The 72,089-nt window shown below is 31.9% G+C and overlaps 1 protein-coding gene and 1 long non-coding RNA gene across 2 annotated transcripts; one reads left to right on the top strand and one right to left on the bottom strand.

Moving 5' to 3' along the window:
• Positions 1–39,850: 39,850 nt before the first annotated feature.
• On the bottom strand, positions 39,851–43,877 carry LOC145599393 (uncharacterized). Its single transcript, XR_014103741.1, has 4 exons — positions 43,705–43,877; positions 43,006–43,063; positions 41,369–41,493; positions 39,851–40,283 (listed from the first exon to the last, which is right to left on the bottom strand). It is a non-coding gene; the product is annotated as an uncharacterized LOC145599393 (long non-coding RNA).
• A 6,267-nt stretch (positions 43,878–50,144) lies between these two features.
• On the top strand, positions 50,145–50,858 carry LOC145596956 (protein FAR1-RELATED SEQUENCE 5-like). The gene has a single exon (XM_081653144.1). The coding sequence runs from the start codon at positions 50,145–50,147 to the stop codon at positions 50,856–50,858; it is 714 nt and encodes a 237-aa protein (XP_081509270.1).
• The last annotated feature ends 21,231 nt before the right edge of the window (positions 50,859–72,089 follow it).

The following is a 72,089-nucleotide window of genomic DNA, read 5'->3' as shown; positions in this document are numbered from 1 at the left end:
TTGAACCTTACTAATTAAAATTTATTGACTCACTACTTTAGCTCTATTAACAGCAGTAGAGAGTACTTTATCAATACTCTATATAATTGATGAATAACATAATTATATATGTTTTGTATAATTGTAATACCCCGTATTTTCATATATATTTTTTATTATCATTATTATTTTTTAAAAAGGGTATTTTAGTAATTTATATTACTATTTGAATTTTGGAGCTAAAATGATATTTGAATTTTGGCGCCAAAAGTATTTTGAAATCTAATTATTATTTTGGATAAGAATTTTTATCCATTTATTATATTTTAAAACCGGATTATGTATATATTTCGAATATTTAAATCAAAGCAAAAACTATATTTTATTATTTAATTAATGATGTCCGAAATTCCTAACTAATTGACTAAGATTTTCGGATTTTCCTAGTGTGGAAAATATGATTTTTAGGTTAACTTATTTAGTGAATAATTGGTATTTTACTAATTAATTATTGATTTTATACAATATATGTTATTTATACAACTATTTTAAATTAATTATAACTAGAAAATTAATTCCATAAATATCTAAAGGGTCGTCTGAAAATATGAGCTTAGGAAAGCTCAAATTTTTTTCCACCATGCTGGATTTTGGGATAAATTATTTTTGTAAGTTATATTTTTATTTATCTCCCTAAAATCTTTTATTTTCTTTAATTATATTTTTCCATCTCCTTAATATTTGATCATTTTATTTTCATACCTTATATTTTCCTTGATTATTCCCCAAATAATTCTTTTTACCGTATTATTTTTCATGACAACACACCTTTCCATGTTTTTATTATTCTCAATCACCTTAATATCAAAATTTTCCATATTTCTTATTCACTTCTCTAAGTAATTATTTAATATTTTTTTACCATAATTCTTCCTACATTTTCCTACCATAATTCATACATATGCTAGCCTATAAATACCTTGATTCATGGCCAAACACTCACACCAATTCTCATAATTCTCCTTTAAACTCTCTTCTCTAATTCTCTTCTATTTCTTTTTCTTCCTTGCGTCAACCACCACCATCGAGCACCACCTACCACCTCCGGCGCCACCAGCCACCACAGACAACAGCCACTTGTCGTCGTGCTAATGCCCTTGCCGTCACCTTTTCTTTTTCTTTTCCTTGGTTTTTTATCTTTTCTTCTTCTCTTTTCTTATTCAATTATTATTATTATTATGGGGATATAAAAATTATTATGAGTAGTTTTAATTATATAAAATCAAATTTTAATGATGTTTATGACAAAATAGTTTATAAGGTTCATGTACATATAGTTGGGGGTTTTAATTTAATTGTTGTGATTATTTGTTAACCTTATATTGATTAAAGTTATAATTATTTGTAAGGTGTGTTCAATCAAGGTTCTTAAGGTTCTTTTTGTGTGGTTTTTCTAGCAAGGATCAAGGTACGTATAGGTGGCTAGACACCTTTGAAAGTGATTGGTTTGAATTTTATGTTTTATGTGATTTTTATGATGATTAAATTTAATTGAATTAAATTATGATTTATGAAATAAAAGTATATCAGAGCTTTAGTTGAGGTGGGAGTTTCTCAAGAGTTGATGTGTGTCATAAATGGCACCCATTTGATGAGCATTTAGGCCCTTTTTATCCTCTTTTCATGGCTTTCATGCTTAATAAATGCTTAGTTTTATGCTTTGTTGCTTAGTTTTACCTTTCCTCTCTTATTTTGTAGTTTTCGTGCATTTCGTTGGTTTTCTAGCCTTTTCTACTTTATTTGCTCTATTTTCGTGGTTCTAGGTATTGAACGAGGTTCGGGTCTTGATTTTGGTGATCCACTAAGGTGGAGGAAGCTTTTGGATCAAGTTCATGGCATTCGGGAAGCTCAAGATGCAAAGAAGTGGAAGTTCCAAGTCTTGGCTCTTCTCTTACGCTCGCATGCGGTGCTACCATCAAAGGGGTTGTGTGCTCACCAATATTAAGCCTTAGCTACTGCCATTTCTAGTGTTCATCATCATCATAAGTCATGCACCCATCGCAAATGCTCGAAGCTTTGAAGAATCGAAGAAACCCAGCTAGGTGCGGCCGCACGCGCGGGTGGTGCGAGCGCACACCAGGGTGGTGCGGGCGCACCACATGGAGGTGCGGGCGCACCTCCCCTGTTGTGCGGGCGCGCCGCCGTGGGTTCTTCTTGCTCGGTTTTTGACGTTTTTGCACCTCTATTTATATCTTTGTAAACCTGATTTTTGGGGTAAGTTTCATATTACATTTTGATCATAATCTTAGCTTAGTTGAGAGCTTCTCTCTCAAGATTTAGGGGTTAGTTTTAGGAGTAGATTTTAGAGAGAGAAAGTGAGGAATTTCAATGGTGATTGAGAGATTGAAAATTCAATGGTGACAATTGTATTGGAGATCTTCTCTATTATCAATGAGCATTTCTAAACTCTATCTCATTTATTGTTTTGTTTAGTATTCATGTTTGGATTGTTTGATTTTGTTTGGAATTTGATGAATGATATTTGATTAGTGTAATTGTTCTTCTTAGATTGTTGATTGTTGATTACTTTAGTTGTTTGTTGATTTCATGATGTTGTTAGAGTAGTTGTTTGGTTAGGGATATGGTGAAACTTATATTATGTAATGGATTGATGTAGATTGGGGAAATTGATGGAGTTGATGATGTGATTAAATTATTTAATTGATTATGTGCATGTGTATGTTTGATTTAGGCTTGATCACCCTAGTTATTCGCTCTAGATTGCATTGTAAGTTCACATTGATACGGACCATTGATTTGTGGCTTGCATTTACACGATTGAAGTGTCTTGTGATGTTTCCTAGCTAGAGTTTATCGTAGTTGACGCTAGTTAGACCTCTAGGAGAATAGCTTGATATGCTCTTTTGGTTGCATAATTGATCTTCCCTCACATTGCTTGACTTAGTCAACTTCCTATCCCAATTTGCTATGTTCATTGCTATTATAAGTGAATCCTAATCCCTAGCACTTTATTTGTTTGGTTTCTTTGTCTTAGTAGTTCTTAGTGTCCTCTTTTATCCTTAGACTTCGACCTAGCTTAGGCACATAATTGGAAGCACTTAGACATTACCGTTCCTTTGGGTTCGACCCTTGACTTACCTCTATACTTGTATTTAGGTTTGTTGAGTGTTTATAAATTTTGTTTGGCTTAGGGAGGATTAGTCCAACGACCTAGTTTTCCCCTCGTCAAGAGTTCCCTGATATGATTGAGTTTGTCAATGAGAGAGGTTACGGGGCAGAAATCAAATTGAATTATGATTGGAAAACCTGTAATCTATGACACCTGCAAACTCTTGGGGCATTCTCAGGAGAAATGCAGGAATAAAAGAAGCAAGCCTAAGAAACAATGGGTTCAAAAGACTCGGGTAGCTCAACCTGTTGATGGATTACTTAAGGAACCTGTTGCTGAAGTTGGGGTCACGAATAATGGTTTTCAGACTGGGAAGACTCTGAAATGGTCACCTAATGTGGTAAGTAAAGTCGGGATAAAAAATACATTTTATGTGTTGCAAGATGAAATGGTTGTTGAGACTGGAGATGTCCATTTAGAACAAATGCCTGAAGGCGATAAGATGGATTAGGATATTCATGTTGTGGAGGGTGGAAGCCCCTCTAACTAGCATGGATAATATCTTATGTTGGAATGTAAGGGGAGCAAATAAACTCAATAAACAACAACAAATTAAAAGAGTTATTTAACTCTATAATTGTGGGTTATTTGCTCTCCTTGAAACAAAGGTCAAACCTCCTAAGATGGGAAATTTGTACCTTAGATTCTTTGATGGTTGGTGTTTTTCTTGTAACAATATTACTCATCTTGGAGGGAGGATTGCTATTGGTTGGAATCAGAAAGCTTTTGATGTGAATATTGTTCTAAACACTAGTCAATTAATACATTGTGTTGTGCAGCCTAAGAACAGAAGTGTTGCTTTTGCTTGCACTTTTGTGTATGCTTTTAACTCTACAAAATATAGAGTTGCTCTTTGGAAGGATCTTAAGGGCATCTACACTTAGACAAACCTGTCATGGGTTGTTACAGGTGATTTTAATTGCATCCTGGATGCTGAGGAGAGGATTGGTGCAGCTCTGAAGTGGAGTGAAATGGAGCAATTCAGAGAATGCATTGACTTTTGCAAGTTGCAAGATATTAAGTATAGTGGGAATTACTATACTTGGAACCATAAACAACAAGGTTTAGTTTAAGTTTTCTCTAAACTTGACAGAGGCCTTGTGAATGACCTTTGGTGCACCCACTTTGAGCATTCTGTGCTATCTTTTATGAATGAAGGTGAATTTGATCATTGTCCTGGTGTAGACACCCAAATGTGTCTCCCCAAACCAAACCCAATGATGAATATCTTTCACGTCGTATGATTATCGAACGAAGTGAAAGTGTGAAAAGTCTAGTGATGCGTTTGGTTTTATTTAAATTCTTTCTTTCTGTTTTCGAAAATCTGCTCTATTTATGAAAATAGCCAGTCCAATTTAGTTTGGTCCATGATAAGGGTCCAATAATAGTGTAGTTGGATTGGGCTCGAAAAGAGTTTCCAACGATATATTATAAGCCCCAATTTCGATGAATAATAATGAGGAAGTTATGGCCAAAATGCTAAATTGGGCCTAAAATGGTTCTTATATGCGGCCCAATAATCTAGAGAAGGGCCTATCATTAATCATCATTCCTAAATCTGATTAGATTGGTTATAGTCTTCTAGAATAATCTAGAAGGTTCTTTTATTTCTTAATGGAATTAGAATTGATAATTATGTTTTAAAGAGTTTTTATTTGGAATAAAATAATTGTTTTATGAAAAATCTGATTTTAATTGATAAACGCGGAGTTTACGACTAGATCATATTAAGAAGACGATTCCGCGTGCAAAGCCCGTTTTATTTCTTAATCAGCGCGAGATAACAAGTCTGTCGCCTAACGCTGGTCTCTATCGCCTGCCGCTGGTGCCTATCATCTGGTGCTGGCTCCAGCCGTTTGCGAAAAGAGGTCTTTTATTCCGAATGGAACTCGATTTCTTTTCTATCGGTTTCCGGACTGTTTTCTATAAATAGGGTCCTTGACCTCCGTTTTCAAATCATCAAATCACCTAGAATTCTCTAATTCCCTTATCTCTTTAAGCAATATAGCTTATTCTTTCTCTCTCTAGCTTTCTAAACTAGCTTTTTCACAAACACCATACCACACTCATTAGTTCTAGACACACCTAGCCAAGTTTGAAGTTGCCTTTGCCCTAGACATGAAAGGTTGATACTTTATGAGGGTTTGGATCCCAAATCCAGTTTCTAAACTCTTTACTTCTTTAATTTAATTCTTTGATTTATGATTTTATTGAAATTTACTAATGCGTGTATTTTTTTTATTAGAAAGAGGTACGAGGCATCAAAGTAAGTGAATTAGTTACTTATCTATTATTTCGATGTAGAAAGCATGTTTAGATTTATTTAATTCCTAGTATCATGTTAGGATGTTTTTATTGCTTTCGAGTATCATGTCCAGGGTGCTTTCTATGCTTTCTAATATCATGTTAGTATCATGTTAGGGCTAAAGCTTTGATCTTTATTGTTTAGTGACATGCTAGGGTTTGTTATTAATCTTGTTAAAATCATGCCTAGGATCTTGCTATTATCATTAAGCTTTATTATGATTGTTAGTATGATGATTGTTGTTGTCATTATTATCATGTTGCTTATTGTATATTATTGTTATTTCTTGATCACGCCTTTTATGCAGGTTTAAAGGGAATTTGTACTTGAAATCACTCCTAATAAGATAATTGAAAATTTGGTTAGGCTAATGTGATTTTAATTCAAGTGATCACCAATAATAGATTTATTAATGCACAAATAATCTATTATCACAGTGGGGTTAACGTTTGGGATGCTTGAAATATTCCCTACAGTTTTTAGCGACTCCACTAGGGAAGATTTCTATTTTAATTTCTGAAATTTATTTCAGCAATGATTTAGAATGAGCGGATGAGACTCGAAAAGTTCTAAGTAATTCATGTGCGTAATTTTGATTAACATTGTGGCATATGCATAAAAAAAGGTCCGCATCGGAAAGACCATCCATAATGCGTCAAAAACATAGGATTTTTACACATAGGAAATTGGGAAATACCTTTCAAAACTAAAATCGAAATAACGCTGCGAAAAATTGAAAAATCCTAAGAACTGAAAGTTGTTGAGGCATGTAGGAACTGGCGCTGAGAAAATACTACCATCGCCAATGCGATGGCTCTGTCACCTGGCGACAGCAATGTCGTTTGGCGACAAAGTCATAGTTGGGCAACGGGCACTGTTGTCTCGCGCTAAGTTCTTCCAATACCAAGCTCGAAATTTACCTTCTTGTTTCGACCTGTTCTAGTACCGTTTACTAGGTTTTACTTCCTGATTGAGTCTTTCCCTCTTTTCTGAACCCATATGTGCTCTACATATGGCCCTCACCCTCTGGGGGTTCACACTCCATCTACCCAATCGAACGCTACTGGTAACGACGGGTACATCCGAGTTTGTGAATCCACTAGTGGAAGCAAGTTTAACTTACGGGGTCTCATCCATACACGCCAATCCTTCCAAAGGTAAGGCTTTCGCACAATGCATCTGGACTCATAACCACGGACTCTTTTTGACTAACCAATATCCTTGAACTTTAGAGAACTAGAGCCATGGTTAGGTTGCAAACTCATTGCATCATATTGGCTTACTTGACTATTTGTGCATTCTTTGCTTGTGCATAACCTATATTTGTTTACACTAACCGTTTGTTTGACTTATGAATGAGTCTAAATAAGTTGATTAATGACTAAAGGACATTTCTTAATTAATTGATTAATTAGCATGAATAATTGAATTCTAAATAAATTGATCAAACCTGACTTAGTACGACTATACGCTTGTCCCTTTAGAGTAAAAACAATCCCAGGCCAATGTTTCAGTAATGGCACAAAGGTTTGGACTGGACGCCACACGCTGGTGTCTAGCGTGAGGCGACAACCTTGTCATCCGGTGCTGGGCTTTAGCATGTGGTGATAGTTCTGTTCCTCCGGCGACAGTCCAGTTTTCTGCTCGAGTCTTCACGACGAGTCTAATTAATCAGTTTATTAATCGGTTTAATCAGTTTATTAATGGTAGTAGCCATTTTCAGTCCTTAATTAAGTCTAAGCACTTAGTCCCATGGTCTTAGACAAGAGTCAAAGCATGTCACTTGCACTCACAACTAAAGCACACACTTCATATGTATGTTACACCTTGACCATGTCGAGAGAGTCTTGTGTGCGTGTGTTTTCCGTCATTATTTTTAGGGGGGTGTAGGGAATATTTCAAGCATTATGATCCCAAACTTGAACCCCACCGTGATCATACACTAAAGTATGGTGGCGTTCCAAAGGGAAAGAAAAGAGAGCAAAAGAGTCGCCAACAAGTTTTAGGAACTTGTAAACCCAAAAGACAATCCAAAAGGACCATCAACTACTCCATAAGGTCTTGAACCAAACAGGGTCCGGGGATGAGGGTACGAATCCAATCTACAAAAGAAAGGACCCGCCCTATAAAATAGGCCTCTACTTTGTTCTGCTCGTATTCATGTGCGCTTTTCGAATAACATACAAACATTATATTAATCCTACCCTGTTTATCTATGTTGGTTGAAATTAATGCACAAATAAGACTATTATTGGTGATCACTTGAGTTAAAACCACATTAGCCTAAACCAAATTATTAATTATCTTATTAAGCGTGATTTCAAGTACAAATTCCCTTTAACAATCATAAAAGGTGTGATCAAACAATAACAAAATATAAATCAAGCAACATAATAAGAAACAATAATAAATAATCATAATATAATTATAATCATGATAAGGCATAATAAAGCTTAATAACAATAGCAAGATCCTAGGCATGATACTAACAAGATTAATAACAAATCCTAGCATGTCACTAAACAATAAAGATCAAAGCTTTAAACCTAACATGGTACTAACATGATATTAGAAAGGATTAAAGGCACCTAAACATGATACTAGAAAGCATAAAATAACATCCTAACATGATACTAGGAATATTAAACATCCTAACATGATACTAGGAATCATAAAACAATAATAAGCATGCTTTCTACATTGTTAATAAAATAGGGAGTAAGCTAATCTACTTACTTTGAAGCCTCGTACCTCTTTCTAATAACAAAATACACAAGTTAGTAAACTTCAATGAAAATCAATAAAGAATAATTAAATAATTAAATTGAAATCAAGTTAAATAAAGTTTTAACTAGTTTTGGACCAAACCCTCAGAAATTATCAAACCTTGCACGTCTAGGGCGAAGGCAACTTCGAACTTGGCTAAGAGACTCTAAGTCTTGTGAATGCGGAATATTGTGCGAAAAGCTAGTTTAGAAGGAGAGGGAGAAAGAATAAGCTATATTGCTTAGAGAGAGAATAGAGAGAATTAAGGAAGAATTGATGGTAATTGATGATTCTGAAAACAAGGATTCGGACCCTATTTATAATGAAAATAGTCCGGAAAAACATAGAATTTGATAAGGAATAAAACTACACGCTGTCGCCAGGAATCGACTTTGTCGCGACGCGACAAGGTCTGTCGCGCGGCGACAGACTTGTCGTTTGGCGACAACCTGTATTAGCGTGTTTTCTTCACGCGGAATCCGATCTTTAATCAAATTGATCTACGGAATCCGTACAGAAGATAAAATACGAATTTTTAGGATAATAACATAATATTTTACTCCAAATAAAAGTCTATTTTAAAATAATTAATTATTAAATTTAATAATATTAGAATTAAAAAGAATCTGCTAGAAACTTCTAGGAAATTATAATTAATCCTAATAATTTTAGGAATAATAATTAACATTGGGCCCTCCTCTGGATCATTGAGCCGTATGTAAATAATTAACCGGGCCCAGTTTAGTATTTTGGCCATAACTTCCTCAATGTTCATCGGAATTGGGCTTATAATATATCGTTGGAAAGGTCTTTTCGAGCCCCATCCAACTACACTATTATTGGACCTTAATTATGGACCAAAATAAACTGGTTTGGCTATTTTCAAATAATTAGAGTTATTTTCAAAACAGTGAGAAGAGAATTTTAATTAAAACTAAACCGCAACACTTGACTTTTAACCACTTTCACCTAATTCGATAATGGTTCGACGTGAAAGGCATTCATCACTGGGTTTGGTTTTGTGGAGACACAAATGGGTGTCTACAGAAGCCCCCACTTTGACTGAGTTTGAAGAAACTTATGTTTCGAAAAACGAGAGTCAAAGTATCAATAGGGACGGAGAATGATTCAAAATGTTCTGCAATTCCAAATCATTCTTATAACGCCGATACCTGCAAAACAATCATTAGTTAAAACAGATAAAAGAGTTAAGAAACGCGTATCTTGCACCGTCGAGCACACGTCTCTGAACGTAATCATTTTACTGTTGCATTTGTTGTTTGTGACAACCTCCACAGTGCCTCGTGAATGCCATCGTTGAAGATAACCATATGTCGTCGTCTTCAATATTCTTGGTGACAATCCTCCACAGTATTTCGGGAACATCGTCGAAAATAACTGTATGTCGTCATCTTCTAGGTTGTGGCCGTACATCGCCACGGCAGTGCATCGCCGCTATAGACAATCTCTTCTTTACCTTGAGGGACCGTCGAAGGTGACCTTACTTCGCCATCTCCAAGATTTGTGACAACTCTCCACATCCTAGGGAACGCTGTCTATCATTGTTGCTACATCTCGAGCTTTTCCTTGAATCATGGTGACAACTTTCACAATCTTAGCGAATGTCGTCGAAGACCGCCTCATCACAAACCGCTCTTCTCAACTCTAGGTGACAACCTCCACAATCTTAGCGAATGTTGTCGAAGACTGCCTCATCACGAACCGCTCTTCTCAAATATAGGTGACAACTTCCACAATCTTAGCGAAGGTCGTCGAAGATCGCCCATCTCGTGCTATCTTCTCAAATCTTGATGACAACTTCCACAATCTTAGCGAAGGTCGTCGAAGATCACTCATCTCGTGCTATCTTCTCAAATCTTGGTGACAACTTCCACAATCTTAGCGGGCGTTGTCGAAGATTGCTCATCTCGTGCTATCTTCTCAAATCAAGTGATAACCTTCACAATCTTAGCGAAAGCTATCAAAGATCGCTTCATCTTGAATCGTTCTTCTCAAATAATAACCTCCCCAATCATAGTGAAAGCTATTGAAGGTCGCTTCATCTCAAACCGCCCTTCTCAAATCCAAGTAATAGACTTTTTTTAATCTTAAAGCCCCCTGTTGAAGGCTTTGTCATCTCGAATCTTCAAATCTTCTTCCATCCTAGGAAATCGTTGTGAGCCGTTACTTTGGTGTTTGCGATGAGCCAATACTTAGGCTCTTTAAGTTAAGTGAGACGATCTTTTGTCAGGTCGATCACTCATTGTGATTGTAATCGAGCCGATTACTAAATCATGTCAAATTGCTTAGAGGGGCTAACTGGCGTACCAAGGAACCCGAAATTGCTGAGCCAAGTCTATATGACCACATCATGAAGCCACGTGACCTGTCGCCGCACCAGCGCAAGCCAAAACCTTTTGTCGCCGCGATATCGTTCTGTCGCCAGGCGACAAACCTTGTCGTTTGGCGACAGATTTCTTTTTCATTTCTACCGCTGATGCTGCTGTTCATTGCTCGGTTTCGCTCAGAACTTTCAATTTGGTCGTTTCCTTACAACCAAATCTGCTCAATTCTTTTGCAAATTAAAGCTCTTCATAATTTTGCTCAAACTTCTCTCATCTTGGAAAAGTTTCATACATCTATATTCGCGGTTTTTCGAAAAAATCCGGGAATATTCTTGCTCGCTGGAATGTACCTGCATCTATATTTCAGACTATAGGACTTTGCTCATCTTTTATTATCTTAGGGTTGACCTAAGGCTTAGTGTTGCTTGACTCATTGATTTGACATGACTCAACTCAAATCGTTTGACACATGTGTTAGCTAGACTCCACTCGATGTGATATGACACAACATGACTCAATGTACATGACTCGAACAAAAATTTTCCGTCATTTTTATGGAGGGTACCGACTTTCTCCCGAAAAAGAAAGACGCGAAAAAGAATCGAAGTGTTTGATAGTGCATGTTGAATGAGCTTAATCAAGTATATGCATTTGATGCTATCTCTCAAGGTGCAAGGATTAATTCCTCCTAAACTATCTTAGTTGACTCGATTATGAAAGCATTTAGGTAACTTAGGCACGGAGGCTAAGTACTTCATACTTTGATACAATGATGATTATAAGTGATGAGTGATGTTGATATGACAAAGCATGCTTCAACGTTATGTTAAGAATTCATGACAAAAGGTTCCTAATTGGAAGTCTATTTGGTCATGTATCTGTGATGTGTGTGAAAGTGACACTAAAGTTAAGCTGCAAAGGCTAAGTGTATGGAAAAGTATTATTTGATAAGAGTCAAATAATAATGACTCTTAGGCTAGGTAGGATAATGATGTAAGCATCAAGCCCCCAAGTCTAGCTCTAAGTGAATAGGGATGAGCATTGGAAATCCCTTGATATGATCATGGTGTAAGTGTGTGAATGTGAAAATGAATGCATTTTTATTATGGCCGCACCTCAATATGAGGTTGCCTACGTATCCGTTAGGAATCAAACCAAACGTAGCTCTAGCCGAACCTCGCACAAGTGTGTGTATACCTCAAAAAGGTCTTTTAAGGGTTGTAACGTGGTTAGGCTAAAGGTTAGAGAAGAAGGGGATAAAGGCTCAAGACCCTAGATAAGCCCCCAAGGTGTGAAACCTTGCTTTTGAATCTTTGTATTTTTATGCTTGAGGTTTTTTCTCACTTTTGAGCTTTCTTTTCTTTTTTTTATTTTTTGCTCTATCTTTTGTTGCTTTTGCATTTTTTTATTTTTATAAGTGTGGGCAATCCCGATCATGCGGTCTATCACTCACTTGGCATTCATGTTTCTCAGGCACGGTACCGAGCACTCGATAAGAAACGCAATCTGAGACATGTTCTTATCAAAGATATTTTCATATCATAGACATTGGAACACTTTCCCTTTTGTACACTTTTATTCATTTACTTATTTTTATTTTATTCTTTTGAAATCACTCAAGCTTTCATAATTGGAACTTGCATAAGTTACACACCATCCCATCCCAAGGTTAGGTAGATGTGGGTTGACAAATGAAAGGTCTATCGTTAGACGAGGTTCAAAGTGGTTTATCAAGAATAGGATTATATATTTAAAGGGTAAGAGATATGATATGGCTACAAGGGGTGCCTCAAATCATTGGTATACCTTGTGCTTAATTTGGCGTTTTTTTATTTTTTTATTTTTATTTTTTTATTTTTGAATAATGCAATGCAATGATCATATGCAAGGGAAAAAAAATGCTCATTTTATTAAAGGGAAACAAAATAAAAAACCTATGTAATAAATCTAAGGTAGACAAAGGGTGCCTATGCTAGACTTATTGGGAAGGGTTTGAAAAAAATAAGAAGAAAGCATGAAATCTTAGTGAGAAGCTTGCCTTGTATTTGGTCTCATCATTACCTTTTTTTTTTTCTTGTCAATCATATGACTCAAACTCGATTCAACATGCATAGATGGGAAGAGATCATGAAAGAATAAAGGGAATGATATGTGGGGAGAAAGTATGTGGAGAGTGGGAAGAAGATGTAGATGAAGAAATATGAAAGAATTAGGAATAGAATGGACCTCCCAATTCAAATGACGGAAGAACGACTCATGCATGAACCTAAGACATGGTCATAGTGACATGTACAAAGTGTGTGCTAAGACTAATGAGTGTAGGTGACATGTTAAGACTTGTGTCATGACCATGTGGCTAGACTATGTGACTAGACTCAAGCAAAGACTAAGTTAAGACTTTATGTATATGCATTAAACTGGACAGGCTGTGGTATTTTAGTCGTAACTTTTAATCTGTGACTCTGAATGGGACGAAACCAACGCCAAATTAAAGATAAAACTCGGGGCTATAGACCCATAGGTTGTAAGACTCGTGGTTCTTCCTAGAACTCCGGCTATGACCAAAACAAGTTGACGCATGTGCAGTATACGGGAATAAAAATCAGAGTTGACTTAAAGAAACTATGACTCGACTTTAGGCTTGTTCATTAGTTCAAATTAATTAATTAATTAATTAAACAAAGTCTTTGACTCTTGGTGTATGAACATTGGACTTTTAAGTGCCTAGACTCAACTAAAGACTTAAACGTGGTTTGAACCATTAATAAATCGATAAACTGATTAGTAGACTGTGAATTAGACTCGTCGTGATGACTCGAGCAAGAAAACTGGAATGTCGCTAAAATAACAGAACTGTTGCCATTATTTAAAGCCTGTCGCCAGACAACAAAATTGTCGCCAGGCGACAGACACTAAACTGCAGCGCCACAGTCCAAATTTCTGTGCCATTGCTGGAACATTAATCTGGACTGTTTCCAGTAATTTTACTCTAAATGGGCATGCCTAAAGTCGTACTAAGCCGAATTGATAAATTTATTAGCCTTTAATTAATTCAAAATTAATTAATTAGACAAAGTCCTTTTAGTCATTAGTCAATTTATTTAGTCTTTAACACAAGTCAAACAAACGGTTAACACATATATAAAACATACAAGCAAGAGTGCACAAGTAGTTCACATAGTCACAATATGATGAGTTTGCAACCTAACCATGGCTCTAGTTCTCTAAAGTTCGAGGATATGGGTTAAGTCAAAAAGGTCCATGGTTATGAATCCATATGCATTGCACACAAGCCTACCGGGAGGGTTGGAGCGAATGGACAGGATTCCGCGAGTTCGTGATGAAATCGAACTCGACTCTATGGTTTGGTGGATTCACAAACTTTGCACGTACCCAAATCTGAACTTTGCACATGATAGTGGGATATTCCATTGGGCAGGTGAAGTAGGAACCCCCAGAGGGTTATTTCCATATGTAGAACACATATAGGTTCAGAATAGTGAGAAAAGGACTCAATCAATAAGCAAAATCAAGCCAACAATGCTAGAAATGGTCAAAGCAAGAAGGCAGACCCCTGGCTCGGTATTGGAAGAACTTGGCGCCAGACTACAGGGACTGTCGCCGCAAAAAAGCTCTTGTCGCCAAGCGACAGAACTGTTGCCAGGCGACAGAAACTTTTTACGGGCTACAAGCCCTGTTTTCTAGACGCTAGTTCCTACATGCCTTGGCAAGTTTCTGTGTTCTTTGAATTTTCCAGATTTCGCATCATCTTTTCGATTCTAGTCATGAAAGATATTTCTCAAAATTCCTACGTGTAAAATTCCTATGGATTGACTCATGGGGTGCTCCCATGAGGACCTTTTAATGCATATGACAATAATGTTAATCAAATCACGCACATGAAATACTTAGAATTTTTCGAGTCTCATCCGCTCATTCTAAATAATTGCCAAAATTAAATAAATTTCAGGAATATAAATAGAAATCCTCCCCAGTGGAGTCGCCAAAAAACTGTAGGGAATATTTCAAGCATTATGATCCCAAACTTGAACCCTACTGTGATCATACACTAAAGTATGGTGGCGTTCCAAAGGGAAAGAAAAGAGAGCAAAAGAGTCGCCAACAAGTTTTAGGAACTTGTAAACCCAAAAGACAATCCAAAAGGACCATCAACTACTCCATAAGGTCTTGAACCAAACAGGATCCGGGGATGAGGGTACGAATCCAATCTACAAAAGAAAGGACCCGCCCTATAAAATAGGCCTCTACTTTGTTCTGCTCGTATTCATGTGCGCTTTTTGAATAACATACAAACATTATATTAATCCTACCCTGTTTATCTATGTTGGTTGAAATTAATGCACAAATAAGACTATTATTGGTGATCACTTGAGTTAAAACCACATTAGCCTAAACCAAATTATTAATTATCTTATTAAGCGTGATTTCAAGTACAAATTCCCTTTAACAATCATAAAAGGTGTGATCAAACAATAACAAAATATAAATCAAGCAACATAATAAGAAACAATAATAAATAATCATAATATAATTATAATCATGATAAGGCATAATAAAGCTTAATAACAATAGCAAGATCCTAGGCATGATACTAACAAGATTAATAACAAATCCTAGCATGTCACTAAACAATAAAGATCAAAGCTTTAAACCTAACATGGTACTAACATGATATTAGAAAGGATTAAAGGCACCTAAACATGATACTAGAAAGCATAAAATAACATCCTAACATGATACTAGGAATATTAAACATCCTAACATGATACTAGGAATCATAAAACAATAATAAGCATGCTTTCTACATTGTTAATAAAATAGGGAGTAAGCTAATCTACTTACTTTGAAGCCTCGTACCTCTTTCTAATAACAAAATACACAAGTTAGTAAACTTCAATGAAAATCAATAAAGAATAATTAAATAATTAAATTGAAATCAAGTTAAATAAAGTTTTAACTAGTTTTGGACCAAACCCTCAGAAATTATCAAACCTTGCACGTCTAGGGCGAAGGCAACTTCGAACTTGGCTAAGAGACTCTAAGTCTTGTGAATGCGGAATATTGTGCGAAAAGCTAGTTTAGAAGGAGAGGGAGAAAGAATAAGCTATATTGCTTAGAGAGAGAATAGAGAGAATTAAGGAAGAATTGATGGTAATTGATGATTCTGAAAATAAGGATTCGGACCCTATTTATAATGAAAATAGTCCGGAAAAACATAGAATTTGATAAGGAATAAAACTACACGTTGTCGCCAGGAATCGACTTCGTCGCGACGCGACAAGGTCTGTCGCGCGGCGACAGACTTGTCGTTTGGCGACAACCTGTATTAGCGCGTTTTCTTCACGCGGAATCCGATCTTTAATCAACTTGATCTACGGAATCCGTACAGAAGATAAAATACGAATTTTTAGGATAATAAAATAATATTTTACTCCAAATAAAAGTCTATTTTAAAATAATTAATTATTAAATCTAATAATATTAGAATTAAAAAGAATCTTCTAGAAACTTCTAGGAAATTACAATTAATCCTAATAATTTAGGAATAATAATTAACATTGGGCCCTCCTCTAGATCATTGGGCCGTATGTAAATAATTAACCGGGCCTAGTTTAGTATTTTGGCCATAACTTCCTCAATATTCATCGGAATTGGGCTTATAATATATCGTTGGAAAGGTCTTTTCGAGCCCCATCCAACTACACTGTTATTGGACCTGAATTATGGACCAAACTAAACTGGTTTGGATATTTTCAATTAAATAGAGTTATTTTCAAAACAGAGATAAGAGAATTTTAATTAAAACTAAACCGCAACACTTGACTTTTAACCACTTTCACCTAATTCGATAATGGTTCGACGTGAAAGGCATTCATCACTGGGTTTGGTTTTGGGGAGACACAAATGGGTGTCTACAGGGGGTAAGTCGGATATTAATGCTCAGCTCCTATTAAACCATACTTGTTTGAACCCTTACTTGATTCCCAAAAATATGTACCCTATTTTTTCGCATTTGAGTCAAGTCATTATAACAAATCAATGGTTTAATTTACAGCGCATGGTCAAGAAAGGAAGGACCATTAATCAAGGACAACACCTTTGTTCAAGTACTACTTTTTTTATAAACCAATTCTTCAAAAGAAGAAAATCTAAGAAGATAATGGCATGTCAAGAAGAAGTCAACGAACTTAGGAAGGATTTGGCTAACATGATTGAAACGATGAAGGCTATGTCACTTCAAATCAATGACCTTGTGAAACAACAACAAATAGAGCTCATGCAAGAAATCTTGAGCAAACTCTCCAATGACTATAGGTTCCAGGGCATCAGCTCACAAGGCGTTTCAGTGGATAAGCAGCTTCTTCTGTAGAAGTTCAATGCCAATGACATCCCTAGGTTCAAGGCAACTGACAATCCTTATTTCCACTAAAGGGCTTTTGAAACTATAATTAACCTATAAAGGGGATTGATAGGAAAGTCTTTCATTCATTGTTTTCTCTAGCTCTTGAAACTGTTTGTCAACAATGGTTCTTTTCCTTTGATAAGGAAAAGACTGCAACTTGGGATAGCATTGTAAATACTTTCATTGATAGATACAAATGTTTTAAGTTGAAACTGATCATAGAGAGCTTGAAAATACTTAAGCAAAAAGAGGATGAAGGTTTTACTTTTTTCTTTAATAAGTGGAGGGAAACTTCCGCTAAGATGATTCAGATGCCTACTGAAAAAGAATCTGTAAGGATGTTTATTAAGAATCTCCTAGAAAAGTATTCTAAACATCTCAAGTACCAAAGCAACTTGAACACTTTCAAAGCCGTTTACAACATTGGAATCAATATTGAAGACGACCTTGCAAAGCAAAAAGCTGCTAACAATGGTAACAACAGTGGCTGGAAAGGAAAGAAGAACGATAATCTTTCTTCTTCTGAAAGCACCCACTCTAGTAACAATGTTAGTACCTTTGACCTCAATGAAGTCTTAGCCATGGATAAACAAGGACCTAAAAAGCAACTAAGGAAAGATTTCACTCCTATTGGGATGAGCTATGATACTGCCTTCAATCGACTCCATACTAAGGGATTTATTACTCCCATTGGACCTATTCAAGATCCCGCACCTGAAAAGAGGTTGCCTAGTTGGAACCTAGATGCACACTGTAAAAACCATCAAGGTAGGGGTCATATTACTGAGAGCTATTGGAAGCTAAAAGAGGCCATCCAATATTTGTTTGATAATAACAAGCTTCCCATACCTCCAGCTGGCAAGAAGACCGAGTGATAATAAAGCACAAGACACGAGGCAAGCTTCAACGACAGAATTTCGTGACCTCCTATTTCTATTTATTTGATTCCACTTTCCCCTTTAAGTCTAGCATAGGCACCCATTATCTTCCATAGATTTATTTTTGCAGGTTTTTTCTTTTCCCTTTAATAAAATGAGCATTTCTTTTCTCGCATATGATCATGGCATTAAAAAAAAAATCCAAGCTGAATTAAGCACAAGGTATACCCATGATTAGAGGCACCCCTTGTAGCCATATCATATTACCTTTTACCCTTCAAATATACAATTCTTTTTTGATAAACCACTTTGAGCCTCGTCTAACAATAGACCTTTCACTTTTTCAATCCACATCTACCTAACCTTGAGATGGGATGGTGTGTAACTTATGCAACTTCAAAAACTTGAGTGATTTCAAAATAAATAAAAAGAAGCAAAAAATAATAAAAGTGTACAAAAGGTCAAGTGTTCCAATGTCATTAATATGAACATGTCTTTGATATGAACACGTCTCAGATTGCGTCTCTTATCGAGTGCTCCGTACCGTGCCTGAGAAACATGAATGCCAAGTGAGTGATAGACCGCATGATCGAGATTGCCCACACTTATTGGAAAAGATTCAAATATGAAAAATGCAAAAGCAAAAAAAGAGAGCAAAAATAAATAAAAGAAAGAGAGTTAAAAAGTGAGGAAACCTCAAGCATAAAGATTCAAAATCAAGGTTGCACACCTTCGGGGCTAATCTAGGGTCTTGAGCCTTTATCCCCTTCTTCTTCGACCTTTAGTCTAACCACGTTACAACCCTTAAATGACCTCTTTGAGGTATACACACACTTGTGCGAGGTTCGGCTAGAGATACGTTTGGTGTGATTCCTTAAGAAAGATACGTAGGCAACCTCACATCGAGGTGCGGACGTATTAAGAATGTATTCATATTCACATTCTCACACCCACACCATGATCATATCAAAGGATTTCTAATGCTCATCCCTTCCCACTTAGAGCTAGACTAGGGGGCTTGATCCCTACATCATTAGCTTACCTAGCCTAAGAGTCACCATTTTTTGGCTCTTCCCAAAGTATTTTCTACACCGTTAGTCATTGCCGCCTAACCTTAGTATCACTTTCACACACATCACAAATACATGATCAAATAGTATTTCCCTTAGGAACCCTTTGTCATGAAATCTTAACATAACGTAGAAGCATGCCTTGTCATATTAAGGTCGTGATCATCATTGCATCACGAAGTATGATGTGCTTAGCCTCCGTGCCTAAGTCACCTAAATACTTTCATTTAGAATTATCAATGGAGATAGCCTAGGATGTTACAGTCTCCACACCCTAAGATACGACATCGACACATACTGTTGTCTAAGCTCATTCGACATGCATTGTAACACTTTACTCCTGTCTTTTCGCGTCTTTCTTTTTCGGGAGAAAGTCGGTCCCCCCCCCCCACAAAAATGACGACAATTTTTGCGTTTTCGAGTCGAATGCACACATAAGTCATATACACATTGAGTCATGAGTCAATACTCTACACACACGAGTCACACGTAGTGAGTCATCATTAAGTCAAGTTTACACCTTGAGTCATCATTAAGTCAAGTTTACACCCTGAGTCATGTCAAGTCATATGTGTCTAACACTTTGATTCGAGTCATGACAAGTCACATGTGCTAAAATCACATTAGGTCTTACACAATAAGTTGAGTAACACCGAGCCTTAGGTCAACCCTAATATAATTACAAACATGAGCAAAGTCCTATAGTCCAAGAATGTAGATGCAGGTACACTAAGAGGCAATTTGATTGAGCGCAAATGAGTGAGCAAAAAGCTCTGACTTGGATTAAAGTGCAACGTAGCAGGATGCACCCTGGCGTAGGACGATACACCTTGGCGCATCGCGATACTCTGTAACACAGTGCGACAGACCTGTCGCTGCGCGACGACTCTTATTTTCTCGCGCCAGCCTCCGATGGTCTCACAACTTTGATTTGTTGGTCCGTGACTAATCCATTTGAGCCTTTTTGAAGAGCATTTGAGCAATTGATAGATATTTGATTAGTAAACGGCTCGATTACAGTTTGATCGACGATCGGCCTGATAAAGGTCATAAATGGACACATTTGGTTAGTAGTCAGCCCGATTATGGTTTTGATTGACAATTGGCCTGATGACGATCAAACTATCGATTGCATATTGACTAAGCAAATTTAAAAACTAATTTGAGTAGCGATTGATTATAGCACAAAGGATTCCTAGGATGGAAGATTTCCGCAAATCAATTCGAAGACTTTAAGAACCTTAGATATAGTTCTTAAGATGAATTTTCCAAAGATGGAAAGGTCAATTACTTCTAATGAGTAAGGACAAGAAAATTTGAAGATTCATGATGAAGAAGTCTTCAAGTGGAGGCTCTTAGATTAAAAGGGTATCTCGTTTGGATTTGAGAAAGACGGTTCGAGATGAAGCGACTCTCGATAGCTTTTGCAATGATTGGGGATATTATCATATGATTTGAGAGAAGAACGATTCAAGATGAACCGGTCTTTAATAGCTTTCGCTGTGATTGAGAAAGTTATCACTAGGTTTTGGGGGTCATTATATCCTTAATGGATCCAAATTAAGCTCGAAATTTGCAAAAAAATAACGGAAATACCTCGTTTTACGTGTCTAGAAATATCTCGATTTTTACGTGTTGTTATTTTTTGTGACGGAAATTGTTCGGGTAAGGTTTCAAGGATCATTTTTACTCTTAGTAGCCCAAATTAAGCTCGAAATTTGCAAAAAAAAAAAACAAATTACCTCGTTTTGCGTGTCGAGAAATATCTCGGTAGCTAAGACACACACATCGAGATATTTTTTGACACGTAAAATGAGGTATTTTCTTTGCAAATTCTGAGCAAAATTGGACCCAATAAAGGTAAAAATGGCCCCCAATCCTTACCAGAACAATTTCCGTCAAAAAAAAAATAACACGCAAATTGAGATATTTCCGTTATAGTAATAATAATAATAATAATAGTAGTAGTAGTAGTAGTAGTAGTAGTAGTAGTAGTAGTAGTAGTAGTAGTAGTAGTAGTAGTAGTAGTAGTAGTAGTAGTAGTAGTAGTAGTAGTAGTAGTAGTAACAATAATAATAATAAGAATAGTAATAATAATAATATTTCCTGGACGATTTGTGGCTGATGCGGCTCATCGGAACCGGGTTAAGTATGAAGCTCGTTGTCGGGCGATTGGCTATGGTTGCATTCCCTTCTCCTTTTCTTTGCTTGGGGAATTAGAGAAGGAGGCTGTTGCGTTGCTGAAGCGGATTCAGATTTTCTGGACAACGCAAGACATTGAAGCTCGTGCTGCAGCTCATATCTTCACTAGGGTATGCTTTGCTATAGCTAGAGGAGTGGGGGCCCAGATTGTATCTCGGCTTCTCACTAATTTATTGTAGGTTGTATGACTTGTTTTTCAGATATAATAATAATAATAATAATGACGACGACGACGACAAGACAACGACAACGACAACGACAACGACAACGACAACGACAATAATAATAATAATAATAATAATAATAATAAAATTATGAATAATAATAAGAAATTAAAAAAAATTTATTAAAAAAAAATTCGACGGAATTCGGCCATTTTTGGTCGGAAATTTTCATTTATGGTGCTAAATGCACCCAAGCTAATACTTTAGGGTGTTTTGGGTATGCCGCTTAGTTCAGGGTGCAGACTGCACCCAAGCCACAATTCAGAGTGTTGAGGCCAATTTTCCCATTTAATAATGTAGTTATTAAGATTTCATTTATCACTACTTAACAACAATACCATATGATCTTAACCAAATTATTAATAATATTACTAATTATTGATATTATATAATGATTATGAAGTAATTTAATGTGAGAGTTTAAATTTAGGGAAATTATCAATGATACACTATATATAGGTTTCGTTTATTAGTAATACACTTCATTAAACTTTGATTAACAGCGGTACACCTAAACATTTCACTAATTAACAACAGTAACCTTAACATTCATTAAACGTTAAATATGATGAGCTGGCAGCGTTTTTGGTATGACTTGGCTTGACTAAAATGCCCACCCACTCATTAACATTATATTCCCTCTAAGCCCAACCAACAACATTAAAGTAGGAAAAAAAAATGCTTATCGGATCGGATCAGGTAACTGTTAATATAAATTGATACCCAATAACCATACTCGATAACAAATTATCAGAAGGGGTACCCGAACCATTATGATTATTATCGAATCGGGTACCCTAATTTTTGAAATGGTTACGCATCAAATTTTATGGTTTTCGATTTTTCGGGTAGTTTTTCTCAGCTTTACCTCTAGGGTTTTTCCTTGAGAGAGTTTTTCTAGCCCCTATTGCTATATTTTTGTGCTTTGTTGAAGGTTTTCCTTCACTTCTCCTTTTCTCTCTTTCTATTTCATCTCTTTTCTTCTGGTCTCATTTGTAAATTTTTGTAGGGGCTTTCCACTAGTGATTTTATCGGTGGTAAGCCCCCAAAAAACCTTTAAATTGCTTTTAATAAATGGATCTCCTCTCTATAATGGTGTTTATCCTATTAGGTTTAATTTCTTTATTTGTTCGTCTGCCAATGTTTGAAGATTTAGGGTTTCACAATCTTCAGAAGTATCTAGAAGGTCGTATGAGTTTCTTCACCCAAACAACTATTCATCCGTGGATCTCAAGTTGAATTAGTGCTAACTCACAAATCTTATTGCTTCGGATGAAGATTTTTATTAAGGCGATCGTTGATCGAATCTGCGATAACTAGTTCTAAGGTGATTTGTACTTGTATTGGAATTTCAGATTTCTGATTTGTTTGTAAGTGACATTGTCGTTTGACTATCTTTCATTGATGAAATATTTTTTCTTCTTGTCAAAAAAATAAATAAAAATAATAATAATAATAATAATATTATAGCATGTATAAATTCATTATTGATGTTGAACGAATTGAAGGTTGAAGATGATGATCTAATTGAAGATGATCGAATTGAAGATGATGACCGAATAAAAGATGATGACCGAATTGAAGGTTGAAGATGATGAATATTTTTTTTTTTAATTTTACAGTTGTGTGAATTTTAATTTACATATTTTCTATAAAAATATAAAAGTATTAGATAATAAATAATTCTATTTAACAAAAAAATATTGAACAGTTGAGATTTAACCAAACAATCCTACGGCTTAGAAAATTCTTAAATACTTTGTGTGCGTCGTTATTCGTCGAGCACGGTAGAAATTTCCTATAATAGAGATAGATATTGGATGGTTATAACTTATATGATCCAATTATGATAATTTATAATGACAACAAATTTAGGGTAACTATTGTAAAATAATAATCATAACATTAATAAATTTATGGGCTTGTTTGGTAAACGCCTTTTACTTGGCTTTTTAGTTGACTTTTTGCTTTTGACTTTTCATCTTGGTCAAATAACCAATAAAAGTGTTTGGAAATGGTTTTTTTGTTGAAAAACACTACATTCACACTCGATGTACAAATTGATTTTACACACTACAAAAAGAATTTGGACAACTCAGCAAGTCCCACAAAAAAGAAGAGGGGAGGAAAACAAATGGGAGGGAAACTTAGGCCTTGTTTGGTTGGCTAAATATTTTGTGGGAAGTCACAATTCCCATGAATTTCAAATGGGGGCAATGAAGATTCATGGGAATTTTGACTTCCTACAACATGAGAATTCACTTACCTTACCCCCCTTGGTAAGTTGGAATTCCCATGGGAATCTACTTCCTCCATCCTTAACCAAACAAATTTGTTAAATTCCCATGATTTTGATGATGGAATTTATTTCCCACAAATTGAAATTTCATGGGAATCTACACTTCCCTAATGAACCAAACGGCCCCTTTGACGGTAAAATTTTTGGTGTTTTGGCAGATGAGGTTGGGGTTGAGCGGGAAATTTTTCCTTGAGCGCCAAACCATGGTAAAATTCATTAATAATCCTAAAAACCTCCATCATTTTCTCTCTCCACCATTAATGGCGTAATCCGTGATTTATACACACGGGTGTACAATGCTCATCGTACACCCGGATAAATAAAAAAAAAGGCGGAAAGAACATCCTGTGTTTCATAAAGAACATACATGTATTTGACAAAGAACATGTTTGTATTTGACAAAAACATGAATTACTAAAGAATATAAAGATATAATAAAAAGAATGAGATAGAAACTTTATAAAAAATTTCTGAAAAAATACACATTAACTAGAAAAAATTTAGAGGTGTAAAAAAATCGAGTAGGGCCAAGCCATACCATAATTTCTCATGCCCAAACCCGTAAAAAAGTAGCGGATTTTCGGGCTTTTTTTGTCCCGAAACTAAAAATGCATTTTTAGCTTAGGCTTGCCTAAACCCACCCCATTTCGGGTCGGATCGGGTCGGGCTGCAAGCCATGCAAATGTTGATCACCTCTTAAAAAATCTTTACCAAAGGTATCATTTCCCCAAAAAAATAGTTTTCTATCTCTCTAAAAAATTCAACTTCCCATAATAATTTATAATGTAAAGCACATATAGTTAATACCTAAATAACACACTGATAAAACTCAAAGAACATACGATAATAAAAGTAGTTTAAATATGGCATATGATAATAAAAATAGAATTTGTGTGTCACTACGACCTTAAAGAACATACTTGCCAAATTCAAAGAACATACTTTGTATTAGAGTTATATACAATTGAAGGTACTAAAGTTTGGGAAAAGTTGCAGTGAAGGTACTAAAGTTTCAAAAGTTGCAGTTAAAGTACTCACCACAAAATTAACCTATTGTAACAAGTTAACCAAACAAAAAAAAAGGGAAAAATAAAATTCTGACATTTATGAGGGTACTAATGTTTGTCCTCATAACTTTTCTAATTCATCTTCTCTCTCCTCCCTTCACATGTTAACCACTTCACTAAAAACAAACACCAAACCACCACCAATTCCACCAACACCTCCTCACGATCAACTCCAAAGACAAACACCATTCACACCAAAACTCCAAATTCTCTGTCTTCCTATCCGTAACATCTACTCCAGACACTTCCCCTCTAAAGCCCTCTTCCAGCAACTCATAGTCTTGCAAAGTCATCATTCTCAACAATGGTAGGGTGTTTTCATCTTAGTGGTGGTTTTATTTAAGAATAGAAGACAAATTGGGTGGGGAAAGTGAAATCCCTACATTTTGATGAAAATGGCATTGTTGATTAAGGTGAGCAAAATGGGAATTAGGCTGCATTATTGGTAGTATTTTTACTGTCAAATGTGATGTTTTTGGATTTGGGTTAACGATTTATAATTGGTGTTCCTGATTTTAAAAGTTAGCGACAAAAGCTTTATGGCGAGAAGGAAGGCGTCGACCAAGGTTAGGTAGCGTCGTAGCGGTGGCTAATGAGTAATAGCGGCAGGGGTCGTGGCGGCATAGGTTTAGATTTCGTCGTTTGTGTTCGATTGATTTGATTTTTGGCATTTTTTACCCTTAATAATTTTTTATTTTGTTGATTGATTATGAGAATAATGTTGAAGATCTGTTGTTTCCCAAAGTATAGCTGATTAGACAAATCAGTTTTTTTTTTTTTTAAAATTCAAAATAGGGGTAAACCGGTTACAGGCAATTGCCACCGGTATTTTAACCTCCTATTGTGGGTTCAGTACCCTTTTCGAACAAGTTTCACAAATCATTTTTTCTTTTTTTAAATTCGAAATAGGGGTAAACCAGTTACAGGCAATTGCCGCCAGTATTTTAACCTCCTATTGTGGGTTCGGTACCCTTTTCGCACAAATTGAAACTTGAGTACTCTATTTGCAACTTTCCCCAAACATTAGTACTCTCAATTATATATAACTCCTTTGTATTATTAAACCCAAAAAAAAAATATGATCAATCAACATATGTTAAATAACGTAAGTTATAATGTAAAGAACACATAATCATACTCAAAGAACACACTGATCACACTCAAAGAACATATTAAAGGTATGTTCTTTGTCAAACATAGGTATGTTCTTTGATAAACACTGAATGTTCTTTCCGCCTTTTTTGTTTACCCAGGTGCACCCTGCACATGGTGCACCCAGGTGTATTATCTAATTTTCATTAATGTCCACTAAATTCACTTGCAATTGTTCATCATTTTGAATGATTATATCTGTCTACTGGAATAATCACTCACTGAGGAAGATCGACTATTGATCGAGTTCCATTATTTTTTGCTGATTGTTTTCAATAATCATCTTCCCTACGCCTTAAAATTATTTTTCATTTGTTGTCTACTAAGATGATATAAATTTCTTGAATTGATTAATTGATGGATTCTATTCTTCATTTTCTAGATGATCAAAGCTGATAAGAATTGTAATATTTTGCTGTTTATATAATTCAAGCCACAATTCTGGTGGTCCTTTTCTTACCTTATTTGTGAAGTACTGAAGTTCTAGGATGTTTCTACTATGGTCCACTTTATTTGGACCATCACTATACTGAATTATCATTGGCCGGATTTTTAATTTTTTTTAAACCTTGGTCAAACACTATTTTTAGTATTTTCCTTTTTTAATTCAATTTTTATTTTTCAAAATATAATTACTAAATTTCTGAAAATTATTTTATGATTTTCGAAATTTATTTATTAAAATCAATTTTTAATTAAATAAAAAATAACATTAAATTAAAAAAATCAAAATCAAAAAATTGTTCATCAATGTTCTTCATTATTCATCATTGTTCTTCAAGTTTGTTCATCCATGGATGAGATTAACCACCATTATGGTAATCTTTGTCCCGTAAATACACTCGCACATCAATGAAAATTGAAAATATGCATCGATTTATATATTATATGTGAAGAGTTCATCCGAAATTTGGATTCATGTATGAATCTAAGATTGTTTTTAATCCTAAAACAATAAATGTTAATTAGATATAATTGCAAACAAGGGATGCAAAATCGGTCATTATATGTATGCAAAAAAAAAAAAAAAAAAAAACAAGAAACAATTTTTCGAAATCTGGGTTTGTGAGCAAATTGGAGAAGATAACGTTTTTTGTTTTGGAATACTTGTTTGATCCGAAAAAAAAAGATATAGTTTTCAATTCTGTTTGCGTATAAGGCATTAACCCAAATGCTAATAGGACATTACCTATAAAACGCAATATTATTGTTTATTTTGTCTACGACCATATGTTATTTTGGACATTGCTAATTATTAGTTCATACTGTGCATGCATAATATCTTAATATTTTTCTTAATTGATAGCAAATAGGATCGTGGCCCTCAGTCCTCATTCACTAGCCAAGTCACAATGTACATATATCAAGTTTGGTATCAATGATCACTTATATATCAGCTATTGTGGTTTGATTTCTGTATGCATATTCCTCAAAATTAAATTAACTCTCAATCAAACCACCTTTATTAATTAAAATAATGAAATGTGTTCTGTTATTATTATAATTTTACAATAATTAAGGAGAATGAGACCAATTCTAAATATATAAGTAATGTCATATCCAAATATTGGACGAATCCCATATAATAACCAAATGAAAAAAAAAACATGGAGACGAGCAACTACATGGCAAACTTTTTTTTTTTTTTTGAAAGAATACAATGACAAATTGTTATATATAGTAAATATATTTTTGTATTTATAAATTAGGAAAGCCAACATTCAACCCCTTATATTTAGGCTAAATGCATGCTACTATTGCTAGTTGTATTCCTTATAATTAGGACTTATCATGCTTCAAATATACACGTATGTATTTTAGTTATATTAAATGATAATCGAAAATATTCTTTTTCCAATTTGTCAAAATAGCGTTAGATGTTAAATGTGATTTTTTGTATCTAGTTTTTACCCAATGGTTAGTACTATACGACTCTACGATATCTTTTTTTGATTAGTTTAGTTTCAATTTTAATTTATAGTCTATATTTTATGTGTCATAAAAAATAACTGATAACAACACTATTGTATATCATTGATTTATTTCCTAAATAGTACGTTATATATTATAATAGAATATTTGAAAAAGATTTGGATGAAAATTTATATGGGATAACTTATGTATCATTTAGTAACAATATTTCCTAAAAATAAGCAATCAACCGCCATCATATAGGCAATATTCTTTAAAATAGATCTTAAATCTAACACATTCCATTGTTAATCTAAATTTCAATTTTGATTGCTTTAAATATATGATTTTTTTTTACCTTATAGAAATTGGTTTAAATTCAAATTACACTTCCTCAAAAAAAAAAAAAAAAAAAAAAAAAAAAAAAAAATCAAATTACACAAACCAAACAACAAAAATTAATGTCCAAACTTATATAATGAGCAAATAGATCAAAGGATGAAGACGCAATTTTAGGATACAAAGATATATAATGAGCAAATCGATTAGAGGAAGAAGACGCAATTTTTTTTAATTTTCTTCTCATAAAACTTGTTTGATACATAGAACACAAGTGGGTTTATAGTTCAGGTTTTAACTTATGTGTACTTTGGTTATTACCTAAAAAAGAAAGTTCATTGAGTTTGACGAATGACCATATGTATTTTGGATATTGTAAAAATTCCAACTTTATGATTTTTTTGACGTGGAGTTGAGGGAAACCAACATTTTGATTTTATTTTACGATAAGCATGTCAAAAAAAAATTTTAAAAAAAAAATTGAAAATCAGATCTTATTTTAGAAAAGAAAGACTTTAAGTGTTTCCTTAAAAAAAAATAAGATAGATTTAAAATCATAAACCTTAATTAAATTATGGTATTTTCCTAATTTTATCTTTTTTTGCGGGAAAGTACGTAAGTTTTCATCCTAAGATTTTGTGAATATTCTATTAACCAAATTGCATGACGAAATAACAAAATCTTAGGAAAATCTAAAATTTGAGGGAAAGTAAATCAGCTATTATCCTAAGATTTATTAATATTCTATTTACCAAATTTTATCCTTTTTAAAATTCATTTTACACGATTGTCTATCAAACATTCAATGTTTATTGCACTATTAAAGATGTATATTACCATAATTCTAGGCGTGATACAAATCAATAATTTTACAAAGTCATAGTATATGTCGACAGAATCAGTAAGATATATATTCTAATATTTAGAAAATATTATAATATAATCTTTTGAAATTTGAAAATTATACTGATTTTAAAATCTTCTATACAATAATAATAAGATAAGAAATTAGGAAATTATCCTTATTATAATTGGTGATTGAAATGTTTTTTAAATAATATTTCAAATGTTAAAAGATATCCTAAAAGATATTGATTCCATTATTTTTTTTATATGTAATCATTAAAATAGATTCATTTTAATTTTTGTACATGTTTATCTACAAATATTTTGCAAAGGTCGTAAAGTACTTTAAAATAATTGGTTATTTCTAACATAACGTATGGTCATAATCATTTAATATTTAAAATGTATATAATAGGTAATGTCCTATCCGTATGTGGGTAAATTCCTTATACACAAATACGATTTGTAATTCGGTCTCTTTTTTTTTTGGATCATACAGCGTTTCAAAGAAAAATCATACGTTTTCTTATCAGATTATCTTGAAGAACATAGATTACCAAATTAAGAAGATAACAAGATATTAATAAATTATAAATCGGTAATTGATAATGTCCAAAAGAACTTAATGTCATATGATTTTAATAATTACAATTTTCATAACAGGTAATGTCCTATCCTTTATTTGGGTAAAACATTTTACACAAACAAGATTTCAATTTCGATTTCCGTTTTTTTGGATCAAACAAGGTTTCTAAAAAATAATGATGCGATATATTTCTTTTTCAGATGTTCATGAAAAACCCCGATTATCGTAAAACTTAAAAATTGTTATTTCGATTCAATAAAATCACCGTTTTTGCAAACATTGACTGATTTAGTACAATCCAAAGCTATTATTTAGGGATTTAATTCGCTGCCCAAATTCGCAACGACTATAACTTTTTGATATCTTAAAATTTCGCATTTGCTTTTAAAATCGGTCCATATTGTTATTCGTTTTTGATGCGCGAGTGAATTTAATGGACATAGATCATGTGTTCGTGTTTAATCTCATCCATGAATGAAAAAACTTAAAAAACATTAATGAACTATGAAGAACATGGATGAACAATTTTTTTATTTTGATTTTTTTAATTTAATTGTTTTTTTTATTTAATCGTTTTTTTATTTTATTAAAATCTGATTTTAATAATTAAATTTCGAAAATGTAATTACGTAAATTCAGTAATTAAATTTTGGAAAATAAAAAAGAATTAAAAAAGGAAATATCTAAAAATAAGGTTTGACCAAGGTAAAAAAATAAAATAAAAAATCGACCAATGATTATTTAGTATAGCGATGGTCCAAATAAAGTGGACCATAGTAGAATTTTCCAAAGTTCTAGCTGATTAATTTTAAAATTGTTGATTTCTATTTTCTAATACCCAACTTGATCAATTTGCTACAGATGGTTTATTATGAAGTGTGGGTTTGTGTATTATGCCACTTATGTGTGCAATAGTTTGTTTGGTATGATGAGTACGAGTCAAGAGAGTATATTGTTTGGCTAATTGGCTTATTCCTGTCTATAGTGTATGTATTACATTGTATATTTGTATCAAATATTTCCTCCATATTGGCAATTAATCCAAATTGGTATAATCTATAAAGAGTATAAACATGCTTTTATATATGGATTTTTGTAAAAAATTTATTTTGATTAGTTGATTGAGATGTGTTGAATGACAGGTCTCACGTATTGTGAGGATAATAGTAGTTGTTAGACGTTGCTGCTGCCAGTTAGTTTTATTGTTGGTATCGCTGCAGCTAATCTGAATCTACTAATTGTGGTTTTGTTTCCAGGATCTTTCAATTGTATTTTGAATAATTATTGTAACATCTTTTATTTGTAACATTATTTTCATTATACATATTAAGTTGTAAAATTTGTTTCTGTTACCCTAAAAAAGTTGAAATCCGGGACGGGTACGGCAGGCGGCCCGTCAGCAAGGCCCGTGGCACGGGCCATGCCCAACTATAATCTTATTTAATTAAGTTTATTTATATAAACTTATTTAATTAATAAATAAATAAACTTATTTAATTAAGTTTATTTATATTAACTTATTTAATTAATTTTATATAAACTTAAATATAAATTATTTATATAAACTTAATTAAATTAAAGTTGTTCAAAAAATAAATATATTAACATCAACATAAACATAAATTAATAACATTATTTATGTAAACTTAAGTTGTTCAAAGAAAATATACGAAGTATGTATCAATTTTTTTTTATATATACATATATATTTATAATAAAAAAAATTAAAAATTTACGGGTTGGCCCGCAGCCCGACACGGCCCGCCTGGCACGTGGGTCGTGTCGTGTCGTGGGCTAGGGTATGCCAAAATTTGGCCCGACACGAGCCCCACCCAGGCACAGTGTGCGACGGCAGGGCAAGGCACGATGCCCACCTTTAGTTATAACAATTAAGTGTTCTCTATTCTGTAATTACCTATACTATGGTTATGCTGATGCCAAAAAAAAATTAAAAAAAAATTACGTATATTATACTCCCTTCGTTCCACAATGATGTCCCTGTTTGGAATCTTTGACTTTTTAAAAATAAGAGAGAATCTTCTAAATTTCTCTTAATCTATAAGAACAAGGAGAAAAAAATTCACAATTTCTATTTAAAGAGAATTCAATGAAATAATTGAAAATAGTTGAATAATTTTATTTCATTTTTAACAGGTAAAATACTTTAATTATGTCATATTTTTGTAAAAATATTTATATTAGCAAAGCCATGAGTGTTTTGTAGGTTATATATGATTTAAATATGAAGTTTATTACAACTTTGGACCATTAGCTTGTGTCATTTTAAAGGATTATCATACACTTTATAAGATCATTTAGGTATTTACACTTATCTTACCCTTATTAGCTTGTATCATTTTGCCCTTTAAAGGATCATTACACACTTTATAAGGTCAAAGCATTGGCGGTTTAATTATCAAATTTTAGGGTTCTTTGAAGAGAGAGAATTTGTGTTTTATTAATTCCTTTTTATATAGTATCATTTTGAATTAATTTTAATCATTTTCATTGATTTTCATAACCATTGGTTTTATTATTCGTATATCAATGTTAGGCCCTGTTTGATTCACCTTAATTTTGCTGAACTGAAATTATTTTTACTGAATTGAACTTATTTTTACTGAACTGAACTTAATTTTACTGAACTGAAATTATTTTTACTGAACTTAAATTATTTTTACTGATTTTCTATTATAATTCTTCTTTAAGAAAACTGAATTTTACTGAACTGAACTTATTTTTACTGAACTGAAATTATTTTTACTGAACTGAACTTATTTTTACTGAACTGAAATTATTTTTACTTAATATTATTTTTTTAAGGTGAAGAGAACAGGGCCTTAGTCACGACCATTACCGCCTATAATTTTGAATTTTAACATTTTAAAATCCCTCCTTGGAAAACAAAAACTACTCCACGTCGTCAATTGATCTACAATTATGGCTAGATTTTAATGATCATTTATCACTTTTTAGGAGCATTTTTGTATTATCATCAATAGCAATGCATGCAATTGATTTTAATCATTAATTAATTTCTCATAACCATTGGTTTATTATGAGTAACCTTTTTCATATTGATGGATTAGTTGTCATATCTCTTACGCCTAATTTTGGTAATTAATCACATACCAAAATTACTACATAACTGTTTTTCTTTTTTTATTATTATATTTTTTTTTATATGCGGCTAGATAGTATGTGGCTCAGGCAATACATTGGGTTATGCAATACTTTACTTGTTTAGTTTAATAATTATGTTTGACTGTATTCTCTTAGTATTTTGATAACCATGCTGGTCATTATATACATTGAAAAAAGATTTGTAGTAGGAGAATCAACTACAATATGGTTGTGTGATGATTCAAATGTATTCAACAACAATATTGACTATTAGCTTGTGTAATTTTATAGGATCATTAAAAACTTTATAGGATCATTTATGTATTTACACTTATCATATCCTTTTAGCTTGTATCATTTACAATTAATTTTAATGTTTTACTATTTTTTCTTAACCCATGAATCCATGATGTATTATTAGTAACACGTACTACTACCTCCGTGCCACATTTTTTACCACTTTGAAGGGTGCATGAAGTCTTATGTTTTGAACTATTGACTATTGAACTTATCATAGTAACTCGTTCACACAAGCACACAACTACACAATTGACAACGTAACTATATAACTATACTGTGATCAATATTAATAAGGTGGTCTAAATTGAATTTAAGATAATTTGAAATCGGGTCAGGTCAATAACAGGTTAGGTTGAGTTCGAAATGGGTTAGGAACAATTCGGGTTAAATTTAGGTCGGGTCAATAACAAGTTGTGTTGATTTCGGGTCGGGTTAATAGTAGATCGGGTTAAATTTAGGGTCAGATTAGTAACAAGGTTATACAAACTAGGTAACCCCTATAACAATGATTGAGTAACCCCTATACCGATCTATAACGGTTTGGGTACCCGTTCTGATAATTTGTTATCGGGTATGATTATTAGGTACCATTTTAAAATTAACGGTTACTCGGCTTGATCTTTTTTGTTTTTTTTTCCTACTTAATTCTATTTTTCTAAAACCTGAACTCTTGCTTTACTTCATAATGACTTTATAATATCAATGATTAGTAATATTTATAATAATTTGGTCAAGATCATGTGGCATTGTTGTTGATTAGTGTTAAATGATATCATAATAAATAAATTTTTAAGTTTAACTATCATTATTAGATATCTTATTGGGTATTCAATAACCGATCCGAAAATCGGAGTACCCAAACGTATCGGTTCAGTTTATGGATATCACTTTTAGTAATACTGATTAGCAATTATCTGATCCGTTATTACTAACGATATGGGTACCCATCCCATCCTCACATGTCTACTTATTATGTGTATTTTTTTTAAAGCTAAGATGATCTAAACCTTAAAATAATCGTTTTAATTGTTCAACAAAAAATTAATCCCTATTACTTTATATTAATATTTAGTTTATGATCCTTTAAACTAAAATATTTTGACGAGTAAATAACTAGTTGAATACCATTTTATTTTACTTTTTTTGGAAACCCGAATACCATTTTATTTTATTTTTTTAAATAAAACCATTATATCCAAACAAAGAAATAATCTATTTTCATATTTATGTGGAGGTATCTTATTTGAAAAACATAAACCAAGCAAGCAATTTAGTTATGATGGTCATATGGAGAGTCTTAGACGCCGTTCTTTAGAGCCGCTCTGCTCTGCTTTGCTTTGCTCTGCTCTACTGAAATCTGTTCTGCTTTGCTCTACTCTGCTAAAATCTGCTCTGCTCTGCTTCAATCTGCTCTGCTCTACTTAAAATTAATACTTAATATTGAATTATTATAATAATAATAAATAAATAATATTTATTAATAATAAATAATTAATATTTAATAATAATAATAATTAACGTTTATTAATAATAATAATAATAATTAATATTTAATAATAAAAATAATTATTAATATTTAATAATAATAATAACAATTAATATTTAATAATAATAATAATAATAATAATTAATAAATAATAATAATAATAATCATTAACATTTAATAATAATAATAATAATAATAAATATTTAATAGTAATAATTAATTAATATTTAAAAATAATAATTAATATTTAATAATAATAATTAATAGTTAATATTTAATAATAATAATGGATAATTAATATTTGATAATAATAATAATTAATAATTAATAATATTAATAAATAATTAATATTTAATAATAATAATAATTAATATTTAATAATAATAATAATTAATATTTAATAATAATAATAATAATTAATATTTAATAATAATAATAAATAATTAATATTTAATAATAATAATAATTAAAATTTAATAATAATAATAAATAAATAATATTTAATAATAATAATTAATATTTAATAATAATAACATATAATATTTAATAATACTAATAATATTATTGAAAATTAATATTTAATAATAATAATAATTAATAATTAATAATAATATTATAATATTTAATATTTAATAATAATAGTAAATATAATAATGATAATAATAGTAATAATTGTTTTGGGTGTTTCTATCACTCAGGAGAGTTACGGCACAAAGACTGGTCCTGTGCGAGCTGTAACTGCAAAACAAACGGAGACTCCGGGTGGTAGGAACTCCGCCTCCGACGATCAATTTAGTAACTTGAAGGGAGTGAAAAAAGGTGTGGAAATTTAGGTGGGTATCTGCTCAGATTTCAAGCTCAAGATGTCTCTATTAAAGAGTCAGTGTGTAATAAATGGTAAAATGTGCCCTGCAAAAGAGGGAAATCTCCCTATTTATAGGGTCCTCGGGATTTGTGCCCTTGATTAGGTCATCGAACCCTAATCATTGGTGGGCTGCGCCGTTTTACAGCTTTCTCGGGATTTAGGCTATGAAAGCCGCCTTTTCCCCCATTTATCTGAAGTGACACGTGTCAAGTAAGCATTGGTCCACTTTGGGCCATCCCAGGGCTAACACGTGTCATCCTCTGATTGGACCACGTGGCGGGGTAAAATTACCCTAAACAATAATAATACTTATAACTAATAATATTAATTATAATAATAATAATAACAATAATAATAAGGAAAAATTGGCCGCAACAACACCAACTATGACAAAGGTGCGTGTAGCAGCACAACCTTTTAAGGGTGCGGTTTACAGCACAAACTATGTAATTGGGTGCACATATTAGCATAAATGACACTAATGAACTAAGGTTGCATGGAAAAAAGTGGAATCTTTATTATTTTATATAATTGTTTAAACATTATTTAAACATATATGATTTTCCATCATGCGTAACTAAATTAGCCTTACCTTTTTTTTTTTTTTTTTTCATTTAAGCATTTCTTGACCTCCACCATTATATTAAGCGGATTCCTTAAAAAAAAAAAATTGTGCTATTATTTTCCTTTGTTCGCTTCTCCAATTACTATTTCTAATATCGATCTCACATGATTGACTTAGTTTCCTATCCCTTTCCACCTAGTTAAATACTAAATTGATAAATAAAATAAAAAATAAAAAATAAAATCATTTAAATACCTTTATTCTACAAGATTTCAAGATACATAGGTAACTTTCTAAATACTAATATCAAAACCCACAAAGTGATTTCAAATACTTAATTCAAAAAATAATTTTAGAGTTGGATTTTAGGATATGTCAAATTGATTTTTTTGTTTTTGATGTACAACACTTAAATTGTGGAGGTTAAGAGAGAATTAATTTAAAGGGAAAAAATTAATTATAATGGAAGAGGAAACTAAGTCAATCATCACATGAGATGTAAAATAAGTAATTGAAGAAACAAACGATAGAAAATAATGGCGAAAACTTTTTGAAATAATTCAATTTAATGGTTATTTAATTACATGTGATGGAAAATGGAAAATTAAGTAGAATGAAATTAATCAAAAATATTTTTAAACAAAAAGGCATTAAAAATATTTAAGATTTCACTTTTAGAAGAAATCTACATTTTGCCAATGTCATTTATGTTGTTATGTGCACCCAAGTGCATAGTTTGTGATGTTGAGTGCACCCTTGAAAGGTTGTGCTGCTACACGCACCTTTGTCATAGTTGGTGTTGTTGCGGCCAATTTTTCCTAATAATAATGAAATCTGCTCGGCTCTACTTCAATCTGCTTTGCTCTGCTGAAATCTACTATGCTTTGCTATGCTCTGCTCTGCTCTGCTGTAATCTGCTCTACTCTGCCCAGAAGCTCAAAAGAACAGGCCTTAGTTTGCTTAAAAAAAAAAATGGAGAATCATAGAAGAAAAGCAAAACATGGTTCAAAGTTGATATTGTCATTATAGAAGATAGAATCAAGAAATGACAAATGTCAGATGAATAGTTGGATGTTAATATCCTAATTAAGGGTCTGTTCGGCAAAACATAGTTGTTAGCTGTGAAGGTATGACAATGGGTCCTGGACCCGACCCAGACCCGGTTGGACCCGATCCATATTTTAGGGTCTGGGTCCTTAAATTTTAGACCCGATGGGTCTGGGTCGGATCTGGGTCCAAGCTTAATGGGTCCGGTCTGGGTCCGTGTCTAAAAATTGTAGACCCAGACCCGATCCAGATCCGACCCATAGACCCATTTTTAATTTTTTAAACTTTTTTATAAATACTAAATATATATCATTTATAATATAATTAAAAATATCACTTAAATATACTATGTCGTTAGACGTTGAGAAGATAGACTTTAGTGAAAGTGAGCAATAAAACAACAAGCAACCAAGAAATTAAGTTTTTGTGGAGTACGATTTTTTTTTTCTTGCATTGTCTTAACTTTTTAATGAACAAATTATTTGTGTGTCAAGAATATGAACAAGTTTTTTTTTTTTAAATGCATTTTTTTTATTATTTTGACGTAGTAGTATATTTATAAATTTATAATATAGATACAAAATTATAAAAAATCAATAAAATCATAGTTGGACCCGTTTTAGGCCCAAGACCCGCTAGACCCGATGGATCTGGGTCTGGGTTTGATTTTTGTAGACCCAGTGGATCTGGGTCGGATCTGGGTCCACCTCTAAAATTCCGGGTCTGGGTCTCAGTGGACCCGACCCAGATCCGACCCATTGCCATCCCTAAGCTATGTAGGTAGCTTTTAGCTGTCAACAAGTTGTAGCTGTGAAGATAGATAATTCAGGTAGGGTGTTCGGTAAAGTAGCGATTGCCTAGATGTTACATATAAAAATAAATATTTTATATTTAAAACTATAGATTAAATTTTCAACAGCTATCTCAAAAGCTACCTCTACTTTCAAAAGCTAACATTTCTAACTTTTCATAAAAGCTACCTCCACCACTAAAAGCTACCCAAACCGCTATTTTGCCAAACACTCACATTTTTTGTTAAGTAAACCACTAAAAGCTACCTAAAAGCTACTCAAACGCTAGCGCTGAACACGCCCTAAGTCAACATATCTCTTCATTTTGTAATGTAAAATGGTCCCTGTTTTCCCATTCTAAACTTGTTTACTTTTCCATTCTTCTTCTTTCTTCTCACTTCATTTTTCTTATTCTTCTTGAGCATTCTTGCTATTCCCTCTTCTCCATTATAATTCCTGAAATCATATTCATAATAACAAATAAAGATATAATTAAAAAGTTATCAACTGAATTAAATGTTAATAGTAAGAGAAATAAAAATTAATCGGCGGCCGTCGCCATTGCCATAATTTTTTCCGAACAAAACCTTCAAATAAAAATCAGAAGAATGATTATTCTTTGCTGCCCTTACCCAAACATTAGCAATTCAGCAGTGAATGAGACTTTATAACACTTTTATTTATTCAAATCATTAATCATACTACAGTTAAGAGGCCGGGATTCTAATTGCTGCCAATACCCACAACTCCACAAGGCTACACCTCATCACTAATCATTACCACCAAAAAATTCCGGCCAACTAAGCCTACCAAACCGTCGCCATCCACAATCTCACTCACTCACCAAACGGTGAAAAAATAAAATAAAATTGATTCGCCAAACGCTGAACAAAATTAAACATCCAAAATTTGTGTTTGGTTTAGAAAAGATACAAGGAGATGATGGCCTTATTTGGTAAATGACTTTTCATTTTGTATTGGCTTTTGGCTTTTTCTTTTGGTCAAATTAAACATCCAAAATTTGTGTTTGGTAAATGGCTTTTTTAGCAGCTGAAAAGCTGGCTTTTAAGCCAAAATGAAAAAGCTACTTGGAGTAGCTTTTGGCTACCTAAGTTACTAGTAACATTCAACAACCAATTTTACCAAACATGTTTTTAGACTAATAAAAAGTCAAACAGCCAACAAAAAAACCAATACAAACAACTAGTCAAACCAGCCAATCCAACCAGCCGACAGCCAACAACCAATTGCCAAACAAGACCGATAACTCTCTTGTTTTGGGAATTGAAACATTAGATAATGGTTAGTTGGAAAGTTTAATTATATTTGAAATTTGAATTTGAAGTTTTCAAAAATCAAATTTAAATTTTGAATGAAAAATTTAGAGGGTCCTCTAAGATCCTTTTACTCACTAAGTGTAAATGTAGTGCCTCCCTTTTTTGTTGGCTAAAAAGCCAGTTATTCTGCCAAAAATAAAAAAGCTATTCTTACTAGCTTTTTGGTATTGGGTTTTGGCTTTTTACCAATAAAATTACTTTACTATCCTTAATTACCTCTATTAACAATTATGTGCAATAAAGGGGTATTATTTGTGAGACGTAAAATATTTCTTTGTTGCACAAAATAATTAACGGAGGTAGTAATTAATAATCAATAATTAGTAATTAGTAATTTTTGATTTGTAATTAGTAAATAGTAATTTAATATTAATCATTAGTAATTTGTAATCTATTATTAATAATTAGTAATTTATTATTAATTATTAGTAATTTGTAATCAATTATTAATTATTATTAATTAATTAAATTTATTAACAATGATACTTAATTATCAACAACTAATAATAATTAATAAATAATTATTAATAACTTAAAGTTAATAATTAACAACTATTAATTTTTAATTAGTAAAAAATAATATATTATTAATATATATGTACCCCTAAGGGCTATGTATAACATATTCCTTAATATAAATAAATAGTAATTTAAATAATAATTATTATTTATTAATAATTAATAATAATTTTTATTATTATTATTTGCAATTTATATTACAAAGCTAATAAAATAACCAATGTTCTTAAAAGTCATTTTTATATAAAACAACCAACAACCAACTTTACTAAACATATTTTATTAACAGCCAGCATAAAAAGCCAATACAAATAACTAGTCAGAGCAGCCAAGAGAAACAGTCAGCAGACAATTGTCAAACAAGGCCTATAAAGCTATGATTCTTTATCCTTTGTTTCCTCTTTGTTTTGTACGGAGTGCATCATTTTGGCAATGTTGTGATTGTTGTCCTCGGGGTGAAGTTCAACTTGAATAGTAAGATTATGTGACGAACATTTGCTGCACAGGAAGCGCCATTGACCCATTTCGTAGAGCGTAATAGCTGACTGTCCTTCATCATCATGTTCATCAGAATGATAGTACGTATAGGATACGTCGGTTCGACCTTTGGCATACTCTGATTCATATGGTACGATTACGTCGTGCGCTTTGGGGTCATAGTCAAACACTGTAATGGCAAAAAATATATATAAATCACATAAGTAGCAAAGAACAAACCAAATTAAAAGTACCAAAGAACAAAGATATACGGTACGATTAGAACATTAATTAAGCACCAAAGAACAAACGAACATCTTAATTCGTGTAGTGAAAGAACCAAATTAAAAGTAGTAACTATAGATCAATTAAGTGCGATAATTGAAAGCGTATGTATTTTTCATACTACCTTCGTTACATATTATTTGCAACGATTTGACATAAAGTAGAGAGGAAAAATGTCTAATCGTTGCAAATAATATGTAACAAAAGTAGTAAATTAAGTCTAAATCAAACGCACCTTGATAAATTCAACATTGAATAATGTTATCCCAAATTATACAAGTGCAATAAAATCTATTCATATTGTATCAAATTGTATATAGGGTAATGCTATATGTAGCCCTAAAGGCTATATATAAGCATTAAAAACACTTTTGGGAATTGTGTAAAATTAGGAATTCATGATAAAAACATGCGTAAATTAGTATAATTAGTGTTTTTTTTTATGATTTCTTAACTTTTTACGATTTTTAAGTGTATTTAATGCTTATATGTAGCCCTAAGAGCTATGTATATCTTTTCCTTATATATACGGAGTATACAACTAGTTTTATAGCCCTCTAATGGACACACATTCCTATATTTTCTTTATATTATTCTATGTCAACATGATAGTGTTTTAGGCATGACAAATGACATAACTATATATATTTGAGTGTTTTGTTTTTAAAATATTAGTATAGATATCGCCAAAAGAAATAAAAAAAAAAAGGAATTACTAAATTGCACCAAATAAATCGAAAAAGATCAAGTGATCAACCACAAATAATTAATATACACAACTAACATTGATCAATCAACAGAAACAAACATCAACCAACAAACAAACATCAACCAACAAACTAGCAGCCTTGAGAGTGAAAAATAGTTCAAGTGGTTCGAGCTTCCCTCCCGGTCTTAGGAAATCCAGAGATCGAGTTTCATCCCCGCCCTTATGGGCTCTCTAAACACACACACAAGATGAGAGAGAAAGAGAATGAGAATGGTACGAACCAATTGTGTCACCAACATAGAATTTGTTGGAAGAAGCCCACAAAGAGAGACTAGAAGTGAGATTCCATCCCATATTTGAATCCCCTACAAAATGAATCGTTGGAGACCTCATTTTCTTCTCTGCTCTTCAAGTAGAGTAGTACATATTTTAAAAAAAGAGTAGTACATATGTTAGAAGTATATCCTTCCAAATGATTATTAACAATTCTAGATTTTTATTTTATTTTTTTAATTTTTTTTGTATCAAGGTTATGGATATGAGATTAATTGCAATGTTTAATACTTTTATTTTGATGAAACGTAATTTTGATGTTAAAAGAATGATTTCCCCCTTGAAATTAGAAGTTGGTTTAGGTGGTTTATTTTGAAAAAATATGCTATAAAAAAATTCGGCAGTTACCTTGATTACCCATTACATCAAAAATAGATAAAAAAACATTTATAATGCAAATGCATAATATTGCTGCATTAGATCACATTATCAGATCTTATTATTATAACTTAAACTATTTCATACAGATGTATGTTTTTGAACCGCCATATGGCCCACTTTCTCCACTAAGTGGACCCCACTTGATTACTCATCAAGTCATCATTAGAGCTGTCAATTTGGTTTATACATTCCTGAATCCTAATGTAATTAAACTTATAACCAAACCGAAGTAAATTGAACTGTAATAAACTGAAACTGAAATGAATTGAACTTAAATAAACTGAAACTGGAAAACCAAAACTGAACTGTAACTGAACCATAACAAACTAAAACTGAAATAAACTGCAATGAAACTGAAATAAACTGAACCAAACCAAACTGAATAAAAATGAATTAAACTGAAAGTGGTTGAAACTGAAATCAAACCTAAAAAAAAAAGGAAAAAAAAAATGAAAAAAAAAGACTGATTTGATCTAAAACCAAATTCTAATGAAAACAAACATTAATATATTAAATTGATACTAGTAATTCTAATTGATACGGCGTAAGCAATATTTCTAATTTCCATATGTCACCTATTCCTCAATTATATACTCTCTCAACCTAGTGATATATACTCCGTAGTTGTTTTTTGTCTTGAAAGACTCCGTAGTTGTTAATTATTAGTGTTCACACATAAACATGAATTATTGAATTATTTTTGTTGATAACTATAATAATTATACACACACACATGTATATTTTGACTGAAATAAACCAAACTGAAATGAATTGAATTGTTTGGTTAAAACCATAACTAAACTGTTGAAATGAATTGGCGGCTCTACTCATCATATAGTAGTTCAGAAATCAAGTTATATAGAGTACTTTTTTTTTTTTGAGGGAAAGTTATATAGAGTACTTTAATTAATCATTCACTTTCAGAAGGTTAACTGCTTATATGAATGTTCTTTGACATAACTTTGAAAGCTTAAATCTTCTCCAATTTATAACTTTTTCTGTTTCATTGTCTATTTGGCAAGCAATTATGTTGTATAATCTGAACCAAATAACAGAAAGCAAATAAAACAAATAACAACCACTATCAAACAAAGTAGTGAAATATACTAATATAGGGTACAACACAAAATTTCAATAAATTCATACAAAACAACAATATATACTACGTAATTAATTAAACTTAAGAGAGTCAAGCGCAACTTACAAAAGAAATTTGCCGCAACGATAAACTTTCTAGCTTCCAATAATTAAGCCAAAAAAATCTGATAATTGAAAAATCAAAAACATGTATTTAACATTAGTTGAATGAACACCAATCCTATTGGGATATATTTTAGGAAATAAGGATAAGTCACAAATTATTTATACTTATAGCTAGGTATACTTGGAGGGCAAGGCCAAGTATCCTAAGATAAGTCACAAAATATTCTAGGAAATATTTACACAATATTCCCAAATATCCTTATTTCCTAAAATATATCCCAATAAACCCGCTTCATAACAACAACAACAAACAACTATCTGTAATCAAATTTAACAAAAACATGAAAAATTATAACCTTAGATATTCAAATTTCTTAAAATTCAATGAGATAAATGTAAAAAGATTCAATTTTTTTACTGATTAGCAAAGAGAATAAAGGTAGTAAATAATCAAGGAATTTCGATTTTTTTTGCTGATAAGCGAATAACAAAATTCTGTACTCTGAAAATTCGAGCGTCCATTAATTACCAGAATAGCTTACCAAAATTATATAGACAAGCAATGAATTGATCGAAAATCAATTTACAGTGAGAAGAATTGAGGCAACAATTGAGCAGCAATCAATTATTTTTGTATTATGAATTCAAGAATTGCAATAATGCAAAAAACTGAAAATTCAACAATAATTCAATATTTTACCTGGATCGCTTCCCGAATTTGAAGGTTTAAGAGATAATTGATCGATGATCAGAATTGGGGTTTTTTTAAGGAGGAAAGAGGGTTACCGTGAATTTTTTATTTATTTTTTTTATTATTATTATTTTTTTTTTTAAAAAAAAAAAAACTGATTTTTTAATGATAAAAAATAAACCTTATTTATTTTGTCCCTAATTGTTTGCCCAAAATTATAAATTCACTTTATTAAGGCTTTGGGCAAAACTAGTATTTAGCCCAAACTTGTTAGTTAAATATTTTTGTAAGTAATTTGAGTAAAAATTTTTTGAATTGTATGCTTGGAGGATTGCTCTACGTTTAATCAATATCTATACTTATATACTAAAGTAATCCCCGTAATTATCCCCTAAGTACACATGTCATCACCATATAAAAAATTTTCCCGCCAAAATATTTTGTTATTTTTTATTTTTTATTTTTTGTTATTGATATAATAAGTTTTTTACTATATTTAAAGGAGTTTTTTGCCTTATATTTAGGGAGTGATATCCAACAATAATAAATTACTAATTTAAATAAAATTAAAAAAATATAGTGGTATTAAATGAAATGTTAGGTAAAATTATAAAATAAATAACATCAAAAAGTTTTATATATTTATTTATTTATTTATTTTGATTATCAACCAGAATACACATGAATAGTTAGTACTTTTTTTATTAAGAAAAGAGTAGCTTTCATATAACCAATACTAAAATCTAATTAATTCTTCCGTCTCACATTAATTGTAACGTAATTTAGACATTGAGATTAATCTTATGGTATATCACAATGTTTATTGTACTTTTTTATATATTTTTTTGTATTTCTAATGATTCATTTTGTACAGTTTCTAATAAACAAATAGTTAAATATTATTGTAAAACCGTGCATAGCACGGGTTTTGAACTAGTACAATATACTAAAAGACACACCAGAAATGACACGTGTCATCTCCCGGTGTGTCCTTAGTTATTATTTTTTTTTATGTAAAAAATCTATTAATTAAGTAAACAAATAAATTTCAAAAATAATTTTATTTGTCGTACATATTCCTTATTAATGTAGTATATTTAAAATAAAAAGATTTCAAAAATCTTTCTAAAACAATAAAAGTGGATAACTATATATATAAACCAAAAATTGTATTCTTAAAAATATATTGTGATCTGTTTTATAAAAGAAAAAATATTGCTCAGATTTTTTGCCTACTTTTATTTTAATTGTGTATTAGAAACTACAATTAGCCTTGCAAATACCAATTTAACATATCACATACTTTTATTATTCCTCGACTAATTTATGTTTGTAATACTTATCTATAATGATCACCGTGCATGGCACGGGATCTAACCTAGTTTAAATCAAAGTCTATCATGTGGAGGTATACATATTGCATAAAGCAAAATCTACCAATATAGGACTAACAAAGCAATAATAATGACAAATATTAAACTATAATCGATGCAGTTAAACGATAGAGTTGTCGTAATTCATAACTAAATATAAACATACAAAAACATGTGTGTTTATTGATTGCCATGTACAATTTATAATTTTATTTATGCATCCAAAAATATCATTAAGCATAATTAAACACTAATACTTTCAATTTTGATTATAGTACTATTTAACTCTATTGAGAATGCAAAGGAATATGCGACAATCATTTGTACAATCGTACATAACTAATCATCTAAGAAAATCTTAAATCATTACAATTTCTTCTCACAAAATAAATGTAGCTACCATCCAATATATTGTTCAGTTGTTGAATAATCAATTTTCACCTGCAAAACACATAAAAATCACAATTAATTAATAAATAATTTTTTTTTGGTGTTTAGGGAGAACAAGAGCGAGGGTGAGAATTGATCCCAGGATCACCTGAAATCGGGAGGGAAGCTCTAACCACTTAAGTTATCTCTCACTCTCAATAAATAATTAAATCAACAAAAAAAAAAAAAAAAAAAACCATAAATTTAAAAATAAAATAAAATTGAGTACATCATAGACAAATAGTATCTTGTAGAGTACAATATCTTGTAAAGTAGAATGTCAAATCTAATATATAATTTTAGAGTCATTTTTACAACTTTTCACCACAACACTCCAAAATCCAATCTCTCAATTCTCATTCACTCCCTTCTTTTTTTTTTTTTTTTCGTGCCCCTCCAAATAACTTCCACCTATCATTTTAAAAATAAAAATAAAAAACCCTCCAAAAAAACTTTCACTATTATTTTTCTTAATAACACACACTACCCCAAAAAACTACCAACGTAGCATTTTATATTATCCAATTTCATTTTAAAAACACCAATATTACAATAATTGCACATTTTTTTTCCAAAATTATGTTTACTTTTTTTTTTTTTTTAGTTTTATCGCTACCATATATAGTTCCACTGTTTTTCTCTTTAAAAATTATTCCAATTGTTTATTATATTTTTAAAATCAGTTAACTACCTTATTATTAATTCAATAATCATCGAAACAAAAGATACATACATAATGTTTTTTATGTGACAACACGTTTTATTTATTTATTTATTTATTTTTTTTTTATTTTTTTATTTTTTTTTTTTTTTTGCGGCAAGCAAACTGGAGTAACCTCTATAACAAAAAATGCATAACCCTTATAACATTGGCGAGATAACAACAATAACACTGAACGGGTAACTCCTATAACATTGACAGTGTAACACCTATAACACTGATAAAGTAACTTCTATAATAGCTAGCTACACGGAGTACCCAACCACATAAAAGAGTCAGTTACTATATCACAAACAACTTCACGTATTTAAAATATATTATTGTTATTAGATCTTTGTAATACTATCTTCCTATAAAATATATATCTCGTGCATTTTTGCACGGGTACACTCTAGTCTATTATATAATTTAAGAGTCACTTTTCACGAGAGTCCTCCAAACCCCCAATTCTAAGCTCTCATTCACTCCCGCCTTTTTCACTTATTTAAATTTTTTATTTTTTTATTTTAAAAAAAAAAGTTACACACGTATGTAGTTTACATATAATTTACTATCCACTAACTGCTCTCTAAAAAATATCAGCCTTATCTTAATCTATTTCTAATCTCATTTCAAAAAAAAAAAAAAAAAAAAAAAAAAAGCCCACTTAACGTGCTAAGCACTGTAAGCAGTTTTAAACCTCCAGACCTCCACTTTAATTTTCAATCCCCATAAATCCATAATATACCAAACTTAAGATTACTACTACACTTATCAATACTCATACTTCATAGTAAAAAATTCTAAACAAAGACAAAATCAAATTTGGTGATATAGTAGATTATTGTATCGGGTATCTTCGGTTTTCTGATTCGGTAAGTAATCAATTCTCGCTTATAATGTTATACAGATTATTACTACATCTGTTACAAATTATGATTAGACATTTTAGTATATAACATAACCTGTAACAGAGGTAGTATGAGGACTCCCAGTTTAGTATATGATTATAAAGTTTTAATTTACAGATTATATAACGAATTATCAACGTATCATTATAATGAATGTCATCAATGCACTGATTCAGAGAAATAATGTTGGTTTTCTTTTTTTGGACAGGAAGCAATAATGTTGGTTTGATCTTTAATCACCAAACGTAGGGACAGGAAGTATGTGATTAAGGAGAGGAATTGATTTAGTTTTTTTTTTATGGGTTTTTATGTTTTTTCTTTTTTGTTTGTAGGTTTTCAACATTGACAAGCTAAGTTGCAAATTTGCAGTTAGTAGAAGCAGAGAAGAAGATTAGGCATGTTTTTTTTTTTTTTTTTTTTTTTTTTTTTTTTTTTTTTTATTATTACCTTGATTTTATCCTACCTTTGGTTTTAACAAATTTGTATTTTTCAATTTGTTTTGATTCTCCATTTTTTTTGTTGATTTTTTTTCTTCTAAATTTTACGATCTACTCTGCTAGATATTTAGTCTTTGATAATGGATTTTGTTAGTTTTCCTACTATTTTTTGTCTTTCTATCTCTTACAAGAACCGCTGATTTAATTTTTTTGCTGTTTCTGATTATGTGTATTTTGCAGGTTAAAATTCAATGTTCATACAATACATTTGGTTGTAGCTATATCAATTTTGTTAGAAGAAATAATTTTTGAAGTTTGAGAGGATTAGATCTGTAAAAATGATTATTCCTTTAACTTATTTAATTTGTATTTTATGAGATTTTATAAAGGTTAGCTTCAATCTCTTCTAATCACTTCTATTATAATTTTGTTAGGTGTTCCAATTTCCCTCCTATAAATATTCATAATAAAGATAAGACCTTTTTCTCCAAATCATTCATCTAATCAGTATGTGCCCGTGCTAATGCACGGGTTAAAACTTATGATAGGATTAAAAAAAAAAGGAAAAAAAAAAGTGAACTATTTGCAAAAGACATACATGTATTGATTTTTATCTATTTTATCTTAACATGAATTTATTTGTACTTATTAACTTGTATGTAGACATATTTTCGGTATAATTTGAACTTCAAGTAATCTGAATCTATAATATAATTTAAGAGTCACTCAATGAGGTTGCAACAAATCCCCAACCCTGAAGTAAGCATTTTTATTGAGCTGCAAAAATGATCGCGGGTAACGACATAAATAATGGGAAGGTTTTTTATTTATTTTTTTTAAAGAAAATTTTCAGTTAGTTTGATAAACCCGCAAAATTTGTATGGTATTGTATATCATTTTTTTAATCTTGTATCTATCTATCTAAACTCAATTCTTTTTTGACGATATATCTATCTAATCACAATAGTTTTCAATACTCTGCTTAGATTGCAATTGTTAAATTATGATAATTTTTGTGAATTCTTATTTACTGTACTGTATTGTTCATATAATATGAAGTAGGGCCTGTTCATATTTACTTAATTTCAGTTTAGTTCAGCTCCAATCAGTTCAGTTCAGTTCAGCTCCTAATTTCTCTCTCTCATAAAATATTCATTTCAGTTTAGTTCAGTTCAGTTCAGTTCAGCTCCAATCAGTTCAGTTCAGTTCAGTTCAATTCCAATTAGCGCAAATTATAATATGCACCCTTGTGCACACAGAACTACGTGCACCACCAATTAGCTTCTGCCACGTAGCTTCTGCTTACCTAGCTGTTCTTTCCTTATTTTGCAACGTCTTTCGCGCGTTCTTTACATTTTCAATTCCTTCCTTATTTCTCCATTTTTCCTTTTCAAATATCATTCGAAAATATTCTCTCGTCGATTTTCTCTCTCCTCTAGTTTTCTCTCATCAATTTTTTCTCTCAAATTACTTTCTCGATTCGATTTATTCAGTGCTTTTCTCACCATTGTTGATTGCTCTGTTCTTCAATCTTATTTTTGCCATGGATTTGATTTCTGTGCCTGAAGTTCTTGAGAGTGGAGGTAAGATTTCTGAATTCGATTATTTTTGTTAATTAGGTTTTTTCAATTTGATTTTTGAACAATTCATTGTATAATTAGGTTTTTTAAAGTTACTTATAATGGAGATGAGATTATTTTTAATCTTCTGTAATTTTTGATTAGATTGTGATTAATATGATTCTGCAATAGTATTTTAGTAATTTGTGATGATTTTGATCATTTGTTGATTAATTTATTCATTAATTCTTGATTTTGAACTTTCGCCTCTTTTAATTTCTTGCTGAACAATTTATGTCCAGAATTTGTTAGATATACGTATGTGTTGTTCAAAGTGTTTTGAATTTGATTGCTGATTTATGAATTTTAATGTGCTTTTGTACATTGCATAATATTTAGGTTTAATTAGTTGTATTGTTCAATTTATTAATTGATCGACTAATTAAATTATCTTCTGGAATTTATTAATTTGTGATTAATTTTATCATATTTTGATGAATTTTATGAATATTATTTGTTTATAATTTGTATTAGTCGTTTTTTTTGTAGTTTAACTATATTATGAACACTGTCATGTTATTTTTGAACCTTTATTTCATTTTATTGAACCTTTGATTCTGTATATTTTTTAATATAGAATTGTACAAGTAATTATGAACATGCTATTCTTTTATTTGAACAATCATATTCTGTTATTTGAACTATGTTCTTTTATATTTGTATTAGTCGTTTTATTCGTAGTTAAATATATTATGAACACTGTCATGTTATTTTTGAACCTTTATTTCATTTTATTGAACCTTTGATCCTGTATATTTTTTAATATAGAATTGTACAAGTAATTATGAACATGCTATTCTTTTATTTGAACAATCTTATTTTGTTATTTGAACTATGTTCTTTTATATTTGAACTATAATAATGTTGGTTATGCATTTTGTTTGTTTATTGCAGTTTATAAGTATGAAGTTGTTTATAAGGAAAGTGAAAAGTCTGAATTGCAGTGGAAACAAGTCAAAAGTGATGCGGAGGCATATGAAATGTACAATGATTATGCATTTCGGCATGGATTTAGTATTAGGAGAGGGAAAGTTCGATATGTTGGTACTTCAAGTGTTTGGAGAGGCAGAAATTATGTGTGTTCAAATGCTGGTTTGAAGGATACTTCTTCTAAGGTGCCTAAGAAGTATTCTAAGTTGGATTATCGTACATGTTGTGAAGCTTATATTGATTTTGTTATTGATGAGAAAGGTGTTTGGACTGCTGTTAAACACAATATGGATCACAATCATGCTATGATACCTGTTGAGAAAAGACATCTCCTTAGGTCTCAAAGGAAAATGCAAGGTGAGCATTTGAAGTTCATAAGTACTATGAAGGCTAGTGGTGTTAGGGTTACGGATTCTCTTCGTGCTTTGAGGAAAGAAGTTGGTGGATCTCCTAATCTATGCTACACTGTTACTGATGTTTACAATGCTTTAGCTACTGAAAAAGCTGGTAGATTAGAAGGTGGTGATTGTAATGCTTTGATCAAGTCATTTGCTGCAAGACAAGCCAAAGAGAGTGACTTTTATTATGAGTTTGAGGTTGATGGAAATCATGCGCTTTGTAGTGTATTTTGGAGGGATGGAAGAATGCGAAGGGATTATGAAGCTTTTGGTGATTTGATGGTTTACGATACTACCTATAGAACCAACAAATATGGCATGATTTGTGCCCCTTTTGTTGGTAGAATCATCATTGTATTAATGTGATGTTTGGAATGGGTTTTGTTCTTGATGAAAAGACCAGCAGTTTTGTATGGTTGTTTGAGGCTTTTATGAGATCTATGGGAGAATGTCGACACCCCATAACCTTAATGACTGATCAAGCCCCTTCAATTGCTGCAGCAATACGAGAAATTTTTTCAAGTACTCGGCACCATTTGTGCACTTGGCACCTCGGTGAGAATTCAAAGACCAATATAGGAGGGCTCAGAATATTGAAAGGTTTTCCAGAAGTATTTGATTATTTGCTCAAGTACTGTGAAAGTCCTGCTGAATTTGAACATTACTGGCCAAGGTAAGCTTTCTTTAATTTTCTTTGAACTATTTATTTTATATTTTGAACTTCTTCTGTCTTAATTTGAACTCAGATATTTACATATTTGTGGACTTAATTTTATTGAATTTAACATGACTTATTTCATTTTGAACTTTATTGTTAATTAATTGAATTTATTTTTTTAGGATTTGAACCTTTGTTTATATATGAATTAATAATTATTTAATTTCAATATGTTTACTCTTTTTGTTTAACAAGTATATATGAACTGTATGTAATATATTTTGAACTTTGGTGTTTTTTTTTTGAACTTCTATATTATTATTTTGTTTATTGGTATCTTGTTTTTTGTTTTTAATAGAATGATGACAAAATACAAGTGTTCAGAAAATGATTGGTTAAATCACTTGTATGATATCAAAGAGAAATGGTGCCCTGCTTATTCAAAGGATTATTTTTCGGGTGGAGTATTGTCATCCCAAAGGAGTGAAACAACAAATCATTCTGTTTCTAATAGATTGAATAAAACAGATGGTTTGAGTGACTTTTATAGTACTTTTCTTGATGTTATATCAGAATGGAGGAGTAAAGAAAGTAAGCAAGATTTCCGTTTTCTGAGGGGTAACTGTCATCTTGCAGTAGCTAATGTTAGTTTGCTCATACACGCTAGGGAGATTTATACTATTTCTATGTATGTGGTATTTGAGGATCAATTTGCAAAAGGTATTTCATGTTGTCAAGAGCGAAAGCATGAAGATGATGAGACTATTTGTTATTATGTTTGGAGGCCAAATAAGGACATTATAAGGCATGAAGTTACTTATGAGAAATTCACCTTTAACATCAATTGCACTTGTAAGTATTGGAGTGAGATGGGGTTGTTATGTGGACACTCTCTTCGTATATATAATATTCACTGTGTTCAAAAAATACCAGAACAGTATATAGTGAAGAGGTGGACTAAGAAGGCTATGTGTAGTCATGTTTCTGATGAAGAGCCATGTGAAGATGTTAAAGTTGTCCCTTCTGCTGTTTGGAGAGTTCAAATAGTTAGGAAGTATGTTCAGTTAGTGACATCATGTCAAGATGATCTTTTAGCAAGAAATGAAGTTGAGTATACTTTTCAAATGCTACGTGAAAAGGTGGAAAGTGTGATGGGTCCAATTCATATTGATGAGGTTAAAGTTGGTGAAGAAGCTAAAGAAGATGGTGATGAAGAAGGGTTCATAAACAATCCAAAAATAACTAGGAAGAAGGGTGAGAGGAACTACAGGCCAAAGAGTACTGTTGAGAAAGCATGTAATAAAGCTAAGGGTTGGAAAAAGAAAGTAGATAAATACAAAGACGAAGCCAGAGCTACTGTCCAAAAATTAGTTGTTGAGGTAATTTTGAACCTCTGTTCTTTATATTTGAACTTTTGTTTTTTCTTATTGAACAGCTTATAATTTTTTAAAATTTTGTAGGTTTTAGATGATGATGGAGATCCTTTGGTTTATTCACATCCAACAACACAAGGACCAAAACTCTCTGTACTTTCTAAGAAAAAGAATGTTCAGAGTACAAATAGTAAAGCTACTAACAATGCTTCTCATTCTTCATCAACAAATGTAAGTATTTTTTTTAAAAATATTTTAATTGTCTTTTTTGAACTGTTTTGTATTATATATGTTTAATTTCATTTTTTTTCTTTTAGGTTTTTGGTGATGGGTTCAGAACTGGTTCTCAAGCTTAAAATGGAAAAGGATTCAAAAATAGTAATCCTTCAACTAAATCTACTCAGCAATCTTCAGCTAATGTAATTTTTATTCTGTTTTGAACTTAAACTGTCATTCTTTTGAACTTTCTATGTTATATTTTGAATCTTTTAATTTTGTAGTTGTTTGAAGGTGAATCATCCAACAATTTTGCAAGACCTAATTCTTCTCAGCCATCCTCATCAAAAGCTTCAAATACAACTAATGTTCAGCCTTCCTCTGGAAATATTTCAAGAGCTACTCATCCATCTTTTTCAAATGTAATTTTTTTTGTTTAATTTTTTAAATTTTTTCTTGAATTTTTGTTTTATTATTCTAAATTAACTTGAATTTTTTGTAGGTTTTTGGTCAACAAGGTTCAACTAATTCTTCTCAGCCATCCTCATCAAAAGCTTCAAATTCTTTCCCAACAACTAGGCCACCTTTATCAAATGTAATATTTTTTTCTGAACTTTTTGACATTAATTTTGAAATTTTGTTTTTAGATTCTGAACTATTTTTAATTTCCTGTAGGTTTTTGGTCATCAAGCTTCAACTAATTCTTCTTAGCCATCCTCATCTAAAGCTTCAAATTCTTTTCCAACAACTAAGCCACCTTTATCAAATGTAATTTTTTTGTTGAACTTTTTGAGATTATTTTTGAACTTTTGTTTTCAGATTCTGAACTATATTTAATTTTCTGTAGGTTTTTGGTCATCAAGCTTCAACTAACTTTCCAGCGAGTGTTACTCAGTCTTCTTCAAGAAATGTATGTTTTTTTTGATATTTCTTTCATATATTTTGAACTTTTTTTTTTATTACTGATATTTTGTTATTTTTGTAGGTTTTTGAAGGTCAATTATCCAATAACTTTTCAGGACCTTATTCTTCTCAGCCATCAACATCAAAAGCTTCAAAAACCATTCCAAGAACAAATGTTCAGCCTTCCTCTGTAAATTTAACTTCTTTACTATTAATATTTTTTTACTTTTTTTTAAGATAATATATTTATATGTTTGTGTGTGTATATTTTATATTTGTTTTAGGTATCTAGACCTTAAGCTAAAAATACAAATTCTTTTTCAAGAGCTACTCAGCCACCTTTGTCAAATGTAATTTTCATATTGAACTGACAAATGTTTTTTTTGAACTATTAACTTTAAGTTCTGAACTAACCTTATTTTTCTTTAGGTTCATGGTCATCATGTTTCAACTAATTTTCCTGCAACTGGTTCTCAGTCTTCTGCAAGAAATGTAACTTTTTTGTTCTGAACTTTCTTTCATTTAATTTGAACTTTAGGCATTATAATCTGAACTATATATTTTTTTTTAGGTTTCAAGTGATTCTCAGGCTAAAAAAAGGAAGGTATCTGAAGTGAATCATAACAGAAGTTTTTGATATGAAACTAGTAAATGGGCTCAAGTAAGTGTGAACATTTTTATTTTGTATTATTGTTTTTTTGTATAAATTTTGTTTTTTTTTTAATTATTGTTCTTTTAATTTTTGTGTTTTCAGTATTTTGATGCCGGTCGCAATGCAAGGAATGAAGGGTCTCATGCTTCTGGATCTTCGAATGTTTCAAGTTATGATGCAATGTTATCAATTTTTGACAAGACAAGTAATTCATAATTTTTCAATATATTTGAACACTTTTTCATAGGTTTTCAATATGTAATAATATTCAAATTCTTATATATTTTCAATATATTTGAAAATTTTTGCATGATAAAGTTTTTGTTATTATTTTTTAATCAAATTATATATTGACAAACATGTTTTATAAAATGAACTACTAAAGATTAATTTTTGAACACAATGTTAATGTCAACATTTACTACAAATATTACATATTTATGTCAATTTCAATCCAAATTAAAAATTCAAACAACATTTGTCTTCATCAAACATCAAATTCAAACAAATTACACAAAATCACTGTCTTTTGAAATGTCAATCAATCTAAATTTTAATTCTCCTCCATTCTTCTTCTTGCTGCCATTTTCACTCTGTATCCTTCTTTGTTGGTGGGGCTTAATATTATTTCTAAACAATATTGAACTCTAAGCTTCCTTATTTGATCAACCTGAACATTAAACCCGAAATTATATAATTTTGAACACTATATAAAATTCTTTGAACATAACAAGAAAACATTTGAACAGTATTTTTGATACTCACATTATTTGCTTTCAAATCACAATTCCATTCTACCAAAGGCTCTGTTGTGTATGTTTCCATATGTTTCATCAAGTAAACACCACAATTTTTAGAATCCAAATTGCTTCTCCATTTCATCTTGATTAAATTAGTCTTGAAACTTAAGACTCTAGCAACATCGCTTCCTGTATAATCCTTTGTTCGCATAAAATATGCAAAAGATTCTAGCTGTAAAACATAAAAATATACTTTTTGAACATCTCAACTCAATATACTGAACACAGTCTAAGAAGAAATTGAACAAAAAATAATTTAGTACTTTACCATTTTTTGAGGATTATCTTCATATTTGGTAGATGCTTTGATATTCATTGGAAGCTTCCTGTTATCAATCAAATCAACTGTGGCATTGTACATGTTGATACATAGCAAGTAGAAGTGACCAAATGCAGCCACGGGAAAGAAGAATTCCCTATATTTTTTTGTGTTGGAGATACCACTGTTTGCCATTTCATAATTCAGTCTTTCAACAAAGTTCTCATGTCTTACTTCTTTTGTGGTGTTCACACTTTCACCCTTGTTTGTGCAGACAATCAACTGCAATTAACCATTAAAATAATGAATAGTTATTATAAATATAATGAACACTTGTCAAAATATACTGAACAGTTTGTAGAAAAATATTAAATAAGGTTTGAATATAGTTTTTCTTACGTATGGCATTGTGGAGAAGTAAATGCTATGTTTTTTACCTTTGGTGTTCAGAATATGAGCCCAAGCATCGATAACTGCAGTGTCCACCTCTTCATCTGTTCCAAGTGTCCTCATTTCTTCCCTATTGACACTATTTTCTCCATCATGGTACAGTACTTCACTGCCAGTACAAGAAAAAAAAATTAAGTTAAGCTTCAATTTATTATTTGAATTATATAAATAAATATTTGAACAAAGTAAATTAATTTTTGAACAATGAAATTATTTTAGAAAACTTACACTTTAGGACCTTCACTGAACGCATAATCAGATAAAGTTGCTTGCATTGCACTAACGTTTTTGAACAAATCCACATATTTAATCATGAATGGGGATTTTAGGCAAGCTGGCAATTTTGTAACTTCTCTTCGTGGTCTTTTGATTGCATCCACATCCTGTTTTGTTTTTGGTCTATTGTAACAATATAAAAGTATTGTTAGTTTTTTTGAACTATACGTATATATAACTGAACTGTATGTGAATTGCTATTGAACTTCTATTAAATATATATGCTCTTATATAGTTACCCCTTTGATTTTTCAGAAACTTGTTTTTCTTTTCCTGCTTCTTCTTTAGATCTGTAGATTTTAACATACAACAAAGACATATGAGCATATAATACAATTATTTGAACACAGAAAAATAATATAGTAAATATATCATTCAATACTTCATAAATACATATATATTTGTACTTGTTCTGATTTCATCCAAAATATTTATGCTGACTTTTTCAGCTTCTATCCTATTTGTCCAAAAAATTACAGATTCGTTACATTACTTCCAAAATATTTACATATGTTTTTCTTTTTCTTTACTACCCTACTGCCCAAAAAATTACACTTAGATGTTCAGATAGAATTACATTACCCTTGATAGTGAAAGTCCTTTGAAAGTGGGTTCCTCAAAATATCATCAAGTGTTGCATCATTGGTTTCAAATATACTGGTAAAGTCAGTGGCATCATCAAATATGTCTTCAAAAGGCACATCTGTTGACTTTCCAGGTGCATTAGCTGCTGCTATTTCAAAAGGCACCTCTTTTGCCTTTCCCTTTCCACTGATATCAGGCACCTCTTTCTCATGACCTTTCTCTCCTCTGCCTATGGTAAGTGTTAGGTCAAGAGTACTTTTCCCAACAACAGTACTCTCTCCCCCTTGATCTGCACTTTCCATTGGAGAAGGAGCAGTTGGTGTTGGAGGTGTTTGAAGTTCAAAATCAAAAGCACTTTCCACGCTATAATCCTCCCCCATCTTCTGTTTTGCTCTTTCTCTTCTTTTCTCCTTTTCTGTTTTTTTCTCAGCTTCTCTTCTTTCTGTTGCTTTTTTCTCAGCTTCCTTCTTCTCCAAATACTCTCTTTCAATCTGATCAATAGCCTTCAAGAAAGCCTCAGTTCCAAAGAAGGCCTCATCTTCACTCAAATTGGAAGCATCACTCATTCTTTTCCCAATAAGACCTTCAACACTTTTGATTATCATGTTGTTAGGGAACAGATTTTTCCCTAGCTTCAGCTTCTCAGACATTTTTGAAACACAAGTTCCCAAAGTCTTGACAATCTCCATCAAATCATCCATAAATTCCTCCTGTTTTCAATATAAAATAATTCACTTAAGTTTACAGTATTTTGAACATGCATTATAAGTTGATGAACATCAGAAATATAAAGAATGAATATGTAACTGATCTGCTTATCAAGTATTAAAGTGTTCTTTATTATTTGAACTTTATACTAAATCATTTGAACATTTATCATAACACTCTGAACAATTATAAATAAAATTTGAACAGTAAAGTAAATGGACTTAATTTAAAGTATTCTTTAATGATGTTATGACTGATTTTATAATGCATTATAAGTTGACGAAAGCATTTGAACATGTTTCATAACAATCTGAACTACTGGAAAAGAATTTTGAACAGAAAATAAAATGAACCTTGGTTGGCAAATTCTCATATGATTCAGCACTTTCTTGTTGTTGAACTTTTGGTTGTTGCTGTCCAGGTATTTGTATTCTTTCTAGCACACTTCCCAATCCAAATGTAGACTTTCCCTCTAATTTCATTCTCTCTTGAATCATATCTCTATTCCAAGCTGAAATTATTGGGTATGTCCTTGGTTGCTCAATACCTCTTTTTTGCACTCGATCACAATACAACAACTGTGCCATGACAAAAGCATATCAAAATATTATTTCCATTACGAATTTTTAAAAAAATGAATCCAAGATATGCATTAACATATTGAACAAACAAAATTAAAAACCTTGAATTTTTAACATATTAATATATTGCATTAAAATTTTGAACACTCATAAGAAAAAACCTTTAAACAAACACAGGAAAATAAGAAATTAAATTTTGAACAGTCATACAAAAACTTTTGAACATAAGAGTAAAAGTTATAATTTAAATGCTATAATAAGGCAAACACATTTTGATCATATGCCTTTTTTAATTTTGAACTAATAGGTATAACTTTTGAACATTATGCAATACAATATGAACAAAAAATATAAAACAACAAAAGTCAGAAGAATACCAACAAGAAAGGCAGTGGTCCCTTGAAAAAACCCTTGGTGTTTTGTTTCCACTCAGGTACTGTGGCAATCAGACTTTGTGGCACATATTTGCACCAATTCAATTCCTTTATTTCATCACAATCTTGAATTGAGTGTAGGAATTTGTAGTGGCAGTGAAGGTTTTGGCTTGTTTTCATCATTGAGTTCACAGCAAGCACAAGGAAATCTATTTTGAACATTTCAGTTGCCTCCCCTGTGTTCTTCTCTTTTGACTCTATGTCTGCCGTGACATGTTTCCTTCTGTGCAAAGCTTGCTGATCCCTCTTGTTCTTCTTTTCTTCCTCACTTTCATACTTCTCAAATATCCATTGTGTTCTAGGGCTTCCAGTTTTGCACCCCCACATTTCCCTCCACCTCATCAAAGGTGTCACTAACTCCAAATCTTCATCTTCTTCTTCTGCCTTCTTTGGCTCTTTTTCAGTAACAACTTTGTTACCTCTAGGTACTCCATATACAATCTGAACATCTTGTTCAGTGATCTCCACTGTTTTGTTAAGTGGCAAGTATAGAGTGCTGCTGTTTTCTTCAAAATGTTTTAACAGCCAAGCACAAAATACTGCATCATTTTGAGGCAAATTCACAGAAAGAAATGCCCCAAATCCCATATCCTCGACTGCTTGTTTTTGTTGTGGTGTTAAGTTACTTACAAACTTCATAAACTTAACATGACCCACTCTAACAGTTAGCTTATCATCTTCAACCTCCTCATCATCACTCAAATTCACTACATTGTCATCAATCAGCTCATCTTCATCAACCTTTCTCTTTCTCTTTTTCTCAATCTTCTCAACTTGTTTTCCTTTGTCCTTTTTTTGAACTTCTTCAACATTTTTCTGAACTTCTTTTCCCTTCTTCTGAACTCCCTTTTTAACAACCTTTGAAGGTTGTCCTCCTTCCTTTGCACCAGTTTTTTCTTTGATCTGAACCCCCTTCTGTGTTTTTTGAACCCCCTTTCTAATCTTCTGAACTCTGTTAAATTCTGATTCTGGAATAACCTCTGCTTCAATAGGACTTTTTTGCCCTTCTAGGGTACTTTGGCTGCGCAACACTCTTGTTGTTGTAGGTGTTGTGTTCTTCCTTTTTTTTGTAGCTACATGCTTCCTTCTCCTGTTTAAATTATTTATATAAGTTAAAAAAATATTTACATTTATGTATTTAAATGAACATTACACTATAATAAAATGATCAAAAACATATTATATTTTACCTAGGCTTTGGCTGACTATTATTGTCACCATTGCTTCCATCTGGTTCAGAATTTCCTGTAGGTTGTTCAATATTGGGCTGACCATTATTGTCACCATTGCTTTCATCTGGTTCAGAATTTCCTATAGGTTGTTCAATATGTCCTGTAGGTTGTTCAGGAATTCCTGGTTCTTCAGTTGGGACCACAGAACTTGTTTGAGGTTGAACAGGATTTCCTTGTTCTTCTGTTGGGACCACAGAACTTGTTTGAGGTTGAACAGGATTTCCTTGTTCTTCAATTGGGACCACAGAACTTGTTTGAGGTTGAACAGGATGATTTCCTTGTTCTTCAGTTGGGATCACAGGACTTTTTGGAGGTTGTTCAGGATTTTCAGAATTTGGTTGAGGTTTTTCAAAATTTCCAGGTTGGAGTTCAGAAGTTCCTTTGTGTAGTTCAGAACTTGTTGATGAGGGTACAGAAGTTTCTGATTGTTTTTCTGATGGGATTTCAGACATTTGTGGAGGTACATCAGAAGATTTTTTTGGTTCTTGGTGTTCAGTGGGTTGGGAGGGTAGTTCAGATGTTTTAGGATGTTGTTCAGATGTTTCATGGGGCTCTCCAGCATTTGGACTGTTAATAAAGTAAAATTACAACAAAATTAACATATTATATGAATATAAACTAAATTTTATATGAATATAAACCAAATTTACATATTATTTCTGATTAATATTTTACTATAAACTAAATTTGTAGGTGTTCAATTATTATTTTTTGTCATTCAAATGTATTTCATGGGTTGTTCAAAAAAATATCCAAACATTATCATAATTCATCAATATACAATTAAATATAGTTATAGTATTGTGGGTTGTTCAGTGCTTTTTTTTTATTGTTCAAAATTTTTTAAAGGGTTTTCATCTGAAAACTTAATAATTAATTATTATCTATAATTCCATTACAAAGTGAAATGAAATATGTTCAGTGGCTATTCATTGTTGTTCAAAAGATTTTTGTGGGTTGTTCAAAAATATATCAATACATAATTAAAATTGATAAACATGCATGCATATATACAAACATAAATGCAAAATTCTGGGTTGTTCAGTGTTTGTTTTTTATTGTTCAAAATTTTTTAAAGGGTATTCATCTGAAAACTTAATAATTAATTATTATCTATAATTCCATTACAAAGTGAAATGAAATATGTTCAGTGGCTATTTATTGTTGTTCAAAAGATTTTTGTGGGTTGTTCAAAAATATATCAATACATAATTAAAATTGATAAACATGCATGCATATATACAAACATAAATGCAAAATTCTAGGTTTTTCAGTTGAGTATTTATAATTCTTCTTCAAAAAAATAACATATATTCACATTGAACAGGAATCATATGAATTAAAAGTTCAAAATATACCTGTTTGATGGACTTTCTGAAATTACTTCGTTTAATTCTTGCAAAATTTTGTGATCAACAATTGGACTTGCTTTTATATCTTCCAATTTCTTCGTTTTTGGTGTTTTCGTTTTGAACATCTTACTTAATGTCCTGTTCAACAAAATTTTGTATCAAATTATTTTTCAATTTCAAAAATTAGGGTTTAAATTGCTCGTTTTGTTAATAATTAGAACAAAATATTACTTACATATTATCGTCTTCATCATCAGACGAACTTTGTTGCGATTTTCTACAAAAAAAAAAAAAACAAAATTATATCTATTATTTAACATTTCAAAAAATTAAACAATAAAAAGTTAACAAATTTATCAAAATCGAGTAAAAATTAAAGTTATTGGAGAGATTTTCACCTTTTTGAAGGTGTTTTCGGTGAATCTTCTTCGTTCGCCATGGAATTGCAGTAGTTTTTAGAGAGAGAAATTTAGAGTTGAGTGAGAAAAATGAAATGAGGAGAGAGAATTGCAAATGAATTAATTAGACGAAGCTTTATAATTCATGAGAAGAGAGAGAATGTTTTAAAATGATTAAAAAAATAAAGTGGCCGTTTGAAGAAATAAAACGGTTATTTTTTTTAAAAAAAAACTGAAAACGGAACTCCATTTTTTTATTCTGGGTTGGGCGTGTTTTTCGTTTGGGCTGTGTTTATTGGGCCGCGTGTGGGATGGAGCATGTAGTTTACTGTGCACCATGGTGCATAGAATACCAATTGTCCAATTAGTTCAGTTCAGTTCAGTTCAGCTTAGTTCAATAAATGTGAACATGCCCGTAGTAATTAGAAAGTAGGCCTCTATTTTTACAATGAAGCAAAAACATTTTTTAAAAAAATCTTCCACTTGGCTTCTTCCTTCATAATGATTGTAAACCACTCTGTTCAATTGTGAATAAAATAATACTGCTGATCATAAACGCAATATAATAGAGATAAATGAGCATAAAAATAAAACCAATATAAGGTGAAAAATTGACATTAATCTAATCTAGGAAAATGGGAAACAAATAACATGTATTGGTATTGGTTGTATAGACTTCGGCCGTTCGACAGATTCATAATTCATACTAATCCTCTATACCGGCAAAATCAGAAAAAAAAAATTAAAGCAATACATAAATAAATTTGACTAAAAATATACTCATAAAAAATATTAACAGTGCCAAAAACTATAAAGGTGAAAAAGACGGTAAAATAGGAGGAAACTTACCGAGTTGCATTCAACTGTATCAAAAACTACAAATCTCAAACTTTTAACTTTTTAAGCTAACTAAAATACTAAATATCTGTGTGAATTTATGTAAAACTAAGAATTATGTAATTAGACATCGTAAACTCGTCATTTATATAAAAGATACTACATACTTGTATAAAATATCAAAGTGTCATACTTTATACTTCATTCTACTAAGTTACCTTTGGATTTTCTGTTGATATGGGTGATTGAGAAAAGTTGTTCTGTAAATTAAGCATTATAGTGGTGGGGCGGCCTAATCTGGAAAAGAACCCCTACTTATTTGATGGCGAGCCCAACTTCAATTATCACACGGGTAATTTTAGTACAGGAATGATAGTATGCATATGCAAATGGGGGAAATTTTAAGAAATTATAAACTATGAAAGAAGTGAAAAGAATATTATAAAGAAAAAAGAAGATATTAACCATCATTTATTTTGATTTTATCAAAGTATAAAATCCCAAAAAATTGAAGATGTATTCAGTTAATGGATTAGTTTTGCAGTTTTATCATTAATCATTTCATGGTAACTGCTACTTGCTACACGCCACACATGTAATTAGGCAATTTTTTTTGGTTTTTTTGTATTTTTTTTGAAATTTAAATTAGTTTATTTTGTTGGAGGGATTTAGATTTAGGTGGGATTGAATGAGAAAGCAGGATTGGGTATTTGTTGCAACCTCATTGAATCAACTCTGAAACTATATTATAGACTAGATTGTGCCCGTGCAAAATGCACGGGATATGTTAGAAAGATATTAAATATGAAGTATATAATATAAGAAAAAATATATATGTTTAAAATACTGGAAGTTGAATTTGATATTGTAACTTAGACCTCGTTCATTTGAACTGCTCTGGTTTGTTGTGGACTTGTGGACTTTAGTTATGTTGTATTGAGTACTAATAATCTGCTGACACTTGTTATGCTTGTTGACACCTGCTTTGCTCTGCTAAAATCTGATGTATGTTCTCTGCTCTGCTAATTAGAAGCTCAAAAGAATAGGGTCTTACTCTTATATTGTCGATAGCCACGCAATATGACCAACTATTTTAGGGTGTACTTTGTCAAAGCTATAGAGGTTACCCGTTTGGTGTTATAGGGGTTACTTGGCTAGTGTCATAGGGGTTATTTCATCAGGCTCTATAAGTTCCTTTGATATTTTGCGAGCAAGGTCAGTCACGCAAAAAACGTGCTGCACATTTTTTTCGTTTTGATGATTGAGAAGTTGAAGTTGTTTAGAGTGTAGTCCTTAAAAAATGCATATAATTAAAGGGTTAGTGATTTTGAGTGTTATGGTGAATTTTTTATAAAGGAACTTTATACACGTTGTCGGTGGCCACGCAATTTGGCCAACTATGATGAGGTTTACTTTGTCAAAGCTATAGAGGTTATAGTGTCATACAGGTTACTCGATTAGGTCATAAGGGTTATTCCATCAATGCTTTAGGAGTTACTTTGATATCTTGCAAGTAATTATTCAGTGAGGCCAGTCACGCAAAAAGCGTGCTGCACATTTTTTGTTTTGATGATTAGAGAAATTGAAGTTGTTTAAAGGTAGGTTTTAAAAAAAGCATATAATTGAAGGGTTGAGAAATTTGATTGATATGGTGAATTTTTGATAAAGCAACGGTATACTCGTGTTAATACATGACATATTATACTATGTACAAAAAAATACCACAAAGTGAAATGTTAGTAGTAGTCCCTTGAAAATAAAAAAGAAAAAAGAAAAAAGTAGGATGGGTAGTTATTGATTTTTGTATTTAAAAGTTAAAAAAAAATAAATAAAGTGGTGGGGTGGGTAGTTATTAGTGGTTTTTTTAAAAAAAAAAATAAATAAATAAAAAAAAAAAACTAAATGCATGAGAGTTGAGGGTTGAGGTTTTGGAGAAACCTCATTCATTTACTCTACAATTATAATATAGACTAGAGTGTACCCGTGCAAAATGCACGGGATATATAAGAAAATATATATTTTAATGTGGAAAGTTGATTTTGATATGTTGTAATTTAGACTTGAGCTGTAATGGTCGGTTTTGGACGGGTCGGTTATATTGAACCCTAATTAACTCTGTTGTATTGAGTATTAATAATAATCGTATTAATAATGTGCTGACACCTGATGTGCTATGCTAAACGTGTTGGTCAAACTGTAACACTTATTAAACATGGAGGGAGTAAGTATTCTTTCAATTGTAGTTCGTATTTTACACTTTAGTACATACTCCCTCCGTCCCTTAATACAATGCCTCTTTTGAGTAGTTATTCCTCACATAATGAAGAGAAAAAGGCATTGTATTAAGGGATGGAGGGACCGAGGGAGTAGTAAAAAGGATATATAGGAAAATCGAAACATTACATGGTACCCCGTATAAGGCATAAAAGCAAAATAGTTGCCACCCAAATTTGGTGTTAAACGAAGCATATGCATAACATGAAGTTTGTGAATGAAACAACATAATATAGTTGCTGAAACCCCCCCAAAAAAAAAAACATCAATAAGTAATACTTTTAATTTCAAACATAATAACCATTAATTCAACAAAGCAAACAAAAACTACTACCCCGTATTTTTGGCGGTTGAATAGGAAAAATGTGAAACTACTCGCAAAATAAAATTCCGATTTTATGAGGTCGATTTCTGAGAAATCCGGGATCAACACAAATACACTACAGCATATATTAAAAGTATATCATCATAAGATTTTAAAAAAAATCTAAATATACTGAATATCATATAACAATATTCACTCCTATCTTACTAATTAAACATCATAGAAACGCAAAATTGATATTTTTTTTTTTGACGAAAAATTGATTTCTAATCTACTCCCCGGCTTACATAAAAAAAGGAAATTTTGTGAAAAAACCAATTATAACAATTATTTTGTGGGAAAAAACCTTATAAAAATTTTTTGGCAAGGAGAAACCAGATTGTAAAATATTTTTGTTGAAAACAACCTGATATCTCTAATCACTAATTTTCCCTTAATTCTTCTAACTAGTATGTGTCCGTGCTAATGCACGGGATATAATTAATGATAGAATTATATGTATCTTTTAGGTGAACAAAAGTAGTTGACATCAAATTAAACCCCATAAGCCAAATAATAATAATAATAATAATAATGGTTTCAAAAATAATAATAATAATAATAATAATAAGGGGGATTTTTCTGTGTGGATGGCTACACCGCGTGGTAGGGGTACTTGAATGACTCAGTCATGGGTTACTCGAGTTACTCCTGACCGAATAACACCTAACCAAACCCCTGACTGAGTAACTCGAGTAACGCCTGACCGAGTAACCCCTCAAGTAACCCCAGACTGAGTTGTCCCTAAAGTAACCCCTGACTTAGTAACCCTTAAGTAACCCCTGATCAAGTAACTCGAGTAACATAACCCTGACAGAGTAACTCAAGTAACCCCTGATCGAATAACTCGAGTAACCCTTGACCGAGTAACCCCTCAAGTAACTCCTAACTGAGTAACCCCTAACCGAGTAACTCGAGTAACCTCTGACCGAGTAACTTAACGCTGATCGAGTAACTCGAGTAACATCTGACCGAGTAACTTAAGTAATCCCTGATCGAGTAACTCGAGTTACCTCTGACTGAGTAACTCAAGTAACCCCTGACTGAGTAACCCCTCAAGTAACCCCTAACCTAACCCCTCTAGTAATCCATAACCAAATAACTCAGGTAACCCCTGACCAAGTAACTCGAGTAACCCCTCAAGTAACCCTTTATCGAGTAACCCCTCAAATAACCCCGGCCCTGCCACATATAAAAATTTGTCTAATAAGAAATTTTTCTAGTGCATAGATTTTAAGAAACATTATTAATACAATAATAGAGTCTTGAAATCTATACATATGATCATATAAAGCGACCATAGATTGGAGACATATAATCATATGTATATACTATATTGATTTGGTACTTTGTATATCATAAGACATTAGCATATAGAAACAAATAGTTTTTCCTACTCTGTTGGTCCATGTGCTGAAGTGCAAGAGTACTTACTGATAATATAAACACAATCTTAGTTAAAATGAATTAATATCATAAGCATAGATGGACAAACAGTATTTCCTACTATGTTGATCTTATCTAAGTGGAAGAGTACTTTTTTTAACAAATATAAACACAATCTTAGTTAAAATCAATAAAACAAAAGGACAATTAGCATCCTAAACTCATAACAAATCAGCCACTTTAAATATGAATTTTACTTTTTAAATTACTAATAAGAATGTAGGAAGCCATAATTATTACATTTACATGAATAAGTATCGACTATAAATAATCTATCATATAATAATAATGACCCCCCAAAAAAAAAATTACAATTGTTAGTTGGTTTGACCACGATAACTAAATCTTCAAACCCCCCTCTATACTTTTTAAGCTTATGTTGCTGATATGCCTTTTGTAGTTGTCATGCTTCCCATGCAGTGATAGCTAAAACAAAATTAATCACAAACTAATAGAGTACAAATTAACAAAATTCAATTACATATACACTACGACATACTTCGTATCCGAAGTATAATCATATGAGCTTATGTTGCCGACATGCCTTTTGTAGTTGTCATGCTTCCCGGGCAGTGATAGCTAAAACAAAATCAATCACAAATTAATACAGTACAAATTAACAAAATTCAATTACATATATACTACGACATACTTCATATCCAAAGTATAATCATATGAATATATGATTAACAAAAGTTGTTTGATAAAGCACATACGTGTATAGTGTATTGCATGCTGAATTAGCACGTGCATACTAATAGTCTAATACCTTGCTTGCTTGCTATACTCTAAATGGAATAAAAACGAAGAAAAAAAAAAGCATTTGATTAAATTGACCAACAAACATTTAACACTAAATTATAGATCCAAAACAACATGTAATCTCAAATTCTCAATATGCTTTTTGTACAATCCTCAATCTTCCCCTAATGAACCGATTTATATGTAATCTGGCAAGACTAAAATTGTAGTTATAACCCTACGTAGTACTCTTAGTATTGTAACCACCATATATACTTCTCACAAAAATACTACTATACAAACCCACTAATTATAAATATAAGAAAATATAGTAGAAAAAACCCCGTCATACTTCTCACGAAAACACTACAAACCCACTAATTTTAAATATAAAAAATTTAGTAGAAAAAACCCCGTCATACTTCTCACGGAAACACTACAAACCCACTAATTTAAAATATAAAAAATTCAGTGTCATTATTGTTTTTGTAAATTGAGTGTAAAATTGGAATAGCAGTACATGTAGTATTTAGAATATACTCACTACTAACTTTATTATACAAAGTCCAATTATTCAAAATGACATGCTTTCTTCAATTCCAAGTGCCCACAAATTAAGCATAATCAAAGACGTAAAAATCGCATTACATACCAATTTTTTGACGCCGCCAAATTTGCCGATCACTTTCTGTTCGACTTCGGGTTTTTGATTGAGCCTTCAATTCGAGAAAACACTAATTAAATTAGGGAAAAAAAACCCAATGTTACTCTTATAACAGTGAGTGGCTGCATAGAGTATATATGGAAAGAATTAAACCTTATGACCATAAGAAAGATAATTATCATGTGCAAAAGGAATGCATTAGCAAATTAAAATCATAGTTGAACAAAGAATTTGAAAAGAAGAGATACAAAGAATTTGAAAAGAAGAGATAAAATTCAATTGTAATGTGATTAAAATAATTTCAAGTTGCAAGTAATCTTACCAAGCAAAATAACGTACAATACATATTATTGGAGATGTTGGAGTGTAGGAGTTTAGGAGAGTATGGGATAATGATTGAAGAGGAATAAACTGTAAGTGTATATTGATTTAGTAGTTTCTTTAACAAATTTAAAAAGTGTGTTGTTAGATAAAAAGGAGGGAGTAGTTATTTAGGAGGGAGTGTATATCCATAATTATCCCCCTTTTTTTTTTTTTTTTTTTGAAATTCAAATCTAATACTCAGTAGAATAGGCTGTTTAGAGAGATTAGGTGGAAAAGGCGGGAGTGAATGAGAGATTAGTATTGGGGATTTGTAGGATTTTCGTGAAAAGTGACTCTACAATTATATATTAGACTAGAGTGTACCCGTGCAAAATGCACGGGATATATATTATATTAGAGAAATATTAAATATATAATATATTTAAAATATGGGAAGTTGATTTTGATGTTAACTTAGACCTTATTCTTTTGAGTTGTTATTGTTTGTTGTGTACTTGTGGTTTGATTTGCTCTGCTGAAGCCTGCTTTGCTATGCCACTGAGTATTAGTAATACGCGAACACTCGTTCTGGCTTGCTGACATTTCTCTTCTCTGTTGAAATTTGATGTTCTTTGCTCTACTTAAAAGAACATGGTCTTACTCTTACCGGTGGCCACGCAATGTGGCCAGCTATTATGGGATTTAGTTTGTCAAAGTTATAGAGGTTATTCGTTCAGTATTACAGGGGTTACTCGGTTAGTGACATAAGGGTTGTTCTATCAATGCTCTAGGAGTTACTTTGATATTTTGCAAGCAGTTATTCGGCAAGGCCAGTCACGCAAAAAGCGTGCTGTACATTTTTTTGTGTTAATGATTAGAGAAGGATGTTATTTAGATGGTTGTCCTAAAAAGTGTATATAATTGAAGGGTTGGGAATTTTGAGTGTTATGGTTAATTGTTGATAAAGGAATTGTATACCCGTGCTAATGCATGGCATATATAATACTACATTCAAATAAAGAAAAAAAACACACACACACAAAGTGAAATCTTAATAGCAGTCTCTTGGAAAAATACCAAAAAAAAAAAAAAAAAAAAAGGTGGTATGTGTAGTTATTGGTTTTTTTATAAAAAAAAAAAAGTTTTGAAATAAATAAATAAAGTATGGGATAAGGGTGGGTAGTTAAATTTTTTTTTTTTTTTCTAAAAAACCTCAAATGCATGAGAGTTTAGTTTTGGGGTTTTGGAGGCTTCACATTAAAAGTGACTCTTTTTTTTTAAAAAAAAAAAAGAAAAAAAAAACCTCAAATGCATGAGAGTTTAGCATTAAAAGTGACTCTCAAATTATATATTAGATTCCATGCACCGTCCACAAGAAGAACAACAGTAGGAGGAGTACTATAATCTCCTACAAGATGGTAAGAGCAAGCCTGAGAACCAAAACCAGGAGGAGGGGAGTTATCTGAAGGGACATATTCCCTAGCTGCCGCACTACGCTGTATCCAATCTTGAGCAATCAGGAAAACTGAGTACGGAGAGCAGGGCACCTGTCTGAATCGGATGCTGTTTTGAAAAACCTAGATAGCCCAGGTGAAAGACAGAATTGAATCCCTTCTAGAGTGTACCCGTGCAAAATGCACGGGATGTATTAGTATGTATACATGAATTTGGACAAACATTTTGGCCTTATAATTGACTGATAGATAAAGAGAAAGTTGATATGTGGACACGTGGATGGAAGTATCACTTACAATGCATTGTTCCAAATTCATGGATACGCCCACTATTTGTGCGACTGATAGTTCGGGCTATTTACCAGATTCATCTTCTGGGGGCTTCGAATTCTCACACTCTCCACCTTCTGTTGGTAATTCTCCGGCGATAATTTCAGTTGATGCAGCGGCAATCTTCGATGAACCGACACCAATGGACTGGTCCCCCCAGTTTGCACCTTCGAGTCCTGCGAAATCTGAAAATTCTTCTCCTCCATCTGCCATTGAGGGAAGCAAATTGGAAATTCCACTTCGCCTTAGGATGACTCGAGGTAAAGAAAAAATTTGGAAATGGGTCAAAAGTACATGTCCTGCTAAGCGTCCTGCTTCTCTCTCAGAACCAGAAACACCCCCTGCTTTGTCTTCTCCGTGTTGGTTTGCTTGTCTCTAGTATGTTAAAAAGCGCAAGGGTTCCACAGGACAGTCACTCTCAAGCTCCTCTTCGACCTCTCCATCTGATCAAGGCTCGGTGGCTCGCCGACAAGAGTCACTACAAGATCCATGAATGTCGGGGCTTGGAATTGTAGGGGTATATGTACGGCGGACTCCCCTAAAGTTCCGTATTTGAAATCTCTAGTCCGCTCCTTTTCTATAGATATCATGTTTGTTATGGAAACTTTAGTTACAGTAGATGTTGCTGTACAAGCGCTAGCTTCTCTTAGGTTTGATGACTTTTGTGGAGTAGACTCTCAAGGTCTTAGTGGCGGGTTGGTTGTTTTTTGGTTTGCCCCGCTTAGAGTAGTTCCTATCGTAGTATCTCCAAATGTAATTTTGTATGAAATATGTACTCAGAATGATGGAATAAAATATATTTTGTTTGTGTACGGATCGCCTCATCCTTCGGGACGTTCTTCTATTTGGGCTAATATTTCCACTATTTTACAAAATTATCGAAATGTAATGTTGATAGGAGATTTTAATTAGGTGGAATATAGTTCAGATAAGGTTGGTGAGTCTGCAAAAATTGTGGGTCAAACGGAATTTCAGGAATGGGAGTTTGATATTGGGCTTCTAGACATCCCTTTTATAGGTCCTACTTTTACTTGGACAAACGGGCATAATAATGGGCATCCAACTTTTGAACGTCTAGATAAGGCCTATGCCTCACAAAACTGGTTAACTGATCATCCAGAAGCTTCTCTTCTGCATCAGCCAATTCTTTTTTCGGATCATGCTGTTGTTATCCTTCGAGAAAATAGGGTTTTGGAGGGTCGTAAACCATATAGAGTAGACAACTAGTGTTTACTTTCCAAGGAAGTAGCTTCTATTATCTCTTTATCGGCCTTGGAAATGTCGGGTTCTCCTATGTTTACTATTTCTCACAAATTAGAGGGTTTGTGTTCCAAGTTGCTCAAATGGTGTGTTTCTCATAAGCAATTATGGGGTATCAATTGGAAGGAATTACATGAGTCACTCTCTCCTTTAGCCCAGAATTTAGAGTCCAAACTTCATCGACATCTTTTTCTTTCTTTAAGGGAAGAAAACGTCAGGCACTCCGAGGCAGCCTACCTCTATTGGAAACAACGTGCTAAAGTCAAGTGGGATGTTTTGGGTGATTCTCATACAATACAGGGATTACAGGATAAGTCAGGGAATTGGATTCATGATCAGGGTAATATCCGGACAATTATCTTTGATTATTTTTAAGATCTTTACAAAAGTCATAAATCTCAGAGTCCGATTCCGGAGTTTGATTGGTCCTCGTTGGGTCTTCCACGTCTTTCTGATGAGGATAGGTTAAATCTTATGACACCTTTTACTGTCGAGGAAATTAAAAAAAGCTATGTTCATTATAGACGATTCCAAATCCCCAGTCCCGGATGGTTTCTCGTCAGCTTTTTTCAAAACCAACTGGTCTGTTGTTGGTACCTCGGTCATCTGTGCTATTCAGTATTTTTTTCTACATGGTCATATGCTCAAGGAGTGGAACCGCACATTTATAGTTCTAATCCTGAAAGTTGATCAACCATAACAACCTTCGCAGTTTTGTCCTATAGGGTTATGCAATGTCCTTTATAAATGCATAGCCAAATGTCTTTCTTCTCGGTTACGAATGGTCTTGCCTTCCATTATTTCCAATTGCCAGAATGCTTTTGTTCCAGGTCGTCTGATGTCAGACAACGGACTACTTGCTCACGAAGTCCTTACATATACTTCCTCCGTTTCTTTTTACTTGCAACAGAGCCTTATGGCACGTGTTTTGAGGTCGGGTTTATGTAATGTAAACGGATAAATTATTCATTATAATTTTTACAAATGATACTTAACCCTATTCTAATCTTCGTGTAAAAATTATATTAATAAAATCGCTCGTTTACC

The sequence above is a fragment of the Chenopodium album genome, chromosome 20 (genome assembly GCF_948465745.1).
Source record: "Chenopodium album chromosome 20, dcCheAlbu1.1, whole genome shotgun sequence".
Classification (NCBI taxonomy): Eukaryota; Viridiplantae; Streptophyta; class Magnoliopsida; order Caryophyllales; family Amaranthaceae; genus Chenopodium; species Chenopodium album.
The sequence above is the reverse complement of the archived record's forward strand: the minus strand, read 5'-3'. Positions and strand labels throughout refer to the sequence as shown.

Bases quoted from the DNA above. Each gene is read 5' to 3' on its own strand.
- LOC145596956 (XM_081653144.1), top strand. From the start codon at position 50,145: ATGTACAATGATTATGCATTTCGGCATGGATTTAGTATTAGGAGAGGG.